Genomic DNA, 60,090 nt, shown 5'->3' on the forward strand with positions numbered 1-60,090 from the left:
GTGTGTGTGTGTGTGTGTGTGTGTGTCCGTCTGTGAACCTATCAACATTACACAATGAGGGTATCCTGAGAGAGGAGGGTTGTTCCGTTTTCCCACAGTTTTGCAAACAGCAATACTGTTTTAGTATTTTGTGGACCACCCTTGACCAGCATCACTGTTTGATTATTCAAATAATTAATTAATTAATTAATTTCATTAATTGCTGACACACACAGACACACCTCTTGTGCACACGCTCATGCAACACAAATAACAAAGCAAATGTCACATACAATAAGGTCACATTTTTTGTTGAGTGTGTCAACCAACAACATTTGTGACTGCACCAGGAACTCGAGCATAGAGTTCTCAATCTCAAACCAGGTCCCGACCGGTCCTGATGGATTCAGGCCGAAAATATGCACTAATTGGCCAGGACGTGTAGGGTTGGGGCTGTGAAAAAAAAAATTATAATTTTTTTAAAAAAATAAATAAAGGGAGTGAGAGGGAGCAACCAGGCTCCATGGGCTCTCTGTACTTGCCCCCAGCTGGGGCAGAGGGCTTTTCTGATGGAGCAATTTGGAGGAGTCAGGCTGGGCCCAAGATTTTATGTGATGATGCTGGACGGGCCGGTTTAATTCTGGTTGTAATATTTTTGACCTGCTGAGAGCTCTACTCAGGCAGCAAATAAGTCTCACTTTTAAAGTTAAAAGGCCAAATGCAGCCTAATGTGCTGGTGCGTTGGTCGCAGAGTCTGCAAAATTACATATATTGTCGTTGTATAAATTGTAAATATTATTGTGAGCACAGGGGCTCCAGGATTGCAGTTTCAGGCCACTGTGTGAGTGTTTATTTACATTACTGTGTAGCAAAATATCAGAATAACCAGGTAATCAAATTTGCAGATGACACCATCATGGATTGACACAAATGATAGAACAGTCCTGCAGGGGAGACGTGAGAGCTCTGATAACTGGTCTAAGAAGACTGACTGCATTGTAAAAGATACAGCAAAGGCTGTTTTCTTTCAGGTGGCATAAAGGCAAATTTTGCTAGTTTTCAGCTTTCAGCTTTAACGTGTGTGCCACTCAGGGCACGGGGGCAAGTAGCTATCAATTCACCTTTTTCTGTTCATGGCCTACTTATTGATGGGGGGGGGGGGTGTACTCATTTATACTGTTTTACCATGTGTTAATGACGGTATCTTATGTACACACTGTATTGGAGAGCAGCTAGGGTGTAAGTTTTTCATTGTATGGAAATGACTGATGGCATGTTAATGCATATACTAATAAATTTCTTGAAACATTGAATTTGTTGTGGCAAGGGACAAGAATGAAAAATCTGCAAAATAACCAATATTGGTCACATGATCACCTGATAGTCACTCACAGAAATACAGCAGCTGTAAAAGTGACTGAGTTGAAACCACAAATATAAGAGGAAAAAAAACAAAAAGAACTCTGGACATTACCAGCTTCTCCAAACTGATTCTTTATGCAGACTGTATTGTCATGTGTTTCAGTATTTGTTGAGTAGTGGTTCCATTAACAAACTTAATTTATTTGTGTTGAGTTTAATAATAATTGACAAAGCCAATTATGTTTCTTTGAGTGAAGACTTAGTGTCTTTCAATCGATTTCTGGTCAAAAGATTTGAGTTAGACAACTCACCTTTGCAAGTTCTAAAGCTGTCTGAAAATAAAAGCTAGAAATTTGAAACTGAATTGACCTGAAATTAACTAAACGTACATAAAGTTAATGATCACATTGTAGATCCATTGGGGGGGAATCACAGCAGTTGAAAAACTGATTGCTGTTCGTGCTATAAATTTGATATCTTCCTGAAAGAATTAAACACGCAGGTCAGGACTAAATCTGATGAGGAAATAGTTAAATAGAGAAACAGCTGTCCATGAAAACAGACAGTTTGCCACGTCCAGCGCACATACCCCCCCGAGCAGCCCCGTCAGCTGACAGGTATTACACTGCACTCTGTGCTGTCATGGAGAACCATTTGCCAACCGAGGCGAAAGTGGAGAGGAGTGCATGCACGTTTAATTACCAAAATATCTTATTATGAGGGCATGTCTGAGATTCAGCACATGTGAGACTGAACTTTACCTACTTTATAGACAGACTGTGGTAATGCTGCAGCGCAGCCCCGCCTCCTTCAAAGAAGTTTGACACAAAAAATATAATTACCCACAGAAGGGTAGGCGGAATTCACGGTACGAATAGACACGTAACGCAGTTGACACCCCACTTTGTGTTGATAGGGCTATTTTTGATTCAAGGATAATATGGCTATGAGTGCAGACCCAAAAGTAGTTATAATAGGATGCGGAATTTCAGGCATAGCAGCGGCACAGCGGCTCGTGAACGCTGGATTTCATCACGTGCGGATACTTGAAGCGACTGCAAGAAGCGGAGGAAGAATAAAAACCAGCAGACTAGGTGAGCGACTTGTGCAACATAAGAGCTGCAGTTAACGTTTAGTCTTTTGTAAAATAGAAAACACAAAAATACATATAATTTTTTTCCTGATAGTAACCCTCGCTGGTTTTTATTTAGCCACACAGGTAATAGGCCTCCTGACTCTGCAAACAGAAATACCTTGTTGTCAACTATACCATATATTATTTGGATTTTCAATATTTTCTGCACTCAATTCTGAATTTAATTTTCTTATTAGATTTCTCAACATTGCCAGAAAACAGCTAAACTATTAGTAAATGGATATAATAAAAATCCAAAATGAAAGCCCTTTGATATTAAAAAAACAAACTATACAATCTGTAAACTAATTTACAGATTACAACAAAACTAAAAAGCTTGAAAACAACAATAATCCACAGACCTCTCTGTTAACAGCTTTTATTGAAAGTTAACTTTGGGGAAAACAAACTGCTTCTCCCTAAAAAAGTATTTACCAGTTAGCTAAAACATTAAAACCACTGACAGATGAAGTGAATGGCATCATCCATCTCATTATAATGCAATACTCTGCTGAGAAACCCTTGATACTTGCATTCAGTTTGGTGCATGCTCCACCCACCCAATTACTGCTGCAGATCAAGAACACCCCATGGCAACGAAATTCCCTGATGGCAGTGGCTCCCTGAGCAGCACAGTGTGCTGTTCCACACTTCAAAACCTGTTTAGGTGTGACCTGAGGAATGTGACAATGAGCTCAAAGTGTAGACCTGGCCTCCAGATTTCTAATTAAGTGTCTGTGGGACGTGCTAGTACTCAACCTCAGGACCAACAGAAGGACTCAAAGGATCCGCTGCCATCGCCCTTGTGCCAGACACCACAGGACTCCCCAGAAGTCCTGTGTCCATGGCTTGACAGGTCAGCGCCAAGCAAGATCCAAGGTGGCCCCACTGTAGGTCCAGGGTACCTCTGGATTTAAGGCACGTCCCATGAATGCTGGATCAGATAGGGTATCTGGAAGCCAGGTCGATGTCCTGAGCCCATTGTCATGTCCTCCGGGCGTTTACTGAGCATTTTTAATGGTGAGACTTGGTGCATTGTCCTGCTGGGTGGGTAATGGGGCTACCAACAGGAAGTGCCGTTGCCATGAGAAGCAACAATGTTTGGGTGGGTTGTGCATGACAAGTGGCATTCACATGAATGAATACCACTTGGTAAATGCCAAAGTGCAGAACATTGCATCATCACAAGGTGATCAATGTCATTCACTTCACCTGTCAGTGGTTTTAATGATTTAGCCGATCGACGTAAGAAGGTATGGCAAAGTGATGGGATGAGATAACTGATAACTGAAAACTATTACAAATCATTTCTGTGTTGTACATTAAAAAAAAATCATTGTTGATTTATTCTGCTCTCCTATCATAAGGGTGCACCTCGATCCACAGTGTGAAATAAATATTTTGAATATTAGAGGTGAATTTAAAGCATGAAGATTCTGCAGGCCTGAAAACAAAAACAATAACAAAGAAATGCTGGCCTAGCGGCTGTGTTTATTGTTTGTCTGCCGCAGTTCTACAATGGGAAAAAAGTGTCACACTTATGATTATGACAGTTGTTTAATTGTGTAGCAGAATTATCATAGTTTTGTATTTGTCACTAGTTTTTATTTACATTTTTAATTTTGTTTTCAGCTCTTGTCAGTTAGTTTTCAGAGTGAGTCTACTAGTTTCAATTTCAATAAAGTATTAATTTCAGTTTTTATTATAATATCAGGGGTATTTGGCAGGAGCAAGAATTTTAGAATAGATGTAACAATACAAACACATCACTTTGTAAAGACACTTGATGCACAGTCTTATAAAGGAGTAAAACATGTTATCAAGCATATTTATTTTCTCTGTAACCGTACAGTCCTGGTTTCCTCCTGCAGGTGATAATATTACAGAAATAGGAGCAAGTTATATCCACGGTCCATCTGAGCAGAACCCGCTGTTTTGTTTGGCTCGTGACTATGGCCTCCTGGATCCAGCGGCCCTCACCCCAGAGAACCAGGCCACGGCCGTCGACGAACATCCTCCTTGGGCTATTAACTGGTTCAGCAGTTCAGGTCACCAGATAATGAAATGCAACATGTCACCAGCCTGTTTTAAAACATTCAAGTTATGTGGCTTTGTGTGCGTCATAATGCGTCCAGTAGTGTGGCTATTGATTGCTTTGTGCAAAAAAAAAATAGATTGTTACTGTTACTGATATTTCTCTGTGGTTCATATGCAGGTCAGAAGCTCAGTGCTGAGCACATAAAACCTGCTCTGGATCTGTTAAATGAGCTAATGGACGATACATTCAAATTTGAGAGTCAAACAGAAATACCCTGGGCTAGTGTAGGACATTTCATACGATCAGAGGTACGTTGTCTTTTGGTGACCAAAAGTATTTTCCTGCTGCTAAGATCTGAGATGTTCTTGATGATAAACTGAAGCTTGTTTGTTTGTGTGCAGGCAAGACAGCGAGCAGCAGAGAGGTGGGCTGATAAGGATAAGAGCACCAGGGACCTGCTGCTGTGTGCGATCAGTGCCATGTTGAAGTTTGAGTGCTGCTCCAGTGCAACTGCCACCATGGATGAGGTAGACATGGCAGGATATAATACCTACAAGGCTCTAGCTGGACTGGACTGCACATTGCCAAGGTTTGTTCTGACTCATAAACATAATCATACACACCTAATCGAGAGTAAAAATAGTTGTTAACATGTATTTAAGTAATACTTTATCTGCAAAATGACCATTTGCATATCAATAACTCATTGTGTCTCATGTATTTCTGAAATAGCTTTTGAATTTGTTTTTCTCCTATGCCTCCATGTTGAAAAAATTATCGTAAAAACGTGTTTGTTAACATTATTTACAAAATTTTTGCACTTCTCTCACAGTGCAGTTAGCCTCTTTTACACTACTTGGTAAAGGCAGGTATATTGCGCTGTTATGCTACCCTTGAGGAGGTAGCATAGTAGTGTGTTGTAGTGTAGTGGTGTTGTTTGGTTCTGTGTAAAAATGCAAAGGCGGCATAAAGAAGGGACTTAGTACCAGCCTTACTGTGTGATCTCTGTGTAAAAGGGGCTATGTATTTAGTCATACGTTCAGTGCTTCCCAGACAAACTGAAATGGTGGACAGTAAATGTGTAATGTTTAAACGCACTGTAGTTAAGAGGATGTCATGTGTCATTCAAAACCCCTGTTTGAGAGGGGCTGTCAGCTCTATTTTTTACTGACTCACTTCTTTTGCCTTCTTGTATGTATCTAGATAACTTTTACTTATTCCTCTTTTTTGCAGTGGCTTCGAGGGTGTAATCAACAACTTGATGTCGGAGATCCCCGCTGATTTAGTGACCTACAATCGGCCTGTTCGCTGTGTCCACTGGAACAACACGCAGAGCGGAGCAAACACTGTCACTGCTGAGTGTTATGATGGGGAGAAGATTGCTGCTGATCATGTTATTGTCACAGTGTCCCTAGGTAGACTTCAGCACACATACTGTACTATTGTTCAGTGAATGGCACTTAATGAGACATAAGGATTTCTACCAAAGTTGAGAAGTTTATTTGTTGTGGTAATATTTTTTGGTAACATTTTTTGGCTATACAGTAGTATTAGTCAGTGTGGATAAAAGCCTTTATTACGGCATATGCAATTTTACAGTAAAAAAAAGTCAATAAACATTGTGATAGATAGTATTTATCAATCAGTCGAGAAATTTCAAATGGATGAAATAATTGGTCTGATTTCTTTCATTTGATTTCTCAAATGGGGAAGAAGGCAACAAGATATGGCTAAAAAATAATAATAATAATAAATATATAAATAATTTGTTTGTTTTTATTTTATTTTTTTCTGTAAACTTAAATTATTAGAATTATAAATGTAGTTTTCTGGACATTTTTTCAGTTTGGGATAATTTTCTCATCATCCTGCCCTCTATTAACTAAAAAAGGTATTTAGGTAATTTTCTTGTCACCTTTTACTAATTTCTTGCAATGTTTGGGACATTAATTTCCAATTTGGCCATTGTCTTTTTTCCCCATTTAAAAAAAATTCAAACCCATTTGCCCAGACGTCAAAGGTTTACATTCTTGTGATGGCGTCTGAACACAGAAAACTGATACCTATTTAGGTTTCAAAGGGTTAAAATCAAGTTATCACACTGATGCAAAAATTATATAGAAATCCAACAGTTTCTCTTGTTGATTTGCAGCATTGCCCGCAGGCTCAGTAAAAAAGTAAAAAAGAGGCATAACCTCAGTTTAAGTGGTATGGAAATGTGTCTTATCCCACCCACCACCCAACCTAACCATAAACTTTTTTTTTCTCGTCAGGACACCTTAAGAAGCACCATTCAGAACTGTTCTCTCCTCCTTTACCGGCACACAAGCTGAGCTCCATCCAGAAAGTAGGATTTGGAACATGCAACAAAATATTCATAGAGTTTGAGTCACCATGGTGGGATGCTGACTGTGAGATCATCTACCTGGTGTGGGAAGACGAGGTCTGTAGTGCTGCCATGAAACACAAAATACATTTACAAACATGCACAGAATCAGTGTTTCAGTGTTATTTACGGGTGACAGACAACGCAGTCTCATTCCAACTCGTCAAATGACCTGTCAGCATCAGAAACCAGTGCACAGAGCAGCTGTATTTTCATAGGAAATTCAACATTTCCTGTAAAAACGGAAGTTTATTTTAAAAAGTTATGATGCTTGTCCGGAGTGTAAATTGTCACACCATCTCTGAACTTCCAAAACTGACGTCGGAGAAATACTTCCGTGACAAGCCACTGACCAGTTATCAGTTTCATCATTTAACAAGTTTAGAGTTAAAACTTGTTGCGACAGAATATGTCTAACTTTTTTCAATGATGGTTTGCAACTTGGCACCCTTAAATATGAGGCCTTGTGTCAGATTTAATAGATTTCTTCAGCAGAAGAATGAGATGTTTTGATGCAAAATTTGACCTACATCTATGATTATATGATCTTAATAAACAGACCTACTGCACTTACTTGCTGAAAAGGTCCATCATGTACAATCGATGGATATGAACACTGACATGTATCTCTGAGATACTTAATCAATCCATTTTTTTTTCCTATCAAAGTAGAGGCTACTGCATAAACAACTTCCTCTGAAAACATTTAATTCTTTAAAGACACCAGTAAACAATTTTTTTTAATACATTTTTCACATCCGCACATAACTGAATAATCCATCTTTGATAAGTAGTATATCACTGATGGATAAACATAACCTGATTATAAATGGACACCTAAATGTAGTTGTTTGGTTTATGTCCTTTGTCTCTTCAGGAAGAAATTTTGGACCAGGTGTCAAACAAGGCCTGGATAAGGAAGATGTCAGCGTTCACTGTGGTGCAATCCTCTGAAAGGTCAGCAACATTTTTTTATTAGGCACCTTAAAAGTACAGGTGCTCAGTCTTATCTATTTAAAGTTTTTAGGGTAATTCATATGTGACTCCTCCTGCTCATTTTGGTTAAACTCTCAGGTGTAGGCATGTTCTCTGTGGCTGGATTTCAGGGCACGAGGCAGAGTATATGGAGACTCTGTCTGAGCAGGAGATCAGGCTTTCAGTCACAGAGCTCATCCGTACGTTCACAGGTGAGTCTCAACGTGTGGCTGCCTCCTAATTACTAGTGTGGATGACAGTGGATAGCAGTATTTTATTGTTTGACTTTCTTCATAAATGCAGAGGTACAAACTGCTTAACAAAGTGGATCACACACACACACAAAAACAGGCAATGCAGCACATCATATCATATTATATTAAAGATGTGAAGGAGATTAAAAAAAAGCCTGATGACAAATTTAAAGATGCTCCTGAGAAATGCACATATACAATAATAATAATAATAATAATAATAATAATAATAATAATAATAATAATAATGATAATGATGATGAAATAAACAGGCATAACCCACAAATATAAGGGTATTAGGTAAATTGTTAAATGGGTAAACAGGAGAGGAAAGTAATCAAGAAAACATCACATTGTCACAAAATTAGAAAGAAGTGTTGTTAATATTCATATCATCAGTACTACAAATACTTGACTGTGTAATTCAACCCTCTAAAAACCTGGGCAAATTGGCTTAATTTCTTTCAAAAACATGGGAAGAAGGCAATGAGCAACTTAACAAGAACGGCCCAAAATTAGCAAGAAGTTAGTAAAAAGATACAAGACTATTACCAGAAAATAAATAAAAAGCAAAAAGTAAAAGAAAACAAAAACAGACATGAAAATGACCTTAAGAAAATGCCAAAAAATGAAATAATTTTTTTTTTTTGTCTTTAACATAACCTTAAGTGTATATTTAGAAAATAATTATAAATACAGTTTTCAGGACCTTTTCCCCCCTTTGGATAATATCTAATGATCACTCCAAAGCTTATCTGAAAGTCTATTTCTTGTCACCCTTGCATTTTTTTCTGGCCATTTCTTGCCAAGTTTAAATACTTGTGGAAGGCATCTCAATGCAGCACAATAAAACGGATGGCTCCAGGCTCCAAAGGGTTAAATATTGAGTGCATCAGCATTTGGCCACATATTTAAAAATAGTGGGTGTTTGATACATCTACATGAAATTAGTCTATAATCATCTGAATGTTTCTAACCCCCTCAGATTTTCATAACAATACAAGATCCCCAGTTGTAAGTACTGTACTTCTAGGATGTTAGCACAAGTGGTACTCACACTGTTAAAGTTGGTTATTATCGCACTGTAACTTACTTGTAACATGATCATCAGCTAAATAATTACAGCTTAGAGTGACTACAGACACAGAGTTCAGCCTGATAATAAAGACTCAGATTTCCTGAACCAGCCACTGTACAATGAAGCCTGACAGCAAAAACAGAAAATATTTCACACAATTATTCTTATAAAATTGGCATGACAAGAAACCCCCTTTGATTGAAGGAACAATGTGTTTCACTTGTTGTTCAATGCCTGCCCCTGTTGACTTCCCTTCTTCAGCATTTGCCCTCGGGGGAGTCACCGCAATTATAAGTGTCGCTCCATTTGTCTAAAAAACTATAGTGAACTTGGTGAGATCAATCCAAGGAGGTGTATATCACCCACAATGCTTTAAAGGTATCCATTTGGTGCAAGAAAATACATCAGTAGTTTGGAGGCAGTAATGTACGCAAAACTGTGGTTGCTCACCTCTGAAGAGATAGTGAGGAGCCCCTCTAGAATTGGGGGTACATTTCAGTAATGTGTGCTCTGAATAAAAAAAAAAAAAAAACAACAGTGGTTTAAGATAAGATATTCTTTTAGTGTGATGTTTACACTAGTTGCAAAGCTTAACATTAACAGCTTCTTTAAAATTCTAAGTGAAAAGATATTTCACCAGTTTCCCAATAGGGTCATGTCAACTGTCGTACTGGGTAACTTAGTTGACAATTTGGCTGTTTTAACTCATCATTTTAATGGCAGACATAGCATGGGTGACGATGTCACCTTTGTCAGGCTAACCTTAAATTTCAACATTTATTTGAATTAGAATAATAAAAGAATTATAATTCTATGAATAAGCCATAACAATGTACCCAACATATTCTACAGTCAATTAATATACTCCTTGACAACGCACTGTTAAAGGTAAAAAAATGAATTAAATAGATAAATATATGTAAGTGTTAGGACAGGACACACATCAGATTGTATTCAGAATGGCCAGCACTGAGAAAAATGAATGATGCTGGTTGCATGGTTTTGGGACAATCCATATTTTAATTTCTGGGGGGGTGATCTGTCAGTTGACAGAACTTAATTGAATAAATTAAGACATTTACTTAATTAAAATATGAAAGTTATGTAGAACTTTTAAATAAATAAATAGATAATGCGAATTTAATTTAATTTTATTTATTATTTTAAGGCCAAGAATTAAAAATAGGGCCAAAAATCCTATTTAAAAATGGAAATTTCAAAAAATGTCAGCTGAGGAACATCATGACAATTTAAAGTTAAATTAAGCATGGTGAGAATAAAATGTGTCCAATTTTACAATATGCTCCCCCTTATTCTGTAAAGTATGACATTTTTTGAGAACTCATTTTAAGAAATATTATCATGATCACTGGACATAAAATGTATCCCACTTTTAGTATGACTCAGAAGATGAACTTAAAGCAATAGTAGTTTAGAATCGTGATACATTTGGGCTGAAAGTACAGTAACATAATGACAAGGGTCACCACCAACCTGCCCGGGGACTACAGGCGGAAAATACATAGCAGCTCTGTTAGAACCTGGTACAATGCATCTCTCCTTGTTTTATATAAGGTTAATGTTTTATTGTGCACTGCCCCTGTCTAAATAAATTACTTTACACTACAATACATTTTTACTGAAATGCAGCCGAAGTGGCCCTTCCTGTACTGCCACCTTCTGGCCAAACTGCAAGTTTTTGACTCATTCATTGTAAGAAGAGCAGAGAAGTGTTTTTAGCAGTGAGTTTTACAACCTTGAGGGGCACTTAAAAAATTGTGAGTTACTGTTTGAAATTGCTTTAATCTTTGTGTTTCAAGCTTTTGCACATAAGGAGATGAAAGCCTTTATTGTCATCACATGGACGACAGCTTGCACTGTGTAATGAAATTCTTAGCACGAAAAGCTGGCTTTCTTGGCTCACTATATTGGCTTGATCAATTCAATTACAGTGTGAGCACTTTGCTTCTTATGATTTTTATATTTTCTTAAAAAGTTTCTGTGCCTACTGAGGATGGTTCTTGTCAGCATATTATCTGTGTCCATTTAGGAAACCCTACCATCACCCCTAAGGGATTTCTACGCTCTCAGTGGTTTCATGACCCCTGGACATGCGGATCATACAGTCACCCAGCAGTAGGCTGCTCAGTGCAGGACCTGGAGAACATGATGGTGCCTCTGCCCATAGAGGGATCACAGTCACAGGTACACAAATAAAGCTTTATTTACTCACACATACACACATGTACACGTTACATAACTGGTTTTTAATTAGTGTTCTGTTTCAGCCCCTGCAGGTGTTATTTGCTGGAGAGGCGACTCATCCCTGCTACTACTCCACCGTCCATGGAGCTCTTCTCTCTGGGTGGAGAGAAGCTGATAGACTCATCTCTCACTACTCCTCCGTCAGTCCAGATCAAAAACTTTAAAAGAAGAGCAAACAAAACCATCTTTCGTACTGAAAATGTAACAACATAGTGATTTTGGACATTAAAGCCTGTTTACAGAAGTTGGGGAGTACTACTGCATACTGTATGTGACAAAAGCCATGTAAAAGACAGTTATAATATTTATTGAGTTTTATTATATTTTTGATTAAGTTAAGTGAAAATTTTGTCACATTTTTAGGCAATTCAGGAAATTATTTCTTCAAGTGAGGTTATTTGGGGCAGTGTCAGTTGAGGCTGAAACAGGCTACAAGCTTGAGATTGCAATGCCAAATCAGAGTACTCTTTTAAAGTGAAATGGTAAAATAATTAAAACGCCAACAAAAACTGTAATGGGATACACATTCTTTCAGACTACATTTTCAGTCTGCCACAGAACGTATCACTCTCTGCAATGCACAGATGATGCCCAATATCAAGCATTAAATACTTAAGATTGGTGAGCATGGAGAAGTTTCTTCTTTTCGAGGGAAAGTTGTGCAACATTAGCTACTAGGAGAAGTTTGCCTAAAAAGGGATTTCTTGTTTAAGGTTAGGCGGGAAAGAATCGTGGTCTTTAACCACTTAGCTTTAACCACTAAGATCATAGCATCTCAAGCCACAAGAATCCTAAATAAAGAATCTGCCTATCCCCACACCTGGCCCTCAGCCCTCAATTGACACACATTAATCATTATTACACTGTTTTAAAAGCACAAATTAGAGGAACTGACAGATTGCATTTCATGTGACAGATAAACTGATTGTTGGTTGATTGAATTTATTTAAATGATAATGTAAACTTGAAAACTAAAATATAATCTCTAAATAGCATCATTATTTTTATTTTCATACAAGGACTTTTTCTTTTAGTGTGGAATTAGCAATTGAATAGTAACTCCATCACTGTATCTTTGTGACTCCAATGAGATGGCTCACAATCTGGAGCTACTGGAGTTATTTAAAAGAAGGTTTGTAATTTCTAAGTGAATTTTTAATCTCATTTTCTACCTTAATATTCCACCCTTGTAACGTTCAACATTGCAGTCTTCGACTATAAAACTTTTATTTTGAAACTCTTAACCGGAAACCATTCTTTTTTTTTTTTTAAATCGCCCTCTATCTAGTGGCTTTCGAAAGTACATGCACAGTGAACCTATATCATCAGTGGAGAATCAGCCATGGCAAAGCGTGTGAACGCTAAAATAGTTATAATAGGATGCGGTATATCAGGTATAGCAGCAGCACAGCGGCTCGTGAACGCCGGATTTCATCACGTGCGGATACTTGAAGCGACTGCAAGAAGCGGAGGAAGAATAAAAACGGGCAGACTGGGTGAGCGCCAGTGTGAAACAGCTATTTACAACTTCAGTTGCAGCTGATCTTTTAGTTTGGTTCAAGTAAATCATAAAAACACATTTTCTTGCGTAGTTTCAAAGGTCACGGTGTAATTTCTTTAATGGCTTTGCCATTGTGTCGCAGGAAGTTTAGCGTTATCTCCATACGCTGTGATCCACGGAGCACTGACCATATTGTTTATAAAATTGTATTAAATATTAAATTGTATTGCAACTACTATTGTAATCTCTTTTTTTGTGAATATTGGGATTCCATACTAAACAGATCTTACAGATCAAAGTGCTTTCTCACCTAATTTTAAAACTGTTTTGATCTGTCTTATCTAAGACCGTATGTCTACTTTCGAATGTGACTGACAAGTACAAGAGATTATTACGCAAGTGCTTCATATATGGGCCTAAACCTATCACAGACAAACTGTAATTAACCTTTGAACACCTGGATCAACATCAGTTTTCTCGTGCTGCATTTAGATGCCTTTAACTAGCATTTAAACCTCTGAAACCTGAGAAAACTGGTCTGGTTTCTTTCCAAAACACTGGATAAAAACAAACCAAAACAAGTTGCAAAAACAAATATAAAAGGTGACAAGGAAATGATCTGAAGTTGGAGGGAAACTATGTTACAGAAAAATGAATATATATATATAAACATACAGTATTTTCCATCTTCAGGTGATAATATTGTTGAGATAGGGGCAAACTGGATCCATGGACCGTCCGAGGAGAACCCCGTGTTTTGTCTGGCCCGAAAGTACAAGCTACTGGATCCAGAGGCCCTCACCCCAGAGAACCAGGCCATGGATGTCGAAGGACATCCCCCTTGGGTTCCCAATGTCTTCAGCAGTTCAGGTTGCCAGATGTTTTACAAATCATAGTATATTTTAAGACTAATCACATTAAGAAAGCTTCTAATAATAATATCAGGATAATAGAAAAATGTCCTACAGAGCTGAACTAACCTTTCTCCCACTGAGTGACAGATGAATATTCACAGTCATGTCATTGTGTACCTTAAAGAAAGAGTTCTTGCTTGATGTCAGACTGATGTTTGTACAGCAGTCTGCTAACACAAGTCACAAACTAGTCCCGCAGATCAGGTATTTTAGGGTGTGTGCTTTGTATAAATCTTGCTATGCATGTGTTTTTTAAACTGAAACTGGAAATATAAGGTATAATATGAAACCAGTATTTGAGCAGAATAGACCCAACTGAAAGTTTGATATTAAATGACATATATCGCTGATGTCATGATTATTTACTGTAGCAGGAGTGTAACCCAATGATATTTTCCTAATTAGTACTCTGGGTCGTGTTTAGGTCGAAAGCTGAGTGCAGAGGAAATCTATCCTGCTCAGGTGATGTTTATGGAGTTACTGAATGATTGTTCAGACTTTGAGAGTAAAGGAGGAGAACCCTGGACCTGTGTGGGAGATTTCATACGTGCAGAGGTATGTTTCTCTCGCTGATTAAAGTGAACAAATAAATAAATACTGGCAGTGTGTTTGTAAGCTGCAATTATCTGAGATGTTCCAGCTCAGATGTCGTTGGTAATAAATTGCATTTTGCAGGAATAAAGAGTTTGTTTTTGTTGCTTGTTGTCTTGCACAGGCTCAACAAAGAGTTGCAGAGAAGTGGAAAGATGTTGATGCAACCACCAGATCTCTGCGACTGTGCGTGATCAGCAACATGTTGAAGGTGGAGTGCTCTGTTAATGGAGCTCACAGTATGGATGAGGTTGGTCTGGGGGCCTTTGGCCTATACAAGACTCTTCCTGGACTGGACTGCACATTTCCAGGGTTCGTACTAACAATCATTTCTTCAATCAGTTTCATTAAGTCATTATTTCCTACATTAACATATGAATAATTTCACAAGTAAAAGTTGTGGCTTGGAACTGCTTGTCCGACCAGCAACCAAAGGATTCTGCAAGTATTTATTTTTGAGTGAGATGTAATAAGGGCCCCTTAATCTTCCACTTTTATGGGGCTGTGTCTTGGGGGCCGCAAGCTGAGCAAGGTAGTCCAGATGTCCCTCTCCCCAGTAACATTTCCAAGCTCCTCCTGGGGGGTTCTGAGGCATTTCCAGGCCAGATGAATTATAAAGTCCCTCCAGCTTGTTGTGGGTCTATCCTGGGGCCTCCTTCCAGTTGGATGTGCTTGGGAAACCTCCACAGGGAGGCATCCTGATCAGATGCCCAAGCCACCTCTGCAGGCTCCTGCTGATGCAAGAGCAGAGGCTCTACTCTGAACTCCCTCCTTCTGATACCAAGGACACTTATGAATCACCTCAAAAAAGGTAATGTCCAATAACAGAACACCAATCAAACACTGGCATGCTATTTTCAATAGCACGGCATTACGGAACCAACAACAACAGCTGTTAAAGCAACAGCGTCAGCCTTTTATGGTCTATATAACAAACACCTCCGCAGCTCTTTATAAACAATACAAAATGCATAACATGGCAATAACATTCATTTACCGTCTCTGTTATATAGCAGCTAATGTCATCCTCTGCTCGGAGGGTAAAGAGTTTACAGCCTGCAGCTTTACAGCCGCTGTTCATCTGCTCTTAGTTAGCCAATGACTGCCTCCACCTGCTTTTTAAATCTCCTGCCGTGGGTTCCACACGTAACAAGTCAAAATGTCTCATCCGTCCTGCCCATGGTCCCACCCTGCCAGCTGTTCTGTTTATGCAGGCATTGTTTCAGCACTGTATCTACCTCCTGTGGGGGCTTAAAGGCGGCACCAGTCTTTCCCTACATTTAATTCTGCGATTGTACTTTATATATAGAATGGCGAAGCGGCAAAATGACATAATATTCACGTCTTAAACAGGCAGTGTAAAAGGGGCTATAGAGTCCTGAGACGGTATCCTTCTAGACGCCACCCAGAGACTCCAAGAAGACAGGGTACTCCCAACTACTGTTCAGTGCATAAGCACAAACAACAGTCAGAGACATCCTCTCGGCAACTTTCTGTCATATAAAGAGTTCCCACTCACTCTTCAGGGAGAACTCAAACACAAAGATCTTAGCCAGAGGCTCATGAGGTTTCTCAAACCCACCTGGTGCCTCTCAATCTGGGCGACTTCAGAAAAGTCCAGCCCCTCCAGGAGTTTGGTTCCAGACCCAGTGCTACGCTTAGAGGTCATCCCTATCCCTAACTATAACTAGTTGGTAGCACTCCACCTCCTGTACCAGCTCTGAATCTGTCCCCACCAGCGAGATGAGCTTCCATGTTCTCAGAACCAGTCTATGATGTCAGGGGTCAGCACGCCATTGTCACCGTCTTTGCCTTCCTGCTGACTTGAAATGCCCAAAAACCCCAATGCCTTTCTCTGTAGGTGGTGGACCCACCAGCTGACGGCTCCATCAGTTTTTGGGAGGGTTTTTTGTATTGCTTTTTTACTGTACCCAGATGAGTCACCAGATACTTGCAGGAGGCTCTCGTAGTTTTAATTTAGTCTGTTATTTAACTGATTGTTTCAGCACACATTTGCATGTGTGATTGACCTAAACATAGTTTTCTTTCTCATGCAGAGGCTATGAAGGTCTTATCAAAAACTTGATGTCGGAGCTCCCGAAAGGTTCAGTGACCTACAATTACCCTGTTCGCTGTGTGCACTGGAACAACACAGAGAAGACAGAAAACCCTGTGATGATCGAGTGTGAAGATGGGGAGAGGATTGCCGCTGATCATGTTATTGTCACAGTATCTCTAGGTATAATCAGACATTCAGATACTCGAACATTTCACTTTCTACTTCAAATATAAAGACTTTACTCACTAAATCCTGTCATTAATTTAAGAGTAAAGCATTAAATCTCCCTAGATCTGCCCGTAAATCACAGTTATTTTTTGTGGCTTACGATGTAGTAAATAATAAAATATTAATTTTTGGTGTCGTTTTAATCAGATTAGATTCAAGCTAATCTCTGAGTTTTGGCATAATGATCCCTTACAGCAAGTGTGGCTGAAAGTCAAATTGCAACAGTTTAGATGTGTAATTTCTGATCAATAGTATTTTGTTGTAATATTTATATTGTATACAATTTCTGAATCTCACTATGAGTTACAAACTAAAGAGCTGAGAGATAACTTCTGATCAGCTTTTACTGAATATTTGAAGGAAAACAACATTTATGCTGACATATGAAACTATAACACTTATTGTGTTGCAACTGCATGTTTTTGTGATTAATAATCAAATATTGTCAGTATTTTTGTCATATCCTCAAGAATATAGTTATCACAAAAATACCCCGAAATATCATGTTATGACTTTAAGTCCATATCGCACAGCCCTATTCAGTAATGAGCTAGAGCTTCAACCATTAATAGATTACTATGAAAATAATCATCAACTAATGTGATAAATCACTTCAAGTCATTTTTTAAGAAAAAAAGTAAGAACCCTTTGATTCCAGCTTTGAAATATGATTGTTATCTCTGTCTTTTTTTTTTTTTACTTTATCACAGTAAACTGAATATCTTTGGGTTGTGGGCAAAACAAGACATTTAATGATGTTTTTTGTTTTTCTTTTTTTTGTAGCAAACTAAATGCCCTATAGTGCATAACACATTATAACCTTACTTGTTGTGGTTTGCTCTGTTTGTTCAGGATACCTAAAGAAGCACCACTCAGCCCTGTTCTGTCCTCCTCTCCCTCTACACAAGCTGCACTCCGTCCAGAGACTGGGTTTTGGAACGAACAATAAAATATATGTGGAGTTTGATTCACCGTGGTGGGATGTTGACTGTGAGGTCATCCACCTGGTGTGGGAAGATGAGGTGAGAAGTGTGGTCAATGATTAAAAGTCTACATTTACTGAAAAGTGTATGCGTACACTCTGGACTCAGTTACACTTAAATAAAAATACTTGCTGATACTAAATAGTTTAAATTTTGATGTAAATAAGGCCTTTGTAAAGAATATTTCAGTGATTAAAGCATTAAAAGTAAGATTAATCACTGTGGCTTGTTGAAACAAATTAACCTTTAACACAAACAGAGACAAATGATTAACATTGAAAACGGTCTCAGCTTTTCCAGGTGTGGGCTTTCAGGCTGGTTTAGCTAAAGTTAGAGTCTTTGGTTGGGTCTACAAGCATATTATTTTGTCTTACTCTCCACCAACATGTATCCCAAAAATGTTTGATGATTCTGTTACTAGCAAACAAAAATGCATACAAACAGGTGAACTGGTGTGTTTGATCTCTTGATTCAGGATGTCATGGTGGATCAGGTGCCAGACATACAGAGGTCCTGGATTAAGAAGATGTTTGGCTTCACTGTGCTCAAACCCACTGAGAGGTCAACGACCACAAATGCTTTGGCCTGCCTGGCTTGATTATGTTGTATTTTATGGAAAATAACTTGTAAGTACATAGAAAGAGAGTAATGCTTTTGGTTTAACTTTCAGGTATGGCCACGTTCTGTGTGGCTGGATTGCTGGGCATGAGTCTGAGTACATGGAGACACTGTCCGAACAGGAGGTCACACACAACGTCACACAACTCATCCGCAGATTTACAGGTGAGCATAACAGTCCCCTTCCACAGGGGGATCTTTATGTTCTCAACCAGCTTTGTATCAAAACAACGTGGGTGGTATGTGTAAATGAACTGTTGCAAACGTCCCTCCCTCTAACCAGTGCCTCGATAGAGAAACACATCAAGACAAGACACACACACCTCTCTCTCTCTGTCACAAACTCGGGCCAAAATCTGAATAGGTAAAACTAGTACAGCCATGATGTGTATTTATCCTCTGTTGATTATTATTTGTTTAGGCTGTACACATTCTTTTAGTTTATTTTACTTCCTGAACTTGTAATTAACACATGGGGCGTGTGGTTTCACTTTTTTTACCTATTCTTTCACTGGTGTGGGGACACTTAAGACAAAAAGGGTGAGTTTGGCTCTGATATTTTCTGTTGAAAGTTAAAATCTTGTTTCATTTTGTTTTGCATCAGTTTTTCAAGTTTTCAGTTTTTAAATCACTATAAAATGCATTTCTGCACTTCCATATGGTTTTCTTTAAAGGAGTCAAAGTTACGAGCCTACTTAGCCTCTTAGACACTTTTTCATTGATAGTCTTCGCTGTAACTAGGTAGACCAAATCAAATATGGATTGAGATTCTGTTACTGAATTGCCTATATCTCTCCTAAAATGTTTTAGAAACGTGTTTTAGCTTCATGTTTAAGTGTAACACAGGATTGTTTGTTACTGTGTCTCAAATGGACACATTTCGTCACCCACCAGCAGGAGTGTTTATTTGTCTTGTATGGCCGGTGCATTCTGGTAGTTGTAGGTTTTCTACCTCCTGAGCAAAAGTGAATGCCACAGCCCTTTTTTCCCTGTTTTCCCTGGTCATGTAGCACCCATTTTAAAAGTATTTGTGTCTTTCTACTGCATAGACAGTCTAGTTTTATGTTTGGAGCTTCCTTATATCCATGAAAAGCTTTTTTAAGATGAAGTATGTGTATTTAGGAAACCCTGCCATCACCCCGAGAAGAGTCCTGCGCTCTCAGTGGTTTCATGACCCCTGGACATGTGGATCATACAGTCACCCAGCAGTAGGCTGCTCAGTGCAGGACTTGGAGAACATGATGGAGCCCCTGCCTACGAAGAGATCACAGTCACGGGTACCTGCATCTTCAAACACATCTGTGTGCACTAACCGTACACGTACATTATTTACCAGGTTGTAAGACTCTTTGTTTGTTCTGTTTCAGCCCCTGCAGGTGTTGTTTGCTGGAGAGGCGACTCATCCGTTCTACTACTCCACCGTCCATGGAGCTCTTCTCACTGGCTGGAGAGAAGCTGACAGACTCATCTCTCACTACTCCTCCGTCAGTCTACCTCCACTGCCAAAGTCACAGCTGTAAAAGAACAATGCTGCTCTGACAGAATGAGATTTATCAGATTTTAAGCTTAAATGTTCATCTTTCTTGAACTATGATCTCAAGTTGATTTGGAATATTGTATGAGAGCTGCTGTTTATTTAAAGCAGCCACTTAAACGTTTAGAAAGTGCTCCAGCCAGTGACCGCTGTTCAGTGCATTGAAATACAAATGGACTTGGACAACACAAGTGATCCATGCAATACTGATACTTCAATTCAATGCTTTAAAAATACATCTTTAAATAAGTGATGAAAAGCCTCTGTATATTTTTAGGGAAGAAGAATGAAGGAATTAAACTTGAAGTTACTCTTGCATTAATCCTTTTAACACTGTCCACTGGATTGTGTTTACGCTGAATGAATTCTATGCATTTTTCAACTTTGTGATTTGCTAATTGTATTATTGTTTGTGCATTGGTTGTAATTATCAAGCAATATCAGATTCTATTGATAATCTATACATTTTTCAATAAATTATTCTTGCAGTTCTGTCTGAAATCTAAAATGAATTTCCACATTTATGTGCTGAACTTTCTATAAAGTTAAATGTCATTATTTAAAAATTTAATGTCCTAATTACTGTAACACTGATACCATTGCCCCACCTTTTGCACTTGCACAATCCTGGTTCTGACATTATTGGTAATTTTGAGGGATATTTTGACATAATTAGCCACAGAAACAGCACTGGACCACAGACCACAAAGGATTTTTTGTTTGAATTAATATATGATCACAGGTCAAAGCTGAACACCTTCATGTTGGATTTTAGTAATTTAAGTAAAGTTTGACATTGTCTGTCCCTACCAATCTTGGTAGGCAATGTCTTACGAACGCCTTGAGGGAATTTCTTCAAACTTGGCACAAACATCCACTTGGACTTGATGAACTGATTACTAATTGGTTGTCAAACATCAAGGTTACTGTGACCTCAAAATGATGAAGTTACATTATATATCCAAAAAGTCAAAGGTCAGCTTCACTGAGACATCATAATGTTGCAAAAACACTTTTCTGGTCATCATTCAACATCCTAACTCAGTAACAGAAGGGAGGACACAGTGGCTCAGTGCATGTTATTATGATGGTATTTGTGTGCTAGTGACAATATATGCACCTACACTAACCACCAAATAATCTTATCGTAACACCAATATACATAGTACAAAAAATCATCACCCCATATATTTATATGATAAAACTACCAAAGATTAAGCATATACATTGTTAATATTTCAATGTCATCTTTACAATTTAAGATTTCAGTTTGAGCATTTCCTTTTAAGCCTTTGCATTTTAAATTTCACTTTTTTATTGTAACTTTACATTTTCAAGTTAGAATTTTAAATTTGCTTTACTTCTATTTAAGTTAAATTGTGGCCTGAGTATTTCCAGTAGTGTGGTTAATTAAGAATCTTTCTGATTTTATCTCTTTTAATTTTCTTTTTGGACTTTAATTTTGAATTTTGACCAAAATATCCTCCATATGCTTCTGGGGGGGCAGATGTGTGTGAAGCATCATTGTTTTCAAAGACACAACGTAAACTACCAATTCACAAAGGCTTACCTGCTTTACGCAGTCTATGAGACATACAACCCCAAGACGGTAATTCTAGTTTTGTCCTGCAGAGGACACTGACTCTCTCATTGGCGTATAGACTGTAAAAAAATAAAACATAGAAGGAGAAGAAGTCCTTCCTCGGAACCAAGTGGTTTGACTGCAGATTCTACACGGCATGTAAACAGTGAAGCACATCATGAGCCAAACGTCCGGTCCAGTGTAGCAAGATGTATTTTTTAGCTTAGTTGATCTAAATAAGCCTTTTAAAAAACACAAACCAACGTTATATTTCGATAAACAGCAGGCATGAAACTGTACGAGGCGCTCCGTAATGTCAGCAAGTTCAGGACCGTTTTCGACTTTGGCGGACGGGACGTGGCTCACTGGTTCCCCGGACACATGGCTAAAGGTGAAAGTTGTCTCCAGAGTAAATCAAATGAATGCATTTAGAATAAAAATATTTGTCCCTTGTGGAAAGCAAGCAGCATTGTATGCAAAATTATTTCCTGGTCACATAACTGCTGGAATCAAAGTGCCACCTGGTCGTTTGCAGGACTGAAGCAGATGAGAGCCAGCCTCAAGAGTGTGGACTGCATCATAGAGATCCATGATGCCAGAATATCCTTTATTATTTACTGTATGATTGGTAGAATATAGTAGCTCAAAGTGCCATCATATTTGTAATTACATAGGTTAATGAACTCTGGTTATTTCCTCATATTCTTTGTAAAGGCACTTCTTTTTAGTGTGGATGCTTCCACAGCATCCACACTATTGTTATCCTTTTCTTTGTTATTAGTGTGGATGCGTTATTCGTTATTCTACATGTCTCATTTAACATTTTGCCAAAAATAAACCTTTTATACTAAATAACCAGCATGAGTGACAAGAGTGGGAAACAGAGGCGTTTTTTAACTCCAGGATTTCCTCTTTGACTTTTAACTTTCAAACATCGAAGGGTCAGTTTAAAAATCAAATTATTTATTTATGGAAACGGGAGGTCATACATTTTATGTGAGTCAGAGAGGCTCAAGGAAAAATATTTGTAACTTTTGGGATAAAAAACAAACAAAGTCATACCACAGCCACCCTCCTCCTCTGGTAAATAATGAACAGTGTCGTCATCCTCACAGAAACATCTCTCTGTGAGGATGAGTATAGGAGTCCTGACAGCACAGAAGCATTCAGCTCGGTGAATAAATCCTGACCTCGGTACAACCAAAAGGAAATCACTTTTAGTTTAAAAACCACAGCCATCATAAGGACTGTTCAATTACAGCTGTCTTTTCTTTACTTATGTTAAAAACCTGCATATTTTCCTAAAACTCAGGTAAAATGAGAACTGTTTGAGAACTGTCTGGTTTTTCTTTAACATGAGGAACATCCCCTACTCTGGAAGAAACCCTGCTTTTCAGGAAACTCTGGATGTCAGACCACACCTGCTGATTCTCAACAAGATGGACCTTGCTGATTTGACCAATGAGCAGGTCAGAAGTCTTGCAGCTATTTTTGCCGAGTCATATGTCATCACCATTTTTAAATATAAAATAATTTATTTATGTTGCCCTGCAGAGAATCATGAAGACGCTAGAAAAAAACGGGGTGAGAAATGTTCTCTTCACAGACTGTTTAAAGCAGAGAGATGAAAACATCAAAAAGGTAAAAGTCAACTTCACTGGACTTGAAACGTGACAGTTTTCAGAAGTGTGTCCTCGGCTGATATGAAACGAGAAATAATGAGCACGAATGTACAAATTATTCCTGCTTTTCATTTTACTGCAGTTGGTGCCAATGGTGGTGGAAATTATTGAGAGCAGTCCACGCTTTAACAGAAATGAGGTATGCTCAATTTAGACTTTTTAATAATATATTTGATTACATTTAATCACTGACAGAAATAAGGTAACAGTTGTAGCCCTGGTCATTGAAATTCTGCATTTTAATTTATCTCTTTTATTTATGTGCATTTTTAAGCACATTGTGAAAAATAAAAATCTAGCTTTGTAACTTACAAAAAAAATATATTCTCATAGTACTATAACCAACTGGCAGTGCCTCTGCAGCCCACTAGAAGGCCCTCTGAGGTCCACCGCCTGCTGGTTGAGACTCGCTGCTTTAACTTTGTCATGTAAATCTTTCAGAATACTGATTATTGCCTGATGGTGATCGGAGTCCCCAACGTGGGGAAGTCATCTCTTATTAACTCTTTAAGAAGAACAAACTTAAAAAAAGGTTTGATAAAGTACTTTTGGGACGTTGATTCAGTCTGATCACCTCCTCAGTGATAAATATTTGTTGCAATTATTCAACAATTTCAGGTCGTGCATCTAGAGTCGGTGGAGAGCCAGGTATAACAAGAGCAGTCCTGACTAAAATACAGGTGGGTGTGGAGGATGTTTGTCTTTGTGTATGTGTGTGTGTGTGTGTGTTCACGCTTTCATCGTGAGTGCCCATCTGCACAGTATTTGTAGCTGTCTTTGTCCTCAGGTATGTGAGCGACCCATGATGCACCTGTTGGACACGCCAGGAGTCTTGCCTCCTAAGATTGAGAGCGTTGAAACAGGCATGAAGCTGGCATTATGTGGTGAGCAGTACAGGATTTTTTCCCAACATAAATCATTTATTCAGGAAACACCATGTGGAAACAAAAGGTTGCACTTAGACTTTGTTTTTTTGACAAAAAGGCTTGTAAAAAATCCATTATTATCTATCATTACATGTCATTTTATCATGCATGTGAATTTAGAGACAAGACTAGATAATAAGTGATTATTATGTCCGTGCTGCCAACTGAACAGAAGTGTAAATGAAGTTGTAGTAGCTCACTCTGTGTTCTAATCCGTCAAAACGACAGTCAGCCTTCAGAGATTTTCTGTCATTATTAAAATTAATTCAGTCAGTGACGTAAAATATTCTGTTAACGCAACCTCTGGTGCAAACTTTGTCAAATTGTCCGTATTTTTCTATGTCCTTTTAATATTTTTTCTTTCCAGGAACTATTTTGGACCATTTAGTGGGCGAAGACATTATCGCTGACTACTTACTTTATTCTCTGAACAGGCTTGAGAAGTTCAGGTATGGTAGACTGAACTTTCATGTGGTCAGTGTATCATTTTTTCCACATATCTGTAATATGTTTGCCGTACCTGTGTGTGTTTATGTACAGTTATGTGGAGAGATACGACCTCCAAGAGCCGAGCGATGACATTCAGCATGTCCTCAAACGTATTGCTGTAAAACTTGGAAAGACGCAACGGGTCAAAGCCATTACTGGAGTGGGTAAGGAAGTGCTATTCATATAGATAATCCATCTTCACGCTGTATTATTGGATAGTTTCTTTTACACAGCCTGTTCAGGGCAGGAATATTGTGCCGTTATGCCACCTGTTTCATGAATAAGGTACGATTGTGGAATGGGGGGGCAGAGTTGTCTCACATTTAAGCTGCTACAGGAGGTCATATAAACAGGACAGCCAGCAGGACGGTACTGTGGGTAGGATGGGTGGGATGTTTTAACAATGTGTGATCTGTGTGTCACACAGCAGGAGATTTAAAAAGCAGCTATTAGCATATGTTATATGTCACATGAGAGGCTGACGCTGTTGTTTTACATGCCACGCCCACCTCTCCTCTTTTGATTCCGCGATGTCGGTATGCTGTCTAAAATCACACACTGGAGTGGCATAGAAGAGACTTCATAGTGAGCTAATAGTGTAATCTCTCTGTGTAAAAAGGGCTTAATAGAACAAATCACAATGTCTGCTTACAATAACTTTGGGGTAGAAAACCCAACCGTCACGTACATGAAAGGAAACAGCGCAGAGCAAATGCTGCCTCACTTGGTTGTTTTTTAGCCACCAAAAAAATGTATATCACTGTAAGTGTATGGTATATTAACAGTATTTCATAGCTTTACCTTGCCTTCAGACAGCTTTATGCAATGGGGAACTCGTACCTATATCTCTAACCCATCAGACAAAAACAGTAATTTACTGAACAGAGCACCGGAGTCTACAGTCTGCTGCCTTGATCGGTTGATGAACTGTGTAAGGTATAGCAGAGAAAATACTTCAAATATAGCATACGCTTAAACTGATTCTAATTTTTTTTTGCTGGGTCTTTTACGGCGGTTAAAATATGCTGCGGCTCTTATATACTATAGTACACTGCTTATCTTTTGTGCCGGGAGATTTGGTTTATCAGAGACACTTGCAAAGCCAGCCAGTATATAATGTAAGCACAAGCGAAACATCAGATAGATTGGACCACCATGTTTAACTATATCTCTGTAAATGTTACAGTTAAAGCTTAAAATTATAACAGAAATAAACAAGTTTGCTAGTTTCACTTATCGCTGCACCTCAAATCGATTGTCTACCCAGAAATGATTGTTGTTGTTAGACTGATGTCACGGTGATTCAGTCTATTGAGTTGAAGGAATAATACGACATTTTGGGAAATACGGATATTTGCTTTCTTGCCAGTGTGTTGGTGTGATTACAATCATATCAACATCTTAAAGACTAGCCCCATAATGAACATATTCCTGGTCTCCCTCAGGGAACATCACCATCACTGTCCCAAACTACACAGCAGCAGCTTACGATTTCATAAGAGCCTTCAGGAGAGGAGAGCTGGGACGAGTGATGCTCGACTGAGCTGAGACATTTTAATGAAGACAATCAGAGACTGTTTCTGGACTTTACCAATGCTACCCCACAAAAGCATCATCAAGGGAAGTCCGTCTCTGTCTTCAGGCCTTTGACATTTCAGTGAAGAGATGTTTTGTTTATGGATGATGCACCAAAGCACTGTATCCCTTGTAAATAAAAGAATTAAATTGATTCAGTACCACGGCTTTTTCTTTTTGGTACACATTAGGCAGAAATCTAAAGTGGTGTAAAGAGGATATTTATTAGCATAAGGACAGTAATAACAAACTCTTAATTCATTATGTACACAAGTATTGTACAGTGTAATAGAGTGCACTTATTGATATGGAACAGTCTGTTGCTCCTGAGTATCTACTGCAGGTAAAAAAAAGTCTGCTGGGACGATGGAAAGCCCAGCAGGGACATGAATAACTGAGAGCAGCAGTTTGTTTTCTACCGTCCCTCTTGGACATGACGTGGCTAAATTTCAGGTATTATAAAAAGGTATGGATTGCACAGAGATTTGAGGTGATTGTGGAAAATGGAGTTTAGCTTTTCAGCGCACAATTCTCTCATTTGCCTCGTCTGATTGTAGAGAATCGTCTTTATGGCTGCAACAGTGACGACCTCAGTACGTTGATCTTTAAATCCAAGTTAAGTTTTTCTGAAACAGTTAAAAATTAAACAGTTAAAATGGCAGTTTTCCTTTCTGAGAACAAATGTCCAGTAAAGGATTTAAAAATAAAATTGCTCGTAGTTTTAATTTAATTGTGCAAACTTGGTGCTTCAGCTTTAAGAAACTTTATGACTAAAGTGTTAAACTCTGGCAAGTCCAAGCTCTATATTTAGACCCAAGTCTGCTAATGTGTACAAATGATTTACCTCACGTTTACTCACTTTGCAGTCTTTGTCCATATTTCTGTATGAAAATAAAGAGTTTTATGATACAATTGAGATTGGCGGTCTGCAGTTTGGTAACACTCTTTATAAGGGTTTTTGGGTTTTTTTCTGATATTCTCAGTGAAATCTAGGAATTAAGCTTTAGGGAGGGTAAGTAATTATTCTCCAGTTTGGCCCCACTTTCAGTCACACACACATGTAGATGTAGATTTGGCACTCGCACTCTTTCAGAGGTGAAATATCACATTGAATTCTGTGCTGGTAATGTACATTTGTCTGTTGGTATAGAATATATGTGTAATAACATACAGTACAGTGATGTTTTTAAATTGTTCTTCTCCCACTGTTTTGCACCTTTATAACTGTTCTTCCCAGTGCAGGTCAAGCCAGTCCTGCACATGACAGTCAGAACCAGAGCAGAAGCTCGGACTGAATCAGGAATCTAAAAAATTAGCTGAACATTTACAGTATACTGTCCACAAAGAGTCCATATTTGGGCGAAAATGTTGCAATAATGATAGAAACCAGCTGAGAGAGAGAAGATCCATTTTGAGTTGAGCCTGACATTTGTGCGTCAAAGTAATTGGTCCTGTTGTAGTAGTCCAGCTCTTCTTCTGAGGTGTCGGCATTGCTGCGCCGGTAGGCAGAGGCGTACCATTTATCCGCCGTTAACGCCACCGCTGCCCCTGCTGCTGCCGCGCTTGCCACCCTCACTGGGGACGACCGCCCTACCGCCCTGAGGCGGGAGCGGGTCCCACCATAGGAGCCTGCTCCCCGGTAACTCCCAGCTGTGGAGCTGCGGGAGTGGGTGCCTCGAGAGGAGCCCCGGGACCCTCCACGACCACCCTTGGATAGCACCGGCTCACACAGAAACGCGGACAGTAGAAGGCAAGTCCAGCATGTTGCAACCACCTGATTCATTCCTGACATCTGTGCAGGAAGGAAACATCATGGAGCAAAGAAGCAAACTGTAGGAATACCTGCACTTTTAATAAGTGAAATGGAGAAATACCATCTATCTTGCGTGTGGGCGTAAAAACATGAATATGTCTTTTGATTTGGTTTGGCAGAACATTTCAGCACACAGCTGCGGCCAGTGCTTTCTAATTAGTCAGTTCTGTATAAATATTCACGATATCGCCCTAAAATGGTGTAATATAACACACATACATCATTGGAGAGCTAATTTTAATCTACCGATCAACAATTCTGATATTGCCTTGTGTTCAGTGTTGTTTTTATAAAGACATCTCTCTGTTGCAGATTGCCCCTCTCCATTAAGTAGGTCAGTTTAAAAATAAATATGCTCACCAGAGAACATTGCTGTTGGCTTTCAGCCTTCATACACTTGAAATAAATAACATTCCGTGTATGGGTGATTGTTAAAAAAAAAAAAAAAGCAAAAGACTACATGTTTGTTAGAGGCAATTGCTTGAAATGTATTATTGAGTTCTGACAACGAATTGGGACATTGAGTAGAAATATAAAAAATGTATTCATTGTCATACGTGCGATGATATCCAACGTTTTGCAAATGAATACATGCATGATGTTGATATTATCATAAATTAGCCTGTGCGCTACAGTATCACACCTGAGGGAAACAAAAAGAAATATATTATCTCCAAACACACTCACGCCCATATTAACCAGTATATCCTAATGGTTGGCGCTTACCTTATCTCCCTGTGTTTTTATCCTTGCTGCTTGGCCCTCGGTGGAAAGATGAGAGAGGGTTGTCACGGACGATGCAGGCTCGTTCACGCAGATGACCACGAGAACGCGCCGCGCGCTCACACAGGCGCAAGGATATTGTCATGTGAGTCTATTTCATATTCACAAGCTTCCTATAGTCGTATTATGAATTAAGAGCATTTGACGTTAGTTTTTATTTTCCAGATGTGCTGATAGATCTCCATCGCCTTTATGCAGCCTACATGGTAATCAGGTTAACTAATTTAGATGATAAAATGTTGCTATGGGTATTGTATTAGAATTCTCTTAGAAATGAAAAAGGGAGGTCTGCTGTTGATAATCATATAATCAATAAATTGACATATTATTATTATTATTATTATTATTATTATTATTATTATTATTATTATTATTATATGAACAAGGGAGTTGAATTCATTTTAAATGCTTAATTTTGTTTTCTCTTTTAAGTCCTCTGCTATGTTTTTATTGGGCAGTAAAAACCGCACATGCAACAAAATCCATATGACCTCCCTCTGCCTCCCCTGAAATACATCTGTGTAGGCTATAATAACATTCTCACAAAGATATATCTTTTTTTGTTAATGCCCATTTTGATAATCCTTTTTTTTCTGGAAAAAATCTTATACAGCTTCACTGTATATTTATTCCAACACAATGCCATTTGCATTATCTTATTTAACATATACGTATTGTCAATTTTTACAAGAACATATATTAGACAAACAGGCTACTAGGCCTATTCTGTTGAACTCCTACTAAATATGATATAAATAATAACATATATATATATATATATATATTTAAATCTGCTAATTGTTATCGGTTTATATTTAAACTCTGAATAATTCACCTTGTAGTAGCCTAAACAATAAATATATAACACAGTCTCTATATAAATAAAATAAAATTCCATTTATTTTAATGTATTGATATAATTAAAATAATAATAATAATAATAATAATAATAATAATAATAATAATAATAACAATAATTCTTATCATTATTATTATTATTAAAAAGATTCACAGTCAAAAAAGAGAAAGAAATGTAAAGAAAGGAAAGAAAAAACACCCAATTTTTGATATATCGAACATGGTATGGACATTAATTTTATTTCTGTTACAATTGTTATATGTTATGTTACTCTGATCTTTATTGCTGCGCATCCGTCTCCCTCTCGTTGTCTTCTCTCTGTCTCTTCTTTCTTTAGTCGATGTGAAGGTCTAAAGATCTGACTTGGCTTGACTCCGCTCAGCCCTCCGCAGACACCAGGTGGCGGTAATATGAATTTGTTAAACATGGGGGGAAAACAACACACCAACAAAGAAACGGAGGGCGGAAATAGTTTTAGGTATCCTAAAGCAAGTTCATTGCTGTCCAGTTGTCAGCAGCTTGCTGTCTCCTCTGTCATGGCTTTCCTCTGCAGAAGTGCTGCTTCGCTCCTGAAGTCCTCCAGAGCAGCTCCGGGCCTGCTGTCCGCTGCCCGTCTCTACAGCTCAGGTGTGTGTATGTACGTGTGTGTGCGTGTGTGTGTGTGTGTGTGTGTGTGTGTATGTGTAAAACAGGTCCAGGGTCAGTTTGTTGAAGCTGCAGGTTCAGAGTGGCCCTGCTGCCACAATGTCAAAAACCTGCGTTACTGTATGTGCGACACATGTGCAGCAGACTGCCAGCTGACTGTGTTTTTCATTTATCTGTGTTCAGTGTTATTTGACCCTTTTAAACCTTTGACCGATTGTAATGGAAAATCACTTTTTAAACACGTTGTTGGCATGAGGACTTTACCGCGAGGGAATATTCCACCCTAAAATGGAATTCACACTGGCTATTTCTACAACAGGTATTATTGTCAATCTGAACGTGTTTATTGTATGATTTATTTATAGATAGCATACAAATTATGCCCCAAAAATAAAATGAAAACTATCCCCAAAACAGTAAATTGTTTTAGTTTTTTAATCATTTATTTTTTTAGATAAAAAACAAAATAAAATGAAAACACTTATTTATTCAGTCCTAAGATGAGAAAGGCAGACAACTTAGAACTAAATTATAGTATAAAAATATTATTCTATCTCCTTCATAATATTCCTGTCTCTGAATAGAGATGGATCTTAGTTTAGTTATGTTTAGTTTAGTTGTTTTTACATACGAATAAAAATATATACAAAAGTAGTACAAGAGCAACAGAAATGTTCTCAATGGGCCTTGTTCAGTCAAGACAATCTCCACATTGCTGTTATGACTGTGTAGTCTACTTTTCTTTCTCTTTACCTTTCTTTTCTTTTTTTGTAGTTAGTTTGTTGTTCTTTGGGTTATTTGTGTTTTCATTGTCAATATATGTCAATATTTAAACATGTCATGTCATGTCTTGTATGTTTTGTAATAGTTGTTTTGGGACCCTTCGAAAACAATATGATGCATCTCACCGGGTTTATCCGGATATAATACAGGCCCTAGTTGTATAGTATTAACGAAAAATCCGAAATTGCATCACCAAAAATTAGATAAGAAATGCACACATTAAAACACAGAAGTACAACAAGGACAAGTTGATGTCAAAAGTTAATATATAATTGAAAATGCCACTAGCAAACTGCAGTGATGATTTCAGTTAAGTAACAAATACTAAAGTTGCTGGATAAGAGAGACTTTATTGTCATCCATCTGGATATATTGCAGAACAGTACATAGAGGTTTAAAATAATGTTTGCCCTTGTCCTAAAACAGAAAGAATGACTGGCACAACATTCAGACTACTCTTAAAGTGCAAACAAAATAAGGTACAAACATAAAGCACAATACAAAGGACAACTTTACATACGTCATAAAAGTATAAAAAGCAAGTTGTTTGGCAATATGCTGATATTATATCGATATCGTGATTCGAGACTACTCTTAAATTTTTGTATTATTGCAAGAGTTGTCTTTTCCTGGTTCTAAAGATTGCTTTACAGTAAAGTAATGCAATTTTCTGAACTCATGTAAACATTATTGATGATTATTTATCAAAAAATCATTGTGTAAATATTTTGCCAAAGCACTTATAGTCAACCCAACAATATTGTTGTAATATCAATATCAAGGTTTTTGAGGTATTACATTGTGATATTTTCTCCTTATCATCCAGCCTTAAAGGCAAAAATTCAGACCACACATGAGGTGCAAACAAAACAATGTACAATCATATTGTGCAATAAACTGGACAACAAGAGTTAGAAAAGTAGGAGAATATAATAAGTGCAAACGTAGCAGAGGAAGCTGTAGGTCGTATAGGATATTTACTTATACATGATGTTCATGCAGTGAGGTACAGGTAGGGTTATAGTGGTGACTAGTTGAATGAGTAGGTTATATTTTTGGGGTGGATTTCCTCTTTATGGTCTAACATACTTAACTCCTTTGTGCAAGAACCAACCACGACTCCTTAAGACATATCAGGGGCCTCCAAGGTCTCTGTAAGGCCAAGGCCGTCAGAGTTGATCCTTCACCATTTCCTGAATAATTAACAAGCACTCGGACCACTTTGGTGACCCGTCACCTGGTTAAAAGTCTACGCCACTCCCAGTTAACAAGTCGACACAACACTGACAAGCAAATCTCAGCGTATATATAGAAAAGTATTGAATTTGTTTTCCTCACAAAATGCCTTAAAATGTATTTAAAAGGCTTCAATGTACAAAAGTATGACATGTTTTATCTTTATCTCTATTATAGGTAGTAATGTCAATTATAATATGTTTTATATTATTCCGACTGCGGGCTGTCACAAGATGTTATACAGCTATAAATCCATAGTGACACTTGCAATACTGCTAGCTACAATAGTCTCATCATCTTATAGTCTCATAATGGTCAAGTGTTGGTTTGGGACCTGAATAAACTTAACCAAACAATAACCTTTTAAAAAATAATCTATCCTTCGATTTACTGCACTTTATCTGGGTCCAGGTTGGTTAATGTAATTGCTTGTATCATTAGGCATAATTGTTATATACTGCTGGGAATTAAGGCTGCAATGATTATATCAGCTGATCAGCTTATCATTGCAGCTCTACTGGGAATAACTGAAGTAAAAAGGATACAACAATAAGCAATTCTAGGCCATAGTGTCCCTTCTGGTTTTCCACCATACCGGTACGACAGTGAAACTGTCATTAAAATGCAGTCTGTGTGTTTTTAATAAGGTCTAAAAAAGTTCATAATTTTACTCTTCACTCTGCAGAAACCAGTCATTGTGAATGCATTGAAGTCTCATCTGACCGTCAGTATTGGTGCTTTATTCATGCAGGTGGTCAGTATGAGTACATTTTGGTTGAAAAGCGAGGTGAAAAGAACAATGTGGGCTTCATCCAGTTAAACCGACCCAAGGCTCTGAACGCTTTGTGTGACGGGCTGATGAGGGAGGTGGGACAGGCCCTGGATAACTTTGAAGTTGACAGCGACGTTGGCGCTATCGTCATCACTGGGAGTGACAGAGCCTTTGCTGGTGAGCGTGTTTCTTGCACTTGTTTTTGCATTTTCTCACCTGTGAAGGGCTGAAATCAAACAATAAAATGTTCACAATTATGTGACTCAGCTTTTGTGTTTTTCAGCGGGAGCGGACATTAAAGAAATGCAGAATCGAACTTTCCAGGAGTGTTATGGTGGAAACTTCCTGGCTCACTGGAACAGAGTGTCCACAGTGAAGAAGCCTGTGATTGCAGCTGTCAATGGATTTGCTGTGAGTGTCTTTTAACATTTTAGTTACATCGTTTACTTTTTAAATGAGTAGAGGTAGCAGATTATTTAACAGATAAAAAAACAACATGCAGACACTGCATTAAACCTTTCAAAGCAAGAAAATAAATATGGAAAGGCGCAAGAAGAAAAAAAAACACCAGATGTTCCAAAAATAAATCAGAATAATTAAAATCAGGCTTTTTTTATTTAAAGGTTAATTCTGCCTATAAACAAAGTCAGCTAAGAGTCTCATTTCAAGTCTGGGTCTCCAGTTACACCTACATTTAAAGAACTATTTATCTGCATTATGCCCAGATATGTTTGAACCATTTCCCTTTAACTTTTGGCCACATAGGATCACCTTCATCACTCAGAAATCTGGCTTTAGACCAAAAAAGATGAATGTCCGCACACTTTTGGCCATGTCGTGTAGCTTTTAAAACTGTATATCCAGTATTGGATCAGTTCAAGATGCACAAAAAATATACATGAAAGAATGAAGAGTGAGACTAGTCAATGTACAATAGTTTCTTTGTTTCACACTGTCCGTTCTGTCGTTTCAGCTGGGTGGAGGCTGTGAGCTGGCCATGATGTGTGACATCATCTACGCCGGAGAAAAGGCGCAGTTTGGCCAACCTGAGATCCTGTTGGGGACCATTCCTGGTAAAGACTCATCATTAGTATCAACTTTCCCACTCGTCAGACTTGACTTCTTTTTACTAAGGTTACCAGATTCCTGCTATTTGAGCAGCTACTCATGATGTCTGTGTACCTGCAGGGGCGGGTGGCACCCAGCGGCTGACCCGTGCGGTTGGCAAATCCCTGGCGATGGAAATGGTTCTTACAGGAGACAGAATTGATGCGCAAGACGCCAAGCAATCAGGTAACAGCAGTGTTGTTGGAAAGTACGGGGGTTTACTCAACCACACAAAATAATAACTCTACTTACTCTTGAATCAGTAAGTCGTGAAAACAAAATAATCTGCAACATGTTTAATTGGCTACATTACACTGAACGGCAGCTGTGCTTGTCCATCAAAGTGTTTTTTTTTGTAAGCTGTTTTTTTGTTGATCTTTTTTTTTCTTTGTAATGGAACACCATGCTACAAATGGCAACAGTGTGACGAGGCGCTGAGTATCTATCCTGCACTGAGTACTGCACATAAGTTAATACCCAGCTGTCTAATCACAGTGAAGGTGGGGCGGGACAAATACCACAAAGACCACTGGTCACATGTTAACATTTCATGTACAAGTGCTGAATAACGACAACAATGGCAGAGAAATGAATACTGCCTGCCACACAAACAGAGCACCTGGCATTTTTTATTTGGGGATAAAAACGCTTTTTTGGACATACAGCCTTATGAAAGTAACACCAGCGATTATCTGAGAATTTGGTTGGACATATCAACCAACTGACCTGAAGAGATCAGCTCTAAACAGTACGTTTTCACAAGTACTGCACTGAAGTATAATTTTGAGGCACTTTTACTTCAATTGAGTATTTCCATTTAATGTGGCTTTATACTTAAACTACACTAGCAGTATACGACAATCCTATAAGATACAATGCATTGTTACAGATGCAATTTACCTTCTGTCTCCTTGGGGCCCCTTGTCAGATTTTAGTTATCTATGGGTTACCAGTTCCACCAAAAAGACATTTCCCCTGTAAACTTCTCAGATGGTTTAATTTAAATGATATATTCACGGTCCAAATAAGTAAAATGATTCAATACTTCACAAAACAGCTAAGATTTAAGAAAAGTTGAAAAAAAAATTGGCAAGCAGAACTTTGTTGTTTCTCCTTTCCTGATCCAACAACCATCTCATTACTCATTATATTTCTCTTGTGATTCACTGGAGGGGGCCGACCACAATGTTGGGAGTCACTGGACTAAACAACCTGACTCTCTGTATAAAGTAGTTTAACCACCTACAACAGTTCCTGAACACATCAACATCAATAACAATCCATTTATGTATATATGTAATATATATTAATATCAGTCACTGGGGACATTTTTCACAAATAGTAATTTTAATATATTTAGTAAGTTTTGCTGATAATACTACTGTACTTTGTGAATGAAGGTCTTTTGACTTGTAATGGAGTTTTTTAAATTGTTGTACATGTACTTTTACTCAAGTAAGAGGTTTGGGTAACAGAGACGCTAAACTTTTTTTGATTGCAGACATGCACTTGACTGAAGATGAGGTATGCAGCTCTGAAATTAGAGTACCAGTGTACCTAATAAACGGATCAGTCTTCATATATTTATCATACTTGGTTCAGTAGTTTTCTTCGTTTCCCAGGTTTGGTTAGTAAAATTTATCCGGTGGATCAGTTGGTGTCTGAAGCTGTAAAATGTGGAGAGAAAATTGCTGCCAACTCCAAACTGGTCTCTGCTATGGCTAAAGAGGCTGTTAATGCAGGTGTGTAAAGTTTGTTCTACTAATTCTTAAAAAAAAACAAAACTTCGAATATCATTAAACTAAAGAAATGAAATAAGTTTCTGACTTGTTCCTCCTTGTGATTACAGCTTTTGAACTGACTTTGGCTGAGGGTAATCGTTTGGAAAAGCGCTTATTCCACTCTACCTTTGCTACAGTGAGTAGAAAGCCCAGCTGAGAGCAAGTGACGGGGTTGTGTGACCCTGATTTAACAGTCCAGTCATGATGTGTGTCTGTGTTCTTTGCAGAATGATCGTAAAGAAGGCATGACAGCCTTTGTGGAGAAGAGAAAGGCCAGTTTCCAGGACAGTTAGAAAAAGAGCAAAACCAAGAGCTCAGCCAAGAACACAAAGTCCCTGATATCAGTGGGTCATTTCCTTTTCTGCAGTAAGTTGAAAGATGCAAAAAATCCTGATTGTTGTGAAATATACAAGATGTGTAAATTAGGATTTGGCACTGAGTGATCGCACATTGCTGTTTTATCACAGTGAAACTTTACCTGCTGGTGTTTAGTATCAAAATCAAACACAATCTGAGTGCATGAGTGCAGTGGGGTTTGTCTGTGAGCACTATTTGATAACTCTGTAGTAGGAAGAATTGGTCTTGATGGCTTTTACTGACTTTGCCTTTCCATTGTACTGTCAAATGTTTGTCTGCATTTTTCTAGACAGCTTATTTCTCTGTACATTTTACAAATAAACTTCTGTGCGGTTTTCAGTACTGTGACAGAGACATGAACAGAAATGAAAAACACGTGTCTGATGCATTAATTACAGATTTCCCAAGGTCATGGAATACCTTAAAAAGTCATGGAATTCCACAATCTGGTTTTCCAGGCCTGGGGAAGTCATTGCCTTACTGAAGTCCTTGAAAGTTTTAGAAAAGTCATAGAATTTTGTTGTGTGTAATATAATTGTTACGGTAATCTTCTGTGGATAACGGTCCAAGTTATTTAACTTAACAACAAATATATTTTCTTAAGCTGTTGACATAACGTATCTCTAATATACACCAACGTATGATGTGTTTACCATTTCGTCATTTTCTCCCCACGCTCTGTCCTTCGCTTCACGTTTGAATAGAGTTTGATTCCGATCTGTTTAACCCATTTAATCCCGGAAAAAATGTTTTCAGTTATGAGGCTGAAAACATGTTACTGAGTGATTTATCAATGCATTTACAGCAAATACGGAAATCATAAAGGGTCTCAATGACACATGGTCAAAATCACATGTTTAGGGTAAATTGTCACATGACCAGTGTAGTTTTTCCTCTGGTTGCACCACAAGAGGAGGATGGCACCGCCGAAACTCTGAAACAAAAGGCTATTAAAGTATATTAACATTAAGATAGGACAGAGATCATCATCTATAACATGTCTAGTATTGATGTGTATTTGCAATAACTCAACTTTGTTCAGTGTGGTCATAAAATTAGTTGACAGCAACAACAGTGACTGGTGGGATGACTCAGTGTATCTATGTGTACACATATTTGCAGGCCTGATTCTTTAAATTCACATGATGAATTTATGCAAACAGATTATAACAAAAGCAATGTTACTGGTGATTTCCTCCCGGTATGAACTCTCATCGTTGTTTGTAATACGACCATTGATGATGCTGTCGTCTGCATACTTCACAGTAGAGATCTCCTGATGTCTGGGAGTGCAGTCATGGGAGTACAGTGTGAACAGAAGGGGGCTGAGCACACAGCCCTGGGGGGCTCCGGTGTTCAGCACTAATGTAGAGGAGGTGAGACTGCCAATCCTAACTCTCTGGGGTCTTCATGTGAGGAAGTCCAGTATACAGTTGCAGAAAATTTTTTTCAGCTGTTTTAGGGATGTGTCATATTTTGAAATCTGTGCCATACTATAGCCTTGCTTTTTCAGCAGTTTTTTTGGACATGCTATATTATGTTTTTGACAGTTTTTGCAAAATTCTATGCTATGATGTGTCTCGGCTAGCTATTTTAATTTTTTGACATGACATGTTGTGTTTTTGGCTTTTTTTGCAACATTCTTTGCTATGGCATGTCTAAGCACACTATTTTATGTGTTTTTCAGTTGTTTTGAGTACATTTTATTTTTTTTACTTTTTTTGCCATACTATAGCCTTGCTTTTTGGGTCATTTTTTCGACATGCCAAAATATGGTGTTTTTGTCTGTTTTAGCATTATCCTGTCCTATGGCGTGTCTTGGCACGCCATTTAATGCAGTTTTAAGGTGTTTTCAGCTGTTTTTGTGACATGTCACTTTTTGACATTTTTGCCATACTATAGCCTTGCTTTTTGGTTCATTTTTCCGACATGCCAAAATATGGTGTTTTTGGCCTTTTGTGCATCATTCTATGCTATGGCGTGTCTTGGCAGGCTATTTAATGCAGTTTTATGTAGTTTTCAGCTTTTTTTGGGACATGTGACTTTTTGACATTTTTGCCTTTTTTGCATCATTCTATGCCTTGCTTTTTGGTTCATTTTTCCGACATGCCAAAATATGGTGTTTTTGGCTTTTTTTTTGCATCATTCTATGCTATATCGTGGCTTGGCATGCTATTTAATGCAGTTTCAAGGTGTTTTCAGCTGTTTTTGGGACCTTTCACTTTTTGACATTTTTGCCATACTATAGCCTTGCTTTTTGGGGGATTATTTTTGGACATGCCAAAATATGGTGTTTTTGGCCTTTTTTGCATCATTCTATGCTATGCAGTTTCACTGTGTTTTCAGCTGTTTTTGGGACATGTGACTTTTTGACATTTTTGCCATACTATAGCCTTGCTTTTTGGTTCATTTTTCGACATGCCAAAATATGGTGTCTTTGTCTGTTTTAGCATTATCCTGTCCTATGGCGTGTCTTGGCATGCTATTTAATGCAGTTTCACTGTGTTTTCAGCTGTTTTTGGGAAATGTGACTTTTTGACATTTTTGCCATACTATAGCCTTGCTTTTTGGTTCATTTTTCCGACATGCCAAAATATGGTGTTTTTGGCCTTTTTTGCATCATTCTATGCTATGGCGTGTCTTGGCACGGTATTTAATGCAGTTTTAAGGTGTTTGCAGCTGTTTTTGGGACCTGTCACTTTTTGACATTTTTGCCATACTATAGCCTTGCTTTTTGGTTCATTTTTCTGACATGCCAAAATATGGTGTTTTTGTCCGTTTTTACAACATTCTATGCTATGGCGTGTCTTGGCACGCTACTTAATGGAGTTTCAAGGTGTTTTCAGCTGTTTTTGGGACCTGTCACTTTTTGACATTTTTGCCATACTATAGCCTTGCTTTTTGGGGGATTATTTTTGGACATGCCAATATATGGTGTTTTTGTCTGTTTTAGCATTATCCTGTCCTATGGCGTGTCTTGGCACTCTATTTAATGCAGTTTCAAGGTGTTTTCAGCTGTTTTTGGGACCTGTCACTTTTTGACATTTTTGCCATACTATAGCCTTGCTTTTTGGGTCATTTTTTCGACATGCCAAAATATGGTGTCTTTATCTGTTTTAGCATTATCCTGTCCTATGGCGTGTCTTGGCACGCTATTTAATGCAGTTTTATGTAGTTTTCAGCTTTTTTTGGGACCTGTCACTTTTTGACATTTTTGCCATACTATAGCCTTGCTTTTTGGTTCATTTTTCCGACGTGCCAAAATATGGTGTTTTTGGCCTTTTTTGCATCATTCTATGCTATGGCGTGTCTTGGCAGGCTATTTAATGCAGTTTTATGCAGTTTTCAGCTGTTTTTGGGACCTGTCACTTTTTGACATTTTTGCCATACTATAGCCTTGCTTTTTGGTTCATTTTTCCGACATGCCAAAATATGGTGTTTTTGTCTGTTTTAGCGTTATCCTGTCCTATGGCATGTCTTGGCACGCTATTTAATGCAGTTTTATGCAGTTTTCAGCTGTTTTTGGGACCTGTCACTTTTTGACATTTTTGCCATACTATAGCCTTGCTTTTTGGTTCATTTTTCCGACATGCCAAAATATGGTGTTTTTGTCTGTTTTAGCGTTATCCTGTCCTATGGCATGTCTTGGCATGCTATTTAATGCAGTTTTATGCAGTTTTCACCTGTTTTTGGGACCTGTCACTTTTTGACATTTTTGCCATACTATAGCCTTGCTTTTTGGGGGATTATTTTTGGACATGCCAAAATATGGTGTTTTTGTCTGTTTTAGCATTATCCTGTCCTATGGCGTGTCTTGGCACGCTATTTAATGCACTTTTAGGCAGTTTTCAGCTGTTTTGGGGACCTGTCACTTTTTGACATTTTTGCCATACTATAGCCTTGCTTTTTGGTTCATTTTTCCGACATGCCAAAATATGGTGTTTTTGGCCTTTTTTGCATCATTCTATGCTATGGTGTGTCTTGGCAGGCTATTTAATGCAGTTTTATGCAGTTTTCAGCTGTTTTTGGGACCTGTCACTTTTTGACATTTTTGCCATACTATAGCCTTGCTTTTTGGGGGATTATTTTTCTGACATGCCAAAATATGTTGTTTTTGTCTGTTTTAGCATTATCCTGTCCTATGGCGTGTCTTGGCACTCTATTTAATGCAGTTTCAAGGTGTTTTCAGCTGTTTTTGGGACCTGTCACTTTTTGACATTTTTGCCATACTATAGCCTTGCTTTTTGGGTCATTTTTTCGACATGCCAAAATATGGTGTCTTTGTCTGTTTTAGCATTATCCTGTCCTATGGCGTGTCTTGACACGCTATTTAATGCAGTTTTATGTAGTTTTCAGCTTTTTTTTGGGACCTGTCACTTTTTGACATTTTTGCCATACTATAGCCTTGCTTTTTGGGGGATTATTTTTGGACATGCCAAAATATGGTGTTTTTGGCCTTTTTTGCATCATTCTATGCTATGGCGTGTCTTGGCACGGTATTTAATGCAGTTTTAAGGTGTTTGCAGCTGTTTTTGGGACCTGTCACTTTTTGACATTTTTGCCATACTATAGCCTTGCTTTTTGGGGGATTATTTTTGGACATGCCAAAATATGGTGTTTTTGTCTGTTTTAGCATTATCCTGTCCTATGGCGTGTCTTGTACGCTATTTAATGCACTTTTATGCAGTTTTCAGCTGTTTTGGGGACCTGTCACTTTTTGACATTTTTGCCATACTATAGTCTTGCTTTTTGGTTCATTTTTCCGACATGCCAAAATATGGTGTTTTTGTCTGTTTTAGCGTTATCCTGTCCTATGGCATGTCTTGGCACGCTATTTAATGCAGTTTTATGCAGTTTTCAGCTGTTTTTGGGACCTGTCACTTTTTGACATTTTTGCCATACTATAGCCTTGCTTTTTGGGGGATTATTTTTGGACATGCCAAAATATGGTGTTTTTGTATGTTTTAGCATTATCCTGTCCTATGGCGTGTCTTGGCACGCTATTTAATGCACTTTTATGCAGTTTTCAGCTGTTTTTGGGACCTGTCACTTTTTGACATTTTTGCCATACTATAGCCTTGCTTTTTGGGGGATTATTTTTGGACATGCCAAAATATGGTGTTTTTGGCCTTTTTTGCATCATTCTATGCTATGGCGTGTCTTGGCACGCTATTTAATGCAGTTTTAAGGTGTTTTCAGCTGTTTTTGTGACATGTCACTTTTTGACATTTTTGCCATACTATAGCCTTGCTTTTTGGTTCATTTTTCCGACATGGCAAAATATGGTGTTTTTGGCCTTTTGTGCATCATTCTATGCTATGGCGTGTCTTGGCACGCTATTTAATGCAGTTTTATGTAGTTTTCAGCTGTGTTGGGGACCTGTCACTTTTTGACATTTTTGCCATACTATAGCATTGCTTTTTGGGGGATTATTTTTGGACATGCCAAAATATGGTGTTTTTGGCCTTTTTTGCATCATTCTATGCTATGGCGTGTCTTGGCAGGCTATTTAATGCAGTTTTATGCAGTTTTCAGCTGTTTTTGGGACCTGTCACTTTTTGACATTTTTGCCATACTATAGCCTTGCTTTTTGGGGGATTATTTTTCTGACATGCCAAAATATGTTGTTTTTGTCTGTTTTAGCATTATCCTGTCCTATGGCGTGTCTTGGCACTCTATTTAATGCAGTTTCAAGGTGTTTTCAGCTGTTTTTGGGACCTGTCACTTTTTGACATTTTTGCCATACTATAGCCTTGCTTTTTGGGTCATTTTTTCGACATGCCAAAATATGGTGTCTTTGTCTGTTTTAGCATTATCCTGTCCTATGGCGTGTCTTGACACGCTATTTAATGCAGTTTTATGTAGTTTTCAGCTTTTTTTTGGGACCTGTCACTTTTTGACATTTTTGCCATACTATAGCCTTGCTTTTTGGGGGATTATTTTTGGACATGCCAAAATATGGTGTTTTTGGCCTTTTTTGCATCATTCTATGCTATGGCGTGTCTTGGCACGGTATTTAATGCAGTTTTAAGGTGTTTGCAGCTGTTTTTGGGACCTGTCACTTTTTGACATTTTTGCCATACTATAGCCTTGCTTTTTGGGGGATTATTTTTGGACATGCCAAAATATGGTGTTTTTGTCTGTTTTAGCATTACCCTGTCCTATGGCGTGTCTTGGCACGCTATTTAATGCACTTTTATGCAGTTTTCAGCTGTTTTGGGGACCTGTCACTTTTTGACATTTTTGCCATACTATAGTCTTGCTTTTTGGTTCATTTTTCCGACATGCCAAAATATGGTGTTTTTGTCTGTTTTAGCGTTATCCTGTCCTATGGCATGTCTTGGCACGCTATTTAATGCAGTTTTATGCAGTTTTCAGCTGTTTTTGGGACCTGTCACTTTTTGACATTTTTGCCATACTATAGCCTTGCTTTTTGGGGATTATTTTGGACATGCCAAAATATGGTGTTTTTGTATGTTTTAGCATTATCCTGTCCTATGGCGTGTCTTGGCACGCTATTTAATGCACTTTTATGCAGTTTTCAGCTGTTTTTGGGACCTGTCACTTTTTGAGATCTTTGCCATACTATAGCCTTGCTTTTTGGGGGATTATTTTTGGACATGCCAAAATATGGTGTTTTTGGCCTTTTTTGCATCATTCTATGCTCTGGCGTGTCTTGGCACGCTATTTTATGCAGATTTTAAGGTGTTTTCAGCTGTTTTTGTGACATGTCACTTTTTGACATTTTTGCCATACTATAGCCTTGCTTTTTGGTTCATTTTTCCGACATGGCAAAATATGGTGTTTTTGGCCTTTTGTGCATCATTCTATGCTATGGCGTGTCTTGGCACGCTATTTAATGCAGTTTTATGTAGTTTTCAGCTGTGTTGGGGACCTGTCACTTTTTGACATTTTTGCCATACTATAGCATTGCTTTTTGGGGGATTATTTTTGGACATGCCAAAATATGGTGTTTTTGGCCTTTTTTGCATCATTCTATGCTATGGCGTGTCTTGGCAGGCTATTTAATGCAGTTTTATGCAGTTTTCAGCTGTTTTTGGGACCTGTCACTTTTTGACATTTTTGCCATACTATAGCCTTGCTTTTTGGGGGATTATTTTTCTGACATGCCAAAATATGTTGTTTTTGTCTGTTTTAGCATTATCCTGTCCTATGGCGTGTCTTGGCACTCTATTTAATGCAGTTTCAAGGTGTTTTCAGCTGTTTTTGGGACCTGTCACTTTTTGACATTTTTGCCATACTATAGCATTGCTTTTTGGGGGATTATTTTTGGACATGCCAAAATATGGTGTTTTTGGCCTTTTTTGCATCATTCTATGCTATGGCGTGTCTTGGCAGGCTATTTAATGCAGTTTTATGCAGTTTTCAGCTGTTTTTGGGACCTGTCACTTTTTGACATTTTTGCCATACTATAGCCTTGCTTTTTGGGGGATTATTTTTCTGACATGCCAAAATATGTTGTTTTTGTCTGTTTTAGCATTATCCTGTCCTATGGCGTGTCTTGGCACTCTATTTAATGCAGTTTCAAGGTGTTTTCAGCTGTTTTTGGGACCTGTCACTTTTTGACATTTTTGCCATACTATAGCCTTGCTTTTTGGGTCATTTTTTCGACATGCCAAAATATGGTGTCTTTGTCTGTTTTAGCATTATCCTGTCCTATGGCGTGTCTTGACACGCTATTTAATGCAGTTTTATGTAGTTTTCAGCTTTTTTTTGGGACCTGTCACTTTTTGACATTTTTGCCATACTATAGCCTTGCTTTTTGGGGGATTATTTTTGGACATGCCAAAATATGGTGTTTTTGGCCTTTTTTGCATCATTCTATGCTATGGCGTGTCTTGGCACGGTATTTAATGCAGTTTTAAGGTGTTTGCAGCTGTTTTTGGGACCTGTCACTTTTTGACATTTTTGCCATACTATAGCCTTGCTTTTTGGGGGATTATTTTTGGACATGCCAAAATATGGTGTTTTTGTCTGTTTTAGCATTACCCTGTCCTATGGCGTGTCTTGGCACGCTATTTAATGCACTTTTATGCAGTTTTCAGCTGTTTTGGGGACCTGTCACTTTTTGACATTTTTGCCATACTATAGTCTTGCTTTTTGGTTCATTTTTCCGACATGCCAAAATATGGTGTTTTTGTCTGTTTTAGCGTTATCCTGTCCTATGGCATGTCTTGGCACGCTATTTAATGCAGTTTTATGCAGTTTTCAGCTGTTTTTGGGACCTGTCACTTTTTGACATTTTTGCCATACTATAGCCTTGCTTTTTGGGGGATTATTTTTGGACATGCCAAAATATGGTGTTTTTGTATGTTTTAGCATTATCCTGTCCTATGGCGTGTCTTGGCACGCTATTTAATGCACTTTTATGCAGTTTTCAGCTGTTTTTGGGACCTGTCACTTTTTGACATTTTTGCCATACTATAGCCTTGCTTTTTGGGGGATTATTTTTGGACATGCCAAAATATGGTGTTTTTGGCCTTTTTTGCATCATTCTATGCTATGGCGTGTCTTGGCACGCTATTTAATGCAGTTTTAAGGTGTTTTCAGCTGTTTTTGTGACATGTCACTTTTTGACATTTTTGCCATACTATAGCCTTGCTTTTTGGTTCATTTTTCCGACATGGCAAAATATGGTGTTTTTGGCCTTTTGTGCATCATTCTATGCTATGGCGTGTCTTGGCACGCTATTTAATGCAGTTTTATGTAGTTTTCAGCTGTGTTGGGGACCTGTCACTTTTTGACATTTTGCCATACTATAGCATTGCTTTTTGGGGATTATTTTTTGGACATGCCAAAATATGGTGTTTTTGGCCTTTTTTGCATCATTCTATGCTATGGCGTGTCTTGGCAGGCTATTTAATGCAGTTTTATGCAGTTTTCAGCTGTTTTTGGGACCTGTCACTTTTTGACATTTTTGCCATACTATAGCCTTGCTTTTTGGGGGATTATTTTTCTGACATGCCAAAATATGTTGTTTTTGTCTGTTTTAGCATTATCCTGTCCTATGGCGTGTCTTGGCACTCTATTTAATGCAGTTTCAAGGTGTTTTCAGCTGTTTTTGGGACCTGTCACTTTTTGACATTTTTGCCATACTATAGCATTGCTTTTTGGGGGATTATTTTTGGACATGCCAAAATATGGTGTTTTTGGCCTTTTTTGCATCATTCTATGCTATGGCGTGTCTTGGCAGGCTATTTAATGCAGTTTTATGCAGTTTTCAGCTGTTTTTGGGACCTGTCACTTTTTGACATTTTTGCCATACTATAGCCTTGCTTTTTGGGGGATTATTTTTCTGACATGCCAAAATATGTTGTTTTTGTCTGTTTTAGCATTATCCTGTCCTATGGCGTGTCTTGGCACTCTATTTAATGCAGTTTCAAGGTGTTTTCAGCTGTTTTTGGGACCTGTCACTTTTTGACATTTTGCCATACTATAGCCTTGCTTTTTGGGTCATTTTTCGACATGCCAAAATATGGTGTCTTTGTCTGTTTTAGCATTATCCTGTCCTATGGCGTGTCTTGACACGCTATTTAATGCAGTTTTATGTAGTTTTCAGCTTTTTTTTGGGACCTGTCACTTTTTGACATTTTGCCATACTATAGCCTTGCTTTTTTGGATTATTTTTGGACATGCCAAAATATGGTGTTTTGGCCTTTTTGCATCATTCTATGCTATGGCGTGTCTTGTACGGTATTTAATGCAGTTTTAAGGTGTTTGCAGCTGTTTTTGGGACCTGTCACTTTTTGACATTTTTGCCATACTATAGCCTTGCTTTTTGGGGGATTATTTTTGGACATGCCAAAATATGGTGTTTTTGTCTGTTTTAGCATTATCCTGTCCTATGGCGTGTCTTGGCACGCTATTTAATGCAGTTTTATGCAGTTTTCAGCTGTTTTTGGGACCTGTCACTTTTTGACATTTTTGCCATACTATAGCCTTGCTTTTTGGGGGATTATTTTTGGACATGCCAAAATATGGTGTTTTTGTATGTTTTAGCATTATCCTGTCCTATGGCGTGTCTTGGCACGCTATTTAATGCACTTTTATGCAGTTTTCAGCTGTTTTTGGGACCTGTCACTTTTTGACATTTTTGCCATACTATAGCCTTGCTTTTTGGGGGATTATTTTTGGACATGCCAAAATATGGTGTTTTTGGCCTTTTTTGCATCATTCTATGCTATGGCGTGTCTTGGCACGCTATTTAATGCAGTTTTAAGGTGTTTTCAGCTGTTTTTGTGACATGTCACTTTTTGACATTTTTGCCATACTATAGCCTTGCTTTTTGGGGGATTATTTTTCTGACATGCCAAAATATGTTGTTTTTGTCTGTTTTAGCATTATCCTGTCCTATGGCGTGTCTTGGCACTCTATTTAATGCAGTTTAGAGGGGTATTCAGCTGTTTTGGGGACCTGTCACTTTTGACATTTTGCCATACTATAGCCTTGCTTTTTGGGTCATTTTTTCGACATGCCAAAATATGGTGTCTTTGTCTGTTTTAGCATTATCCTGTCCTATGGCGTGTCTTGACACGCTATTTAATGCAGTTTTATGTAGTTTTCAGCTTTTTTTTGGGACCTGTCACTTTTTGACATTTTTGCCATACTATAGCCTTGCTTTTTGGGGGATTATTTTTGGACATGCCAAAATATGGTGTTTTTGGCCTTTTTTGCATCATTCTATGCTATGGCGTGTCTTGGCACGGTATTTAATGCAGTTTTAAGGTGTTTGCAGCTGTTTTTGGGACCTGTCACTTTTTGACATTTTTGCCATACTATAGCCTTGCTTTTTGGGGGATTATTTTTGGACATGCCAAAATATGGTGTTTTTGTCTGTTTTAGCATTACCCTGTCCTATGGCGTGTCTTGGCACGCTATTTAATGCACTTTTATGCAGTTTTCAGCTGTTTTGGGGACCTGTCACTTTTTGACATTTTTGCCATACTATAGTCTTGCTTTTTGGTTCATTTTTCCGACATGCCAAAATATGTTCTTTTTGTCTGTTTTAGCGTTATCCTGTCCTATGGCATGTCTTGGCACGCTATTTAATGCAGTTTTATGCAGTTTTCAGCTGTTTTTGGGACCTGTCACTTTTGACATTTTTGCCATACTATAGCCTTGCTTTTTGGGGGATTATTTTTGGACATGCCAAAATATGGTGTTTTTGTATGTTTTAGCATTATCCTGTCCTATGGCGTGTCTTGGCACGCTATTTAATGCACTTTTATGCAGTTTTCAGCTGTTTTTGGGACCTGTCACTTTTTGACATTTTTGCCATACTATAGCCTTGCTTTTTGGGGGATTATTTTTGGACATGCCAAAATATGGTGTTTTTGGCCTTTTTTGCATCATTCTATGCTATGGCGTGTCTTGGCACGCTATTTAATGCAGTTTTAAGGTGTTTTCAGCTGTTTTTGTGACATGTCACTTTTTGACATTTTTGCCATACTATAGCCTTGCTTTTTGGTTCATTTTTCCGACATGGCAAAATATGGTGTTTTTGGCCTTTTTTGCATCATTCTATGCTATGGCGTGTCTTGTACGCTATTTAATGCAGTTTTATGTAGTTTTCAGCTGTGTTGGGGACCTGTCACTTTTTGACATTTTTGCCATACTATAGCCTTGCTTTTTGGGGGATTATTTTTGGACATGCCAAAATATGGTGTTTTGGCCTTTTGCATCATTCTATGCTATGGCGTGTCTTGGCAGGCTATTTAATGCAGTTTTATGCAGTTTTCAGCTGTTTTGGGACCTGTCACTTTTTGACATTTTGCCATACTATAGCCTTGCTTTTTGGGGATTATTTTCTGACATGCCAAAATATGTTGTTTTTGTCTGTTTTAGCATTATCCTGTCCTATGGCGTGTCTTGGCACTCTATTTAATGCAGTTTCAAGGTGTTTTCAGCTGTTTTGGGACCTGTCACTTTTTGACATTTTGCCATACTATAGCATTGCTTTTTGGGGATTATTTTGGACATGCCAAAATATGGTGTTTTGGCCTTTTTGCATCATTCTATGCTATGGCGTGTCTTGGCAGGCTATTTAATGCAGTTTTATGCAGTTTTCAGCTGTTTTTGGGACCTGTCACTTTTTGACATTTTGCCATACTATAGCCTTGCTTTTTGGGGATTATTTTTCTGACATGCCAAAATATGTTGTTTTTGTCTGTTTTAGCATTATCCTGTCCTATGGCGTGTCTTGGCACTCTATTTAATGCAGTTTCAAGGTGTTTTCAGCTGTTTTTGGGACCTGTCACTTTTTGACATTTTTGCCATACTATAGCCTTGCTTTTTGGGTCATTTTTCGACATGCCAAAATATGGTGTCTTTGTCTGTTTTAGCATTATCCTGTCCTATGGCGTGTCTTGACACGCTATTTAATGCAGTTTTATGTAGTTTTCAGCTTTTTGGGACCTGTCACTTTTTGACATTTTTGCCATACTATAGCCTTGCTTTTGGGGATTATTTTTGGACATGCCAAAATATGGTGTCTTTGTCTGTTTTAGCATTATCCTGTCCTATGGCGTGTCTTGGCACTCTATTTAATGAGTTTTAGTGTTTTCAGCTGTTTTTGGGACCTGTCACTTTTGACATTTTTGCCATACTATAGCCTTGCTTTTGGGTCATTTTTTGACATGCCAAAATATGGTGTCTTTGTCTGTTTTAGCATTATCCTGTCCTATGGCGTGTCTTGCACGCTTATTTAATCTGATTTATGTAGTTTTCAGCTTTTTTTGGGACCTGTCACTTTTGACATTTTGCCATACTATAGCCTTGCTGCTTTTGGGGATTATTTTGGACATGCCAAATATGGTGTTTTTTGGCCTTTTTGCATCATTCTATGCTATGGCGTGTCTTGGCAGTATTTAATGCAGTTTTAAGGTGTTTGCAGCTGTTTTTGGGACCTGTCACTTTTTGACATTTTTGCCATACTATAGCCTTGCTTTTTGGGGGATTATTTTTGGACATGCCAAAATATGGTGTTTTTGTCTGTTTTAGCATTACCCTGTCCTATGGCGTGTCTTGCACGCTATTTAATGCACTTTTATGCAGTTTTCAGCTGTTTTGGGGACCTGTCACTTTTGACATTTTGCCATACTATAGTCTTGCTTTTTGGTTCATTTTCCGACATGCCAAAATATGGTGTTTTTGTCTGTTTTAGCGTTATCCTGTCCTATGGCATGTCTTGGCACGCTATTTAATGCAGTTTTATGCAGTTTTCAGCTGTTTTTGGGACCTGTCACTTTTTGACATTTTGCCATACTATAGCCTTGCTTTTTGGGGATTATTTTTGGACATGCCAAAATATGGTGTTTTTGTATGTTTTAGCATTATCCTGTCCTATGGCGTGTCTTGGCACGCTATTTAATGCACTTTTATGCAGTTTTCAGCTGTTTTTGGGACCTGTCACTTTTTGACATTTTGCCATACTATAGCCTTGCTTTTTGGGGATTATTTTTGGACATGCCAAAATATGGTGTTTTTGGCTTTTTTTGCATCATCCTATGCTATGGCGTGTCTTGTCACGCTATTTAATGCAGTTTTAAGGTGTTTTCAGCTGTTTTTGTGACATGTCACTTTTTGACATTTTTGCCATACTATAGCCTTGCTTTTTGGTTCATTTTTCACATGGCAAAATATGGTGTTTTTGGCCTTTTGCATCATTCTATGCTATGGCGTGTCTTGGCACGCTATTTAATGCAGTTTTATGTAGTTTTCAGCTGTTTTTGGGGACCTGTCACTTTTTGACATTTTTGCCATACTATAGCCTTGCTTTTTGGTTCATTTTTCCGACATGGCAAAATATGGTGTTTTTGGCCTTTTGTGCATCATTCTATGCTATGGCGTGTCTTGGCACGCTATTTAATGCAGTTTTATGTAGTTTTCAGCTGTGTTGGGGACCTGTCACTTTTTGACATTTTTGCCATACTATAGCATTGCTTTTTGGGTGATTTTTTTTGGACATGCCAAAATATGGTGTTTTTGTCTTTTTTGCATCATTCTATGCTATGGCGTGTCTTGGCAGGCTATTTAATGCAGTTTTATGCAGTTTTCAGCTGTTTTTGGGACCTGTCACTTTTGACATTTTGCCATACTATAGCCTTGCTTTTGGGGATTATTTTTCTGACATGCCAAAATATGTTGTTTTTGTCTGTTTTAGCATTATCCTGTCCTATGGCGTGTCTTGGCACTCTATTTAATGCAGTTTCAAGGTGTTTTCAGCTGTTTTTGGGACCTGTCACTTTTGACATTTTGCCATACTATAGCCTTGCTTTTTTGGGTCATTTTTCGACATGCCAAAATATGGTGTCTTTGTCTGTTTTAGCATTATCCTGTCCTATGGCGTGTCTTGACACGCTATTTAATGCAGTTTTATGTAGTTTTCAGCTTTTTTTTGGGACCTGTCACTTTTTGACATTTTTGCCATACTATAGCCTTGCTTTTTGGTTCATTTTTCCGACATGCCAAAATATGGTGTTTTTGTCTGTTTTAGCATTATCCTGTCCTATGGCGTGTCTTGGCACGCTATTTAATGCAGTTTTATGCAGTTTTCAGCTTTTTTTTGGGACCTGTCACTTTTTGACATTTTTGCCATACTATAGCCTTGCTTTTTGGTTCATTTTCCGACATGGCAAAACATGGTGTTTTTGACTGTTGTGCATCATTCTATGCTATGGCGTGTCTTGGCAGGCTATTTAATGCAGTTTTATGCAGTTTTCAGCTGTTTTTGGGACCTGTCACTTTTGACATTTTTGCCATACTATAGCCTTGCTTTTTGGGATTCATTTTTGGACATGCCAAAATATGGTGTTTTGTCTGTTTTAGCATTATCCTGTCCTATGGCGTGTCTTGGCACGCTATTTAATGCAGTTTTATGCAGTTTTCAGCTGTTTTGGGACCTGTCACTTTTAACATTTTTGCCATACTATAGTCTTGCTTTTTTGGGTCATTTTTGACATGCCAAAATATGGTGTTTTTGTCTGTTTTAGCATCATCCTGTCTATGGCGTGTCTTGGCAGGCTATTTAATGCAGTTTTATGCAGTTTTCAGCTGTTTTGGGACCTGTCACTTTTGACATTTTTGCCATACTATAGCCTTGCTTTTTGGGGATTATTTTTCGACATGCCAAAATATGGTGTTTTTGGCCTTTTTTGCATCATTCTATGCTATGGCGTGTCTTGGCAGGCTATTTAATGCAGTTTTATGCAGTTTTCAGCTGTTTTTGGGACCTGTCACTTTTTGACATTTTTGCCATACTATAGCCTTGCTTTTTGGTATTTTTTCCGACATGCCAAAATATGGTGTTTTGTCTGTTTTAGCATCACTCTGTGCTATGGCGTGTCTTGGCAGGCTATTTAATGCAGTTTTAAGGTGTTTTCAGCTGTTTTTGGGACCTGTCACTTTTTGACATTTTGCCATACTATAGCCTTGCTTTTTGGGATTCATTTTTCACATGCCAAAATATGGTGTTTTGTCCTTTTACAACATTCTATGCTATGGCGTGTCTTGGCATGCTATTTAATGCAGTTTTATGTAGTTTTCAGCTGTTTTTGGGACCTGTCACTTTTTAACATTTTTGCCATACTATAGTCTTGCTTTTTGGGGATTATTTTGGACATGCCAAAATATGGTGTTTTTGTCTGTTTTAGCATTATCCTGTCCTATGGCGTGTCTTGGCACTCTATTTAATGCAGTTTCAAGGTGTTTTCAGCTGTTTTTGGGACCTGTCACTTTTGACATTTTTGCCATACTATAGCCTTGCTTTTTGGGTCATTTTTTCGACATGCCAAAATATGGTGTCTTTGTCTGTTTTAGCATTATCCTGTCCTATGGCGTGTCTTGACACGCTATTTAATGCAGTTTTATGTAGTTTTCAGCTTTTTTTTGGGACCTGTCACTTTTTGACATTTTTGCCATACTATAGCCTTGCTTTTTGGGGATTATTTTTGGACATGCCAAAATATGGTGTTTTGTCTTTTTTGCATCATTCTATGCTATGGCGTGTCTTGGCACGGTATTTAATGCAGTTTTAAGGTGTTTGCAGCTGTTTTTGGGACCTGTCACTTTTTGACATTTTGCCATACTATAGCCTTGCTTTTTGGGGATTATTTTGGACATGCCAAAATATGGTGTTTTTGTCTGTTTTGCATCATTCTATGTATGGCGTGTCTTGCACGCTATTTAATGCACTTTTATGTTTGCAGCTGTTTTGGGACCTGTCACTTTTGACATTTTTGCCATACTATAGCCTTGCTTTTGGGATTATTTTTGGACATGCCAAAATATGGTGTTTTGTCTGTTTTAGCATTACCCTGTCCTATGGCGTGTCTTGGCACGCTATTTAATGCACTTTTATGCAGTTTTCAGCTGTTTTGGGGACCTGTCACTTTTTGACATTTTTGCCATACTATAGTCTTGCTTTTTGGTTCATTTTTCCGACATGCCAAAATATGGTGTTTTTGTCTGTTTTAGCGTTATCCTGTCCTCTGGCATGTCTTGGCACGCTATTTAATGCAGTTTTATGCAGTTTTCAGCTGTTTTTGGGACCTGTCACTTTTTGACATTTTGCCATACTATAGCCTTGCTTTTTGGGGATTATTTTTGGACATGCCAAAATATGGTGTTTTTGGCCTTTTTGCATCACTCTATGCTATGGCGTGTCTTGGCAGGCTATTTAATGCAGTTTTAAGGTGTTTGCAGCTGTTTTGGGACCTGTCACTTTTGACATTTTTGCCATACTATAGCCTTGCTTTTTGGGTCATTTTTTGACATGCAAAATATGGTGTCTTTGTCTGTTTTAGCATTATCCTGTCCTATGGCGTGTCTTGGCACGCTATTTAATGCAGTTTTATGCAGTTTTCAGCTGGTTTGGGGACCTGTCACTTTTTGACATTTTTGCCATACTATAGCCTTGCTTTTTGGGGGATTATTTTTCGACATGCCAAAATATGGTGTTTTTGGCCTTTTTTGCATCACTCTATGCTATGGCGTGTCTTGGCAGGCTATTTAATGCAGTTTTAAGGTGTTTGCAGCTGTTTTTGGGACCTGTCACTTTTTGACATTTTTGCCATACTATAGCCTTGCTTTTTGGTTCATTTTTCCGACATGCCAAAATATGGTGTTTTTGTCCGTTTTTACAACATTCTATGCTATGGCGTGTCTTGGCATGCTATTTAATGCAGTTTTATGTAGTTTTCAGTTTTTTTGGGACCTGTCACTTTTTAACATTTTTGCCATACTATAGTCTTGCTTTTTGGGGATTATTTTTGGACATGCCAAAATATGGTGTTTTTGACTGTTTTAGCATTATCCTGTCCTATGGCGTGTCTTGGCACTCTATTTAATGCAGTTTCAAGGTGTTTTCAGCTGTTTTTGGGACCTGTCACTTTTTGACATTTTGCCATACTATAGCCTTGCTTTTTGGGTCATTTTTTCGACATGCCAAAATATGGTGTCTTTGTCTGTTTTAGCATTATCCTGTCCTATGGCGTGTCTTGACACGCTATTTAATGCAGTTTTATGTAGTTTTCAGCTTTTTTTTGGGACCTGTCACTTTTTGACATTTTTGCCATACTATAGCCTTGCTTTTTGGTTCATTTTTCCGACATGCCAAAATATGGTGTTTTTGTCTGTTTTAGCATTATCCTGTCCTATGGCGTGTCTTGGCACGCTATTTAATGCAGTTTTATGCAGTTTTCAGCTTTTTTTTGGGACCTGTCACTTTTTGACATTTTTGCCATACTATAGCCTTGCTTTTTGGTTCATTTTTCCGACATGGCAAAACATGGTGTTTTTGACCTTTGTGCATCATTCTATGCTATGGCGTGTCTTGGCAGGCTATTTAATGCAGTTTTATGCAGTTTCAGCTGTTTTGGGACCTGTCACTTTTGACATTTTGCCATACTATAGCCTTGCTTTTTGGTTCATTTTCCGACATGCCAAAATATGGTGTTTTGTCTGTTTTAGCATTATCCTGTCCTATGGCGTGTCTTGGCACGCTTATTTAATGCAGTTTTATGCAGTTTTCAGCTGTTTTTGGGACCTGTCACTTTTTAACATTTTTGCCATACTATAGTCTTGCTTTTTGGGGGATTATTTTTGGACATGCCAAAATATGGTGTTTTTGGCCTTTTTTGCATCACTCTATGCTATGGCGTGTCTTGGCAGGCTATTTAATGCAGTTTTAAGGTGTTTGCAGCTGTTTTTGGGACCTGTCACTTTTTGACATTTTTGCCATACTATAGCCTTGCTTTTTGGGTCATTTTTTCGACATGCCAAAATATGGTGTCTTTGTCTGTTTTAGCATTATCCTGTCCTATGGCGTGTCTTGGCACGCTATTTAATGCAGTTTTATGCAGTTTTCAGCTGTTTTGGGGACCTGTCACTTTTTGACATTTTTGCCATACTATAGCCTTGCTTTTTGGGGGATTATTTTTCGACATGCCAAAATATGGTGTTTTTGGCCTTTTTTGCATCACTCTATGCTATGGCGTGTCTTGGCAGGCTATTTAATGCAGTTTTAAGGTGTTTGCAGCTGTTTTTGGGACCTGTCACTTTTTGACATTTTTGCCATACTATAGCCTTGCTTTTTGGTTCATTTTTCCGACATGCCAAAATATGGTTTTTTTGTCTGTTTTAGCATTATCCTGTCCTATGGCGTGTCTTGGCACGCTATTTAATGCAATTTTATGTAGTTTTCAGCTGTTTTTGGGACCTGTCACTTTTTGACATTTTTGCCATACTATAGCCTTGCTTTTTGGTTCATTTTTCCGACATGCCAAAATATGGTGTTTTTGTCCGTTTTTGCAACATTCTATGCTGTGGCGTGGCTTGGCACGCTATTTAATGCATTTTTAAGGTGCTTTCAGCTGTTTTGGGGACCTTTCACTTTTTGACATTTTTGCCATACTATAGCCTTGCTTTTTGGTTCATTTTTCCGACATGCCAAAATATGGTGTTTTTGGCCTTTTGTGCATCATTCTATGCTATGGCGTGTCTTGGCAGGCTATTTAATGCAGTTTTATGCAGTTTTCAGCTGTTTTGGGGACCTGTCACTTTTTGACATTTTTGCCATACTATAGCCTTGCTTTTTGGGGGATTATTTTTGGACATGCCAAAATATGGTGTTTTTGGCCTTTTTTGCATCATTCTATGCTATGGCGTGTCTTGGCAGGCTATTTAATGCAGTTTCAAGGTGTTTTCAGCTGTTTTGGGGACCTGTCACTTTTTGACATTTTTGCCATACTATAGCCTTGCTTTTTGGGTCATTTTTTCGACATGCCAAAATATGGTGTTTTTGGCCTTTTTTGCATCATTCTATGCTATGGCGTGTCTTGGCAGGCTATTTAATGCAGTTTCAAGGTGTTTTCAGCTGTTTTGGGGACCTGTCACTTTTTGACATTTTTGCCATACTATAGCCTTGCTTTTTGGGTCATTTTTTCGACATGCCAAAATATGGTGTCTTTGTCTGTTTTAGCATTATCCTGTCCTATGGCGTGTCTTGGCACGCTATTTAATGCAGTTTTATGCAGTTTTCAGCTGTTTTTGGGACCTGTCACTTTTTGACATTTTTGCCATACTATAGCCTTGCTTTTTGGTTCTTTTTTCCGACATGCCAAAATATGGTGTTTTTGGCCTTTTTTGCATCATTCTATGCTATGGCGTGTCTTGGCAGGCTATTTAATGCAGTTTTATGCAGTTTTCAGCTGTTTTTGGGACCTGTCACTTTTTGACATTTTTGCCATACTATAGCCTTGCTTTTTGGTTCATTTTTCCGACATGCCAAAATATGTTGTTTTTGTCTGTTTAAGCATTATCCTGTCCTATGGCATGTCTTGGCAGGCTATTTAATGCAGTTTTATGCAGTTTTCAGCTGTTTTTGGGACCTGTCACTTTTTGACATTTTTGCCATACTATAGCCTTGCTTTTTGGGTCATTTTTCCGACATGCCAAAATATGGTGTTTTTGGCCTTTTTTGCATCATTCTATGCTATGGCGTGTCTTGGCAGGCTATTTAATGCAGTTTTATGCAGTTTTCAGCTGTTTTTGGGACCTGTCACTTTTTGACATTTTTGCCATACTATAGCCTTGCTTTTTGGGGGATTATTTTTGGACATGCCAAAATATGGTGTTTTTGGCCTTTTTTGCATCATTCTATACTATGGCGTGTCTTGGCACGGTATTTAATGCAGTTTTAAGGTGTTTGCAGCTGTTTTTGGGACCTGTCACTTTTTGACATTTTTGCCATACTATAGCCTTGCTTTTTGGTTCATTTTTCCGACATGCCAAAATATGGTGTTTTTGTCCGTTTTTACAACATTCTATGCTATGGCGTGTCTTGGCACGCTATTTAATGCAGTTTTATGTAGTTTTCAGCTTTTTTTGGGACCTGTCACTTTTTGACATTTTTGCCATACTATAGCCTTGCTTTTTGGTTCATTTTCCGACATGCCAAAATATGGTGTTTTTGGCCTTTTTGCATCATTCTATGCTATGGCGTGTCTTGGCACGCTATTTAATGCAGTTTTATGCAGTTTTCAGCTGTTTTTGGGACCTTTCACTTTTGACATTTTTGCCATACTATAGCCTTGCTTTTTGGGGGATTATTTTTGGACATGCCAAACTATGGTGTTTTTGTCTGTTTTAGCATTATCCTGTCCTATGGCGTGTCTTGGCACGCTATTTAATGCTGATTTTATGCAGTTTTCAGCTGTTTTTGGGACCTGTCACTTTTTGACATTTTTGCCATACTATAGCCTTGCTTTTTGGTTCATTTTTCCGACATGCCAAAATATGGTGTTTTTGGCCTTTTGTGCATCATTCTATGCTATGGCGTGTCTTGGCAGGCTATTTAATGCAGTTTTATGCAGTTTTCAGCTGTTTTTGGGACCTTTCACTTTTGACATTTTTGCCATACTATAGCCTTGCTTTTTGGGGGATTATTTTTGGACATGCCAAAATATGGTGTTTTTGTCTGTTTTAGCATTATCCTGTCCTATGGCGTGTCTTGGCACGCTATTTAATGCACTTTTATGCAGTTTTCAGCTGTTTTTGGGACCTGTCACTTTTTGACATTTTTGCCATACTATAGCCTTGCTTTTTGGGTCATTTTTCGACATGCCAAAATATGGTGTTTTTGTCCGTTTTGCAACATTCTATGCTGTATGTGGCTTGGCACGCTATTTAATGCATTTTTAAGGTGCTTTCAGCTGTTTTGGGGACCTTTCACTTTTTGACATTTTTGCCATACTATAGCCTTGCTTTTTGGGGGATTATTTTTGGACATGCCAAAATATGGTGTTTTTGGCCTTTTTTGCATCATTCTATGCTATGGCGTGTCTTGGCAGGCTATTTAATGCAGTTTTATGCAGTTTTCAGCTGTTTTGGGGACCTGTCACTTTTTGACATTTTTGCCATACTATAGCCTTGCTTTTTGGGGGATTATTTTTCGACATGCCAAAATATGGTGTTTTTGGCCTTTTTGCATCATTCTATGCTATGGCGTGTCTTGGCACGGTATTTAATGCAGTTTTAAGGTGTTTGCAGCTGTTTTTGGGACCTGTCACTTTTTGACATTTTTGCCATACTATAGCCTTGCTTTTTGGTTCATTTTTCCGACATGCCAAAATATGGTGTTTTTGGCCTTTTTTGCATCATTCTATGCTATGGCGTGTCTTGGCACGCTATTTAATGCAGTTTTATGCAGTTTTCAGCTGTTTTTGGGACCTTTCACTTTTTGACATTTTTGCCATACTATAGCCTTGCTTTTTGGGGGATTATTTTTGGACATGCCAAAATATGGTGTTTTTGTCTGTTTTAGCATTATCCTGTCCTATGGCGTGTCTTGGCACGCTATTTAATGCAGTTTTATGCAGTTTTCAGCTTTTTTTTGGGACCTGTCACTTTTTGACATTTTTGCCATACTATAGCCTTGCTTTTTGGTTCATTTTTCCGACATGGCAAAACATGGTGTTTTTGACCTTTTGTGCATCATTCTATGCTATGGCGTGTCTTGGCAGGCTATTTAATGCAGTTTTATGCAGTTTTCAGCTGTTTTTGGGACCTGTCACTTTTTGACATTTTTGCCATACTATAGCCTTGCTTTTTGGTTCATTTTTCCGACATGCCAAAATATGGTGTTTTGTCTGTTTTAGCATTATCCTGTCCTATGGCGTGTCTTGGCACGCTATTTAATGCAGTTTTATGCAGTTTTCAGCTGTTTTTGGGACCTGTCACTTTTTAACATTTTTGCCATACTATAGTCTTGCTTTTTGGGGGATTATTTTTGGACATGCCAAAATATGGTGTTTTTGGCCTTTTTTGCATCACTCTATGCTATGGCGTGTCTTGGCAGGCTATTTAATGCAGTTTTAAGGTGTTTGCAGCTGTTTTTGGGACCTGTCACTTTTTGACATTTTTGCCATACTATAGCCTTGCTTTTTGGGTCATTTTTTCGACATGCAAAAATATGGTGTCTTTGTCTGTTTTAGCATTATCCTGTCCTATGGCGTGTCTTGGCACGCTATTTAATGCAGTTTTATGCAGTTTTCAGCTGTTTTGGGGACCTGTCACTTTTTGACATTTTTGCCATACTATAGCCTTGCTTTTTGGGGGATTATTTTTCGACATGCCAAAATATGGTGTTTTTGGCCTTTTTTGCATCACTCTATGCTATGGCGTGTCTTGGCAGGCTATTTAATGCAGTTTTAAGGTGTTTGCAGCTGTTTTTGGGACCTGTCACTTTTTGACATTTTTGCCATACTATAGCCTTGCTTTTTGGTTCATTTTTCCGACATGCCAAAATATGGTGTTTTTGTCCGTTTTTACAACATTCTATGCTATGGCGTGTCTTGGCATGCTATTTAATGCAGTTTTATGTAGTTTTCAGTTTTTTTTGGGACCTGTCACTTTTTAACATTTTTGCCATACTATAGTCTTGCTTTTTGGGGGATTATTTTTGGACATGCCAAAATATGGTGTTTTTGTCTGTTTTAGCATTATCCTGTCCTATGGCGTGTCTTGGCACTCTATTTAATGCAGTTTCAAGGTGTTTTCAGCTGTTTTTGGGACCTGTCACTTTTTGACATTTTTGCCATACTATAGCCTTGCTTTTTGGGTCATTTTTTCGACATGCCAAAATATGGTGTCTTTGTCTGTTTTAGCATTATCCTGTCCTATGGCGTGTCTTGACACGCTATTTAATGCAGTTTTATGTAGTTTTCAGCTTTTTTTTGGGACCTGTCACTTTTTGACATTTTTGCCATACTATAGCCTTGCTTTTTGGGGGATTATTTTTGGACATGCCAAAATATGGTGTTTTTGGCCTTTTTTGCATCATTCTATGCTATGGCGTGTCTTGGCACGGTATTTAATGCAGTTTTAAGGTGTTTGCAGCTGTTTTTGGGACCTGTCACTTTTTGACATTTTTGCCATACTATAGCCTTGCTTTTTGGGGGATTATTTTTGGACATGCCAAAATATGGTGTTTTTGTCTGTTTTAGCATTACCCTGTCCTATGGCGTGTCTTGGCACGCTATTTAATGCACTTTTATGCAGTTTTCAGCTGTTTTGGGGACCTGTCACTTTTTGACATTTTTGCCATACTATAGTCTTGCTTTTTGGTTCATTTTTCCGACATGCCAAAATATGGTGTTTTTGTCTGTTTTAGCGTTATCCTGTCCTATGGCATGTCTTGGCACGCTATTTAATGCAGTTTTATGCAGTTTTCAGCTGTTTTTGGGACCTGTCACTTTTTGACATTTTTGCCATACTATAGCCT

At 38.2% G+C, this 60,090-nt stretch overlaps 5 protein-coding genes across 5 annotated transcripts; 4 read left to right on the forward strand and 1 right to left on the reverse strand.

Annotated features, from left to right (window-relative positions):
• Window positions 1-1,983: 1,983 nt before the first annotated feature.
• Window positions 1,984-11,716, forward strand: LOC121966912 (peroxisomal N(1)-acetyl-spermine/spermidine oxidase-like). The gene is made up of 10 exons (XM_088086502.1): window positions 1,984-2,435; window positions 4,348-4,524; window positions 4,692-4,822; window positions 4,916-5,103; window positions 5,748-5,929; window positions 6,788-6,957; window positions 7,778-7,857; window positions 7,975-8,087; window positions 11,258-11,412; window positions 11,496-11,716. The coding sequence occupies exons 1-10, from the start codon at window positions 2,282-2,284 to the stop codon at window positions 11,634-11,636; spliced, it is 1,491 nt and encodes a 496-aa protein (XP_087942628.1). The 5' UTR covers window positions 1,984-2,281; the 3' UTR covers window positions 11,637-11,716.
• A 1,012-nt stretch (window positions 11,717-12,728) lies between these two features.
• Window positions 12,729-20,408, forward strand: LOC121954868 (peroxisomal N(1)-acetyl-spermine/spermidine oxidase). Its single transcript, XM_042502604.2, has 10 exons — window positions 12,729-12,968; window positions 13,667-13,843; window positions 14,312-14,442; window positions 14,603-14,790; window positions 16,536-16,717; window positions 17,618-17,787; window positions 18,224-18,309; window positions 18,419-18,531; window positions 19,489-19,643; window positions 19,734-20,408. The coding sequence occupies exons 1-10, from the start codon at window positions 12,815-12,817 to the stop codon at window positions 19,884-19,886; spliced, it is 1,509 nt and encodes a 502-aa protein (XP_042358538.2). The 5' UTR covers window positions 12,729-12,814; the 3' UTR covers window positions 19,887-20,408.
• A 1,197-nt stretch (window positions 20,409-21,605) lies between these two features.
• On the forward strand, window positions 21,606-26,308 carry mtg1 (mitochondrial ribosome-associated GTPase 1). The gene is made up of 11 exons (XM_042502464.2): window positions 21,606-21,873; window positions 22,018-22,082; window positions 22,847-22,951; window positions 23,037-23,123; window positions 23,247-23,303; window positions 23,606-23,696; window positions 23,783-23,844; window positions 23,952-24,048; window positions 24,458-24,539; window positions 24,631-24,743; window positions 26,025-26,308. Exons 1-11 carry the CDS (start codon window positions 21,771-21,773, stop codon window positions 26,120-26,122), a joined length of 960 nt encoding a protein of 319 aa, XP_042358398.1. The 5' UTR covers window positions 21,606-21,770; the 3' UTR covers window positions 26,123-26,308.
• A 51-nt stretch (window positions 26,309-26,359) lies between these two features.
• Window positions 26,360-28,805, reverse strand: sprn (shadow of prion protein). The gene is made up of 2 exons (XM_042502466.2): window positions 28,694-28,805; window positions 26,360-27,946 (listed from the first exon to the last, which is right to left on the reverse strand). Exon 2 carries the CDS (start codon window positions 27,944-27,946, stop codon window positions 27,479-27,481), a length of 468 nt encoding a protein of 155 aa, XP_042358400.1. The 5' UTR covers window positions 28,694-28,805; the 3' UTR covers window positions 26,360-27,478.
• A 1,258-nt stretch (window positions 28,806-30,063) lies between these two features.
• Window positions 30,064-36,663, forward strand: echs1 (enoyl CoA hydratase, short chain, 1, mitochondrial). Its single transcript, XM_088086565.1, has 8 exons — window positions 30,064-30,236; window positions 33,025-33,222; window positions 33,329-33,456; window positions 34,019-34,118; window positions 34,234-34,338; window positions 35,775-35,894; window positions 36,002-36,069; window positions 36,161-36,663. The coding sequence occupies exons 1-8, from the start codon at window positions 30,146-30,148 to the stop codon at window positions 36,224-36,226; spliced, it is 876 nt and encodes a 291-aa protein (XP_087942691.1). The 5' UTR covers window positions 30,064-30,145; the 3' UTR covers window positions 36,227-36,663.
• Window positions 36,664-60,090: the final 23,427 nt, after the last annotated feature.

Source organism: Plectropomus leopardus, chromosome 13, assembly GCF_026936395.1.
Source record: "Plectropomus leopardus strain MGB_pleo_1.0 chromosome 13, ASM2693639v1, whole genome shotgun sequence".
Taxonomy (NCBI): Eukaryota; Metazoa; Chordata; class Actinopteri; order Perciformes; family Serranidae; genus Plectropomus; species Plectropomus leopardus.

Excerpts from the sequence above, each read along its gene's own strand:
- LOC121954868 (XM_042502604.2), top strand. The coding sequence starts at position 12,815 with ATGGCAAAGCGTGTGAACGCTAAAATAGTTATAATAGGATGCGGTATA. Across the intron at positions 14,443-14,602 it reads GAGATTTCATACGTGCAGAG|GCTCAACAAAGAGTTGCAGA; the intron begins GTATGTTTCTCT and ends TGTCTTGCACAG. Across the intron at positions 18,310-18,418 it reads GTGCTCAAACCCACTGAGAG|GTATGGCCACGTTCTGTGTG; the intron begins GTCAACGACCAC and ends TTTAACTTTCAG.
- echs1 (XM_088086565.1), top strand. The coding sequence starts at position 30,146 with ATGGCTTTCCTCTGCAGAAGTGCTGCTTCGCTCCTGAAGTCCTCCAGA. Across the intron at positions 33,223-33,328 it reads GAGTGACAGAGCCTTTGCTG|CGGGAGCGGACATTAAAGAA; the intron begins GTGAGCGTGTTT and ends TGTGTTTTTCAG. Across the intron at positions 34,339-35,774 it reads GCAAGACGCCAAGCAATCAG|GTTTGGTTAGTAAAATTTAT; the intron begins GTAACAGCAGTG and ends TTCGTTTCCCAG.
- mtg1 (XM_042502464.2), top strand. The coding sequence starts at position 21,771 with ATGAAACTGTACGAGGCGCTCCGTAATGTCAGCAAGTTCAGGACCGTT. Across the intron at positions 22,952-23,036 it reads CTGATTTGACCAATGAGCAG|AGAATCATGAAGACGCTAGA; the intron begins GTCAGAAGTCTT and ends GTTGCCCTGCAG. Across the intron at positions 24,540-24,630 it reads AACAGGCTTGAGAAGTTCAG|TTATGTGGAGAGATACGACC; the intron begins GTATGGTAGACT and ends GTTTATGTACAG.
- sprn (XM_042502466.2), bottom strand. The coding sequence starts at position 27,946 with ATGTCAGGAATGAATCAGGTGGTTGCAACATGCTGGACTTGCCTTCTA.
- LOC121966912 (XM_088086502.1), top strand. The coding sequence starts at position 2,282 with ATGGCTATGAGTGCAGACCCAAAAGTAGTTATAATAGGATGCGGAATT. Across the intron at positions 4,823-4,915 it reads GACATTTCATACGATCAGAG|GCAAGACAGCGAGCAGCAGA; the intron begins GTACGTTGTCTT and ends GTTTGTGTGCAG. Across the intron at positions 6,958-7,777 it reads ACCTGGTGTGGGAAGACGAG|GAAGAAATTTTGGACCAGGT; the intron begins GTCTGTAGTGCT and ends TTGTCTCTTCAG.